The sequence below is a fragment of the Vicia villosa genome, unplaced genomic scaffold, assembly GCF_029867415.1.
Source record: "Vicia villosa cultivar HV-30 ecotype Madison, WI unplaced genomic scaffold, Vvil1.0 ctg.002580F_1_1, whole genome shotgun sequence".
NCBI lineage: Eukaryota > Viridiplantae > Streptophyta > Magnoliopsida > Fabales > Fabaceae > Vicia > Vicia villosa.
In genome coordinates, this window is record NW_026705975.1 from 267,426 (window position 1) to 339,514 (window position 72,089).

At 37.5% G+C, this 72,089-nt stretch overlaps 1 protein-coding gene across 1 annotated transcript; it reads left to right on the forward strand.

Annotated features, from left to right (window-relative positions):
• Nucleotides 1-38,054: 38,054 nt before the first annotated feature.
• On the forward strand, nt 38,055-39,981 carry LOC131639292 (protein MAIN-LIKE 2-like). Its single transcript, XM_058909795.1, has 3 exons — nt 38,055-38,498; nt 38,613-39,106; nt 39,939-39,981. Exons 1-3 carry the CDS (start codon nt 38,055-38,057, stop codon nt 39,979-39,981), a joined length of 981 nt encoding a protein of 326 aa, XP_058765778.1.
• The last annotated feature ends 32,108 nt before the right edge of the window (nt 39,982-72,089 follow it).

The window sequence follows — 72,089 nt, forward strand, 5'->3', positions numbered from 1 at the left end:
TGCTGACATAATCGACGAGTGTGTCAAGGAAATAAAATCCGAACCAAATAAGGAAACCGAGATCCTAAGAATTCCTATGCCGCCAATTCTTGAAGACGACAACTGGCGTGAGGAATATCAAGATAACCACCTGAGTGAATGCTTAGCCTTAACTCCCGATCCTATACCTGGACCTAAGAAACCTGCTATAGAACTGAAGACACTTCCTACCGATCTTAGATACGAATTTCTAGACGAAGAACTAAACCGACCAGTTATAGTGAACGCCAACTTAGGACGAACCGAGACTGAAAAATTACTTAATGTCCTAAGAAAATACCCTACCGCTTTAGGATATAACATATCAGATCTGAAAGGTATAAGCCCTTCTCTGTGTATGCACCGCATTATGCTCGAAGACGATAGTAAAACCTCTAGGGAACATCAAAGGCGAATAAATCCTATTATGAGCGATGTGGTTAAAAAGGAAATCCAAAAACTGCTAGAAGCTGGAATAATATATCCTATATCCGATAGTAAATGGGTTAGCCCTGTTCACGTCGTACCAAAGAAAGGAGGAGTCACTGTAATCACTAATGCAAAAGGAGAATCTGTAGCACAACGTACCCAAACTGGATGGAGAATGTGCATTGACTATAGGAAGCTAAACAAAGCTACCCGAAAAGACCACTTCCCTTTACCTTTCATAGATCAAATGCTCGAACGCTTAGCTAAACACTCGCATTTTTGTTATCTGGATGGATACTCCGGATTTTTCCAAATTCCTATCCACCCTGACGACCAAGAGAAGACCACATTTACCTGTCCTTATGGTACATTCGCTTATAGACGAATGCCTTTTGGACTCTGCAATGCACCTGCGACCTTCCAAAGATGCATGATGGCAATATTTGCCGACTTCCTAGATGGAATAATGGAGGTCTTTATGGACGACTTCTCTGTCTGTGGAGGAAGTTTTGAAACATGTTTAGAAAACCTTGAAATGGTACTTAAACGATGCGTAAGCGTAAACCTAGTCCTTAATTGGGAAAAATGTCATTTCATGGTTCGACAAGGAATTGTACTTGGACACATCGTATCCGATAGAGGAATCGAAGTTGATAAAGCAAAAATCGAAATCATCGAAAACCTTCAACCTCCCAAAACCGTCAGAGAAATAAGAAGTTTTCTAGGACACGCTGGTTTTTACCGACGCTTTATTAAGGATTTCTCTAAAATAACCAAACCCTTAACTGAACTACTTATGAAAGACGCCGAATTTATTTTCACCGATAAATGCACTGAAGCATTTGAAACGCTTAAACGAGCATTAATCTCTGCACCAATTATGCAACCTCCCGACTGGAATGAGCCTTTCGAAATAATGTGTGACGCAAGTGATTATGCTGTAGGAGCCGTTCTAGGACAAAGAAAAGATAAGAAACTACATGTCATATATTATGCGAGTAGAACCCTAGACGAAGCTCAGATGAATTATGCCACGACAGAAAAAGAATTATTAGCTGTCGTATTTGCATTAGACAAATTCCGTTCTTACCTGGTAGGAGCCAAAATAATCATATACACTGACCACGCCGCCATTAGGTACCTCCTAACCAAAAAGGACGCTAAGCCAAGACTTTTGAGATGGATCTTGTTACTACAAGAGTTCGACCTGGAAATTAAAGATAAAAAAGGCACTGAAAATGTGGTAGCAGATCACCTCTCTCGTTTGGAAAATCTGAAACCCGAACAAGTACCAATTGACGATGATTTCCCTTATGAAAGACTCATCGCCCAATTAGAAGCAAATGAATTCGAACAGTACCGTTGATCGGTCACCATTTCTACTTAATTTCGTCATAAATTCGGCATAAGATCGCCATACTTGGTAACACTTTGTGGTTGTTTTTAAGTGTTTTTCTTTGATTCATCTAGTTCTAGTTATTTTGTGTGCATTTTGTTTTTGTGCCATTTATCTTTGTCTATTAGGTGCTTTTGATCTCTCTACTTGGTGGTTGTAGGTTAATTCTGGATCAGATGGAAATTGCACAAGTGTTGGTGTAAAAGAAGCTGAAAATCGTGACATGCGTGTAGTATTTTGATCATAACTGGAGCTTCGTAACTCGGAATGACGCGGTTCCGGTGGCAAAATTTCCCTAACGAAAAGGGCTACAACTTTGATGTTGAAGTCAAAGCCAAAAGAGGCAGAGACGGACACGGTCAGACCGTGTCAAGTGACACGGCCGTGTCAGCCTGTGCGGACAGAATTTCTGAATTTTGATGTTTTTACAATTTTAAAGACCCAGGGGCAATTTTGGTATTCTGGCTGGGATCTGAAAACCTAGAGAAGTTAAAAGTGATCTGAGAGACAAGGAGAAGGACTTTTTGGCCGAGAGAAGAAGCACGATTGAAGATGGGAGAAAACAAGGATTTGGGAGAGAAGAAGGTTTTCATGAACGGAAGCGATTGAAGATCAACTATCATCTCAATTCTTGTAAAGTATCTATTTTATATTTTGTTTTCTTTGAACGATATGAGTAGCTAATCCCCAATGCTAGGGGGTGTCCCTGATTGGATCTTGTAATGACTTTGAATTCTTGATTTCCTCAGTTGCATGTTTTATTATTCAATTTGATTATACAATGTTTTTATGCTTTCTTTGTCGGACAAACAAGGAATGATTTACGGTTAACAATTTGCTGGACCGCGGTTGTTAAGGTTTTTGTACGATTAGACTATAGTAGATATCACCTAGGACTAGGGATACCCTATAGTTACCGGTTAACTCTTGATAAAACAATTGCTTGATTTCATAATAAATCTCTAAGGACTTAGGATTTAGGATGAATGTTCAAAGGTTTTCCCGCTAAGGACTTAGGGGAAAATAATCTAAAGGGCTGGTAATTGAATAGTATGAACTTGTTGAGGAGATCTAAATTCAAGGTTATTATAGAAATAGTCACACACTTTACCCTAGCATAATACTCATATTTGTCAAAAAGCCAAGTTACTTTTCTGCTTATTTAATTATTGTTAGTCACAATTTGCAAACAAAACTCCAAATATAGTTTTTGTTTAATTGAACCACTATTGAAACTCGATATTAACGTGCAGTTCTTGAGATCGACATTCGGGGAATTTCCCTATTATTACTACAGAGGCAAAATAGTACACTTGCTATTTTACCGATCAAGTTTTTGGCGCCGTTGCCGGGGACTGCCAAAAATATAGAGTTTTAATTTTAGTTCAATTAAAATTTTGTTGCTCGTCAACTAAAATTTTGTTTTCAGTTTTTGTTTATTTGAATTTGATTTTATTATAAAAAAAAAGATAAAAAAAATCTGATTATTTTTGCTTCATGAATTCTTCTATACTTTGCTACTAACAAATTGTCTGAGTTTTGTAGCTATGTATTGCTTTGATACATTGCCACCTATATCTCCTGCATGTTGGTCGCCTGATTCGGGAGTCACTTTGGAAGAGGCGACTAAAATTTTTAAAGCATATAAGAAGGAGGTAAGAATCCTTATGAATGAATGTAAGGAAGCTAACTTTTATCCAGATAAGTTTATTTGGAGAAAGTTAGAGTTGGAAGAAGAATATGTTGAACCAAGAGAAAAATGCATAACATCAGATGAAGAGGATGCAGTAAGAATAGAAGAATTTGAGGTAAAAAAGAAATATGGGGAAGAAGAAATAAGGAGACTTGAAGATGATCGAGTTTTGGATAAAACCACAAATTTAACAATTTTTGAAGATGTGGACATCCCACAAGAAAATCTTCAACAAAAGAGTATCCCCAAAAACTATTTTTATAACAAGGCAGATGAAAGACAAGAAATTGACAAAGTATTGGAAGACATTTATGCCTTGTTTAATAAAGTCCAGCTAAAAAGGATTTGGCAGCAACATCATCAGTACTTTAAGTTCATGGGATTGCTACCAAACAAAAGAAAGAAAAAAGATGATGTGTTCTTTGTGTCATATATGCCACCCTAACAAGAGGAATGGACCGTCGAGCCATGCGACGTTAAACGAAGCGCTCCGTGGGAGGCAACCCACGGTTTTAATAATTAATTTCTCTGTTTGTTTGTTTTATTTTCAGGAAATAAAAGAGGGCGTCTCTAGTGAAAGCTCAGAAGTGATCATTGGAGTGCAATACTCTCTGTAAGTAACCTCTCCAAGGCTTGTTCTAAAACATTGAGGCCAATGTTTAGTTCAAGTGTGGGAGGGGTTCTTTTCATTTGCTTATAGTTGTTTTCCATTTTTGTTTTTGTTTGTGTGTTGTGTTGACATTGTGTTATAGATTGAGTGATGGATGCCGAATGAATGATGAATGGTAGTTAGTGGATGAAAGGTGCAACCTAAACTTAATCTCTCGAGGTACTTTGGAAGTGGACATAGCCGAAAGTGTCGGACGCAACTTGAAGAACTGGACTGAGAAGGTAAGTGGTGAAATCGAGCCAGAAAGAAAAGTCACATTACATAAAGGGTGTGTTGAAGCTGCAAACTTAGCCTACATGGTGAGGAATATAAAAAGCCAAACACATGTAAAGATCATCATGAGAGTGAAATCAGGTATGACTTTATCTCTCTAATTTTGCGTTTGTCCTACCGACACAGTACAAATATGAAATCACACACTGAGGCACTTGTTTGTTCTCCCCAGAGCCTTTCCGTCCTTCATTTATTTTTGTTTTATCCCTCGTTAAACCCGTTGAGCCATTCCCCCTTGTTTGTTTAAATCCACACATGTAATCCTTAACCATAATTCTATCATTTTTGTTTGGCACTTGTGTAATTATTGTTTCTTTTGAACTTGTGTGAAATTGTAAGTTTGGGGTGGTGCTTAAGAAAATAAAGGGCAAGTGTGATATGAAAAAAAAAAAGAGATAAGAAAAATGTGTAAAGCACAAGAAAAAAAAAGAAAAAAAATAGTTTGAAACACTTGCCTAAAAAGATTTGAAAGACTCGAACGATGTTGATTACCCGATAATTAGGTAAAAAGGAGAGTCTAAGAAGAAACCCTCTCACACAAAACCAAACACAAAGACAAGAAAAATAACATAAGTGCTAGTTCATAAACCATTTGCATATCAATATCTTGGTTATCCTTCCTTCCACCTCAGCCCCGTTACAACCTAAAAAGTCCTCAAAAGTGTGTGAATTCTTTTTGTGTAGTGAAAGTAGGATGTATGCAAAGTCAAGGGTTGATATTGCATATCGTGATGTTGAGCGAAAAACAATCTAACCCTGAGAGACAATGTGAGAAGTGTGAAAAGTTTGCAGGTGAAATACACTCTGTTGTGAAGTGTGATGGGCAACAAGGTTCGATAAACCCAAAAGCTTAATCAAGAAAGGGAAGTAAGTTGCGAAAGACATCGACTATGTTGTGGAAAAGAAAAGTTTAAGGTGACCTCGGTTTGATCTCTTGCATCACTTGAGGACAAGCAATGAGATAAGTTTGGGGTTGTGATCAGTCACCATTTCTACTTAATTTCGTCATAAATTCGGCATAAGATCGCCATACTTGGTAACACTTTGTGGTTGTTTTTAAGTGTTTTTCTTTGATTCATCTAGTTCTAGTTATTTTGTGTGCATTTTGTTTTTGTGCCATTTATCTTTGTCTATTAGGTGCTTTTGATCTCTCTACTTGGTGGTTGTAGGTTAATTCTGGATCAGATGGAAATTGCACAAGTGTTGGTGTAAAAGAAGTTGAAAATCGTGACATGCGTGTAGTATTTTGATCATAACTGGAGCTTCGTAACTCGGAATGACGCGGTTCCGGTGGCAAAATTTCCCTAACGAAAAGGGATACAACTTTGATGTTGAAGTCAAAGCCAAAAGAGGCAGAGACGGACACGGTTAGACCGTGTCAAGTGACACGGCCGTGTCAGCCTGTACGGACAGAATTTCTGAATTTTGATGTTTTTACAATTTTAAAGACCCAGGGGCAATTTTGGTATTCTGGCTGGGATCTGAAAACCTAGAGAAGTTAAAAGTGATCTGAGAGACAAGGAGAAGGACTTTTTGGCCGAGAGAAGAAGCACGATTGAAGATGGGAGAAAACAAGGATTTGGGAGAGAAGAAGGTTTTCATGAACGGAAGCGATTGAAGATCAACTATCATCTCAATTCTTGTAAAGTATCTATTTTATATTTTGTTTTCTTTGAACGATATGAGTAGCTAATCCCCAATGCTAGGGGGTGTCCCTGATTGGATCTTGTAATGACTTTGAATTCTTGATTTCCTCAGTTGCATGTTTTATTATTCAATTTGATTATACAATGTTTTTATGCTTTCTTTGTCGGACAAACAAGGAATGATTTACGGTTAACAATTTGCTGGACCGCGGTTGTTAAGGTTTTTGTACGATTAGACTATAGTAGATATCACCTAGGACTAGGGATACCCTATAGTTACCGGTTAACTCTTGATAAAACAATTGCTTGATTTCATAATAAATCTCTAAGGACTTAGGATTTAGGATGAATGTTCAAAGGTTTTCCCGCTAAGGACTTAGGGGAAAATAATCTAAAGGGCTGGTAATTGAATAGTATGAACTTGTTGAGGAGATCTAAATTCAAGGTTATTATAGAAATAGTCACACACTTTACCCTAGCATAATACTCATATTTGTCAAAAAGCCAAGTTACTTTTCTGCTTATTTAATTATTGTTAGTCACAATTTGCAAACAAAACTCCAAATATAGTTTTTGTTTAATTGAACCACTATTGAAACTCGATATTAACGTGCAGTTCTTGAGATCGACATTCGGGGAATTTCCCTATTATTACTACAGAGGCAAAATAGTACACTTGCTATTTTACCGATCAACCGTCCAAACTCTGAAACCGACAAATTAGCAGAAATAGCTTTAGCCCGATCTGACGCACCTTGGTATGCAGATTTCGTAAACTACCTAGCTGCTGGTGTGCTTCCTCCTGATCTAAGTTACCAACAGAAGAAGAAATTCTTCCATGACCTAAAACATTACTATTGGGACGACCCACTCTTGTTCAAAAGAGGCCCCGATGGAATCTTTAGACGTTGTGTACCCGAAGAAGAAATAAGAAGCATAATAACACACTGCCATTCTGCACCGTGTGGAGGACACCATAGCACATCTAGAACCTGCGCCAAAATCCTTCAATCTGGACTCTTCTGGCCCAACCTGTGGAAAGACGTTTATTTTGCTGTACTAAGCTGTGATAGATGCCAACGAACTAGAAACATTTCAAGACGCGATGAAATGCCTCAAAAAGGCATTCTTGAAGTAGAAATATTTGACGTCTGGGGAATAGACTTCATGGGACCGTTTCCGTCATCGTTTGGAAATCAATATATACTCGTAGCCGTCGATTACGTTTCAAAATGGATAGAAGCTATAGCTTCTCCTACAAACGATACACGAGTAGTTATCAAACTTTTCAAAAACGTCATCTTTCCTAGGTTCGGTGTGCCAAGAATGGTAATTAGCGATGGTGGTTCCCATTTCATTTCAAGAATACTTGAGAAACTCCTTCGAAAATATGGAGTGAATCATCGAATAGCCACACCATACCATCCACAAACAAGCGGTCAAGTAGAAGTATCTAACCGCGAAATAAAACAAATATTGGAGAAAACTGTCGCTATATCTAGGAAAGATTGGTCAACCAAGCTAAATGAAGCTTTATGGGCTTATAGAACAGCTTTCAAAACTCCAATAGGAACTACCCCATTCAAACTCGTTTATGGAAAATCATGCCACCTACCGGTAGAGTTAGAACATAAAGCCTACTGGGCCATTAAGAACTTAAACCTAAACTACACTGCCGCTGGTGAGAAACGACTTCTGGACATAAACGAATTAGAAGAACTTAGACAAGACGCTTACGAAAACGCCAAAATCTATAAAGAGCGAACGAAAAAATGGCACGACAAGCGTATATCTAGGAAAAATTTTAGCATAGGCGATAAAGTACTTTTATTTAATTCTAGACTAAAATTATTTCCTGGTAAGTTACGATCTAGATGGTCTGGCCCTTTCGAAATAACTAACATATTTCCTAGTGGAGCGATAGAAATCAAAGGAGAAACCGTCAAACCTTTTGTCGTAAATGGGCAACGTCTTAAGTACTACCATCATCTCGAATACGATGAAAACATCGAAGTTTTTAAACTTGACGAACTGCCCGCTCTATCGAAAAAATAGTTTTCTATTTTAAAATCGTCGAGCTTACGACATTAAACAAAGCGCTTGGTGGGAGACAACCCACATTTATTTATTCTTTTGATTTTTATTTTATTTTATTTTTAAAATTTTAACCTTTAATTTTCATTTAATTATTCTATTTTTAATTATTCTAAATTTTAATTTTCTTATTTTTCATACATCTTATAATAATTATTATAATTATAGCTGCTTTCTTAATTCGAGAAAATACTTCCTTTTTATAATTATAATTATTATTATAACTTGTTTTATTTAATTTTATATTTTTTTTAAAAAAAAATGAACACTAGCCTAGTTCTAACTTAATCTTAATATTTTCAACTTCTAGGTTTTTCACTTAACTACTAACTACGATGCAAGAAGTTGATAATATGGAAGTTGTGTTCCGTGGTAGAGGACAAGAAGCAAGATTTAACAAGCTGGCTGGAAGACACATGGATTTGACTTGCTATCCTCACCAACCAACTATGGTGAAACTTGGTATCGAAGAAAGCATCCTACACCTGCTTAACCAAATTGGTTGGACTGGTTCTCACTTGTTCCGCAAGTTTAGCACTTACCGGAAGCTCACTCTGGAATTCTTGAGCTCCCTGACCTATCTTCCAAACTGTGGACAAGGGCTGAGAAAAGGAGTTATTCTCTTTAGACTCTTTGGTATGGAGTTTAATTTCTGCATCCGAGATTTTGCTGAAATGTTAGAACTACCTCATGGACCTGATGCATACGCCCAAGTAGCTGAAGAAAATCTTCCATACTGGGAGTTGGAAAAATACTGGGGCAAGATCACTGGAAATGACAACCCTGAAGAGAATGAATTTCAATCTGAGAACATCCACAATCCTGCTTTCCGCTACTTTCACAAGATCCTTGCTCACTACATTTTTGGTAAACCCGATAATGTCACTGAAGTTACTAGAGAAGAGTTGTTCATCATGTTTTGTACATCTCAGAATCGCCCGGTCAATGCCATCGCATTCATGCTAACAAACTTCGAGCGCATCACGCAAGACGAAGTTTCACCCATTAGGATCGGCGGATTTGTCACTATGATTGCTAATGCCATAGGAATGAGAGTGCCTTTGCTTAGATTGACACCTTATGGTACCCATACCTCTATGGACATCAATTTCTGCTTTAATCGAGGTATCATCGGTAATCTTGGACCTGATCGTTTTGAATTGCTCATTGATAACAAAGTTTGGTATCAGTTCACCTTACCGAATCCTAGGACGAGTGTGCACAACCCTGCCAACTGGCTTTACTATGGTCAGATTCCTGAGAGAGAGCCATCACCTGAAACTCCTCAAGCTTATGAACATTTTGATGAGGAAATGCCTACATCTGAATCTGAACCTGAAACACCTCCTGGTTACTATGAACCTAATCCTAAAGATGAACCCATTCCTGATTACGAACCTCTTCCTATTGATGAACCTATATCTGAGTATGAGCCTGAAACTCGTTCTGAAAATTCCATTGATGATTACACTGTTGATATGACGGATGTCGAGCTCGAGCAACAACAACCCGCTACATCTACCGCATCGGTGAATCAAAGAATGCCTAATCTGAATACGCACGAGCAAGCCATCACTGCGCTACAACAAGATGTACAACATGTGCGCAACGAGCTACACACTTTGCAAATGCAGTTCTTCGATTTTATCGACACCGTAAATGCTCAGTTCGACGAAGTTTTCAAACACATTCAGTCTAATGAGAACAACAATAGACGTGGCTAGATGTTACCGTATTAGACTATTAGATTTTATTTCTAGTTTTAGCAATTTCTATTCCTAGTTAGATTTTCATTTTTTCTGCACTTTTGCTTTCTGCTTCTGTTAACACTCAGTACTGGTTTAATATTAAATGCAAAATTCTTTTGATTACTGCTACTGTGTTATATTACACTGCTATTGACTGCTATATATACTTGCCTAGTTATCATTTTTGCTGTTAATAGTATTAAAATTCGACACTGTTCTGAACTGATGGACAATATTAATGGTATCTGTCAGCACTATCTGGTCACTTGCATGCGTGACCCACTTGCCTGCAACAGGAGACGCCCGTCTCCATCTGTGTGGGGCCAGCTGACAAGAACCAGGGAACAGGAGACGCACGTCTCCATGCTCTGCCCCAGCAGACTGACTGCCTGAGACGCACGTCTCCCAAGGCCAGCAGTCTGCATTTGACCACGCAGACCATTTTTCTTTCCCTCTTGAATTTTGAATTTGAATTTCAAAATTCACTCTTCCTCATTCTTCCCCTATTTATTCCATTTAAACTCCATAAACCTCATTCATCCTCCATCATTCACCTCTTAAACTCCATTCATTTCCCACTTTTCTATTCTATTCAAACTTCAAACACCACCATTAATCCATTTTAATTTTCCATTAACCACACCATTTTCAAACCTCACTATAAAACCACACCACCACCACTCTTCTTCTTCACAACTTTCATACCATTCTCTATTTCTCCTACACTATATTTCTATTTTTCATTTCCATACTCACCATGCCTCCACGTTCATTAATCCGTAGTGAGCGTCCCGAGCGACCACCTCCCGACCTTTCAAACATTATCTTCCGAGATGATGACAATGATGCTCAACGAACAAAATATGTCGCCTTCTACGAACGTTCGGTTGTTCCCACAAAATTTGTGAACACCGAGTGTCTAGAAACTTTGGGTCTCATTGATGGTGTTACCCGTTTGCTCACTAAATCTAGCCTCCACCATCTTTGTACCGAACCCGTACCTACTTATGAGCCGCTCGTCTTAGAATTTTTTAGTTCTTTCAACTACGACACTCCCTCTAATCAACCACTCTCAACCGGTAGCATCCAATTTCGGATGTTCAACCGTGAATATGCTCTAGATCAAGATGTCGTAGCTTCATATTTGCATTTTAATCATGCACCAATTGCTCACCGCTCAATCTTTCAAGAATTCAATGGTCGATCTTGGGAGGAACTCGCTTTTGAATTTTGGTTCCATCTCACTGGAGAAAATCCTACCGGTTGGAGAGCTCTCCATGCTTCTCACATTCAAAACCCCGCCATGATGGCCGATACACTTTGGTAGTCAACAAAGTTCCTATTCCTTATGTCATCCTTCCATGCCCTGAAAGAATCAACATCCGTTATGTTCAACGTTGGAGGCTTATTGAAGACAACCCTCAAGATGACCAACAAGAACATCCTAATGAACCTATGGATGCAAATGAAGAAGAACTCAACCAAGGGCAAGCTGATGTCAACCAACCTCCTCCAAACAACCCTCCGCCTATCACTCTTGAAGCCATGTATGCTGCTATTCAACGACAAGATCAACTCGTTCAAGCTATGCAGACAAACCAAACTGAAACAATTAGGCTCATCCGAGAGATGCAACAGGAGCACCGTGACTATGCTATTAGGAACGAAAGTCAATACGCTGAAATTGCTACATATTTGCATGACCTTGACATTCGTGTGAATGACTCTCCTCCTGATAGACGTCGTCGTGTTCGTACAAGAGGCGCAAGCAGTTCTCGAAACCGCAACAATGAGGAGTAGTTCTTATGCACTGAGGACATTGCATCATCTAAGTCTGGGGGAGTCGTATTATTTCTATTTCCTTTAGTTTTATTTTTCCTTTCAGTTATTTCCCTTCCTTGTAATGTTTTTCTAATTCAATAAAAGAATTTTTATGGAATTTAAGTCTTATATGTATAATTCCGTAGTTATTTCAATTTCTTCCATTTTCTTGAGCCATAACAAAAATTTTGCTCCTAAACGATAAACGCAAACCCCACACGTTCGAGAAATACAAAGCTACTCAAACACTCAACGCATTGAAACTGAATATAGTCAATATCCTTATTGTCCCAACACTCTAAAACCCCCAAGTATGCGTAACCGATTTGAATACCCGTTATACCAAAACCGTCGACTTTAAGTTTTGAAATAACCCTTAGTAGTTTATTCTAGCAGTCGGCACCGTCTTAGATACAAACTACGCAGAGAGTCGATGAATATAAGTGTATGATCCTCATAATAATAATTATGTGCTTAACCATAAGAAGAAATGTGCCTACTAAGTAAGGTGATCCTCACAAGATCATTTAACCTAACGGTCGCAAATCTCAAATACAAAGAATTTAAAAACTCATTGTCGATTGGTTCAGAAGTCGTCTGGTACTGAACTTGGTAGGAAGGACTATTGTCCGATTCCCCACAATCTACAAGTGAGTGCTAAGGAGTATACCACATATTGTGCCAGAACTCCATGAGAAGGATCATAGTCACTAACCGACTACTCTGCTATGTGCGTGTCAAGATAATGGGCTTAATGTGATTGCGCACGAATGAAAAGGGTAAAACATGATGACAAGTCAAAGGTCGAGCTATAATGGCATGATTCGGATTGGTATGCATACTGGGAGTTGTCTAGTGTCGCTACTATAAGTTTATTGCTAGAATCATTATCATTATTTTCAAATAAGAACACTATGTAGCTAAGTATGACCGAACGACGTGGTGGAAGTGTGTTTCATTTATCTTTATCTTATTATTTTGCTTGAGGACAAGCAAAGGTTCAAGTCTGGGGGAATTTGATAACACGATTTTATATCGTATATTTAGCTTAAAATCCATAGATATTTATAGCATTTTCCGTTTATTATGTTAATTTATTATGATATTACGCGTGTATTTGCTTTGTTTCAGGTTTTACACTTCAATTACGACTATTTGCGAAAAGGAAAGAAAATAGAGCTTAAATGACCAACATTTATGCCTAAAAGATGAAAAGGGAGTGCTGAAGTGAAAGAAGGGTGCAATTAAGGACCCAAAGGCCCAAAAGAGACGAACCAGCCCACAAAGGAACAAAATTGCGTAGCCCAAACCATGCAAGCAAGTGGAGACGCACGTCTCCACGTTCTCTTCTGCCACGTCACCAAGAGGAGACGCCCGTCTCCAACTGCCCCTAAATTCTCTCCACTTGAGACGCACGTCTCAAGTCTTCCTGAAGAAACGGAGACGCACGTCTCCACGTCCAAGTCTGCAGAATCTCCTCTTTTCACGCAAAGCAACTGCAAAGCCTCTCCTATAAATAGGACCAGCCACTTCACTTCAATCTGTCCGATTTCCTGCCAACGAAGTGCTGCCGAAATTGTACCGCGAACTGCTTTTCTTTATTCTGCTTTTATTCAACCGTTTATTTTCTCACAACGATTTCTACACTGGAAATTGTTGTGAACTTTTCGTAGATCTAGCCTTACGTTAGATTTATCGTTTTATTTCCTTGTTTTTATTTTCTGCCATTTAAGTTCCGAAGAACGATCCGGCCAACCTGTGGTGGAAGTTCAGTACTTGAAGATCCAGTTACCATTTATTTAATTCAGGTTTTTATTTACCGCCTTATTTATATTTGTTTGCATGATATATTATATGCCATCTAATATGCTTATTATTATGAACCGAACCGATTTATGCATGTTTAATCGTATTAATATGTCTGGCTAAATTACTAAAGGTGTCGGTATGTAGAGTAAGTTAACCGTAGGGATCCGAAATAAATTGGCTTAATTATGTTCTATTAATTATCACTTATTTTTGGTTTATATGTCTAGTTTAATTAGTAAGTCTTAAAACCAATAGAGCGAAAGTTTGAGGGGTTAGGACGGTCAAAGGTTAAAATCAATAGAGCGAAAGTTTGAGATCTTTAACTGGATAGTAGACATAGGACATTAGTTTTAAGGATGGCGAAAGCGTATTAAAACTGATTGGAACTTATTTATTTTCAAAAATTGTTTTTACACTCGAGCGGGATGGCGAAAGCGTACGTTAGGGTTATTAGCTTGCTCCGAGTCAACAGAGCGAAAGTTTGAGATCAGGAGATTTAAATAGATAACAACCTCGTAAAATAGGCATTTTATTAATTACATTGTTTCCAAAAAGCTCTTCTAAAATCTAATGGGATGGCGAAAGCGTACATTAGGATTAGGATAGTAGTCTGAATCAACAGAGCGAAAGTTTGAGACGAGGATTTTTAATCAATGGAATTAGTAAAGATTTTTAATTTAATTATGCAAAAGCCAATGGACCTTCGGATTACCTTTAGTTAAACGAAATACATACTGATACCTGTCTTTTATTATTATTCTTTATTTTCCCACAATCACTTTCCCTTAGGAACAATCAAAACTTTAGTACTCCTAGCTTTACATAGTAACCTTAGATAACGGTAGATCGATTCATAGTCCCTGTGGATTCGATATCTTTTAAAACTACACGACACGACTGTGCACTTGCAGTTATCAGATTTATAGACACGTAAAGTCGCGATCAGTTGGCATAAATAAAGTCCTTGTTGATGGGGGAGCAGCAGTGAACCTAATACCTCAATACATGCTAAAAAGAATTGGTATGTTCGATACGGATATAAGGCCACATAACATGGTTTTATCTAACTACGAAGGCAAAATAGGACAAACACTGGGAGTTGTTCAAGTCAATTTGACAGTAGGCTCAGTTACCAGGCCAACCATGTTCATGGTTATACCAGCAAAGGCAAACTACAATCTTTTGCTTGGTAGGGAATGGATTCATGGGGTAGCAGCTGTGCCCTCAACAATGCATCAGAGGGTGACAATTTGGAGAGAAGATGGTATAGTGGAGAATATCGAAGGTGATCAGAGTTACTACATGGCTGAGGTCAACCAGGTGAACAAAACCAACTTCGACAGGAACCTGGCAAACATAGGCCCTTGTCATGCTGCAGAAGAAATGTATACCCCAAATAAAAATGCATTGTACTATTTAACTTTACACCCAAATGGATTCCAATGGGATAGAGAGATCATGGATGGTCCACCAGATACAACACCATTGGAGAATTATCCGACAGTACGGCCAACAGGCTGGGACGATGACATTAATCATGTCTGAGTCTTCGTTCTTCGAAAAGATTTCGGCCTATGTGGCCGAAAACAAAAGGAAGGCGGCTCTCGAAGCCGAACTATCAGATACAAAGATAGATGCAGTTTTAACCAAAGAAGGAATAACAGAATTGGAGATACGTGCGAGTTTCGAACTCCCTGAACACACGGCTCCAGACGAAGAGATCATAAGAGAAGAACCAAACCAAAGGTTGGATGCAATATACGACGAGGAACCTTTGGGGTTCGAAAAAGATCCAATGGCGCCGAATATAAAGATGTTGGCCCAAGATCCACTTGAAGAAGTAAATCTTGGAGACAATGATCAAAAAAGGATAACATATATCAGCGCGAAACTAGAACCAGAATTGAAAGCAACGGTCATCAAAATGCTGAAAGAAAACAGAGATTGTTTTGCTTGGGACTATGATGAGATGCCTGGTCTAGGAAGGGATTTAGTCGAACTAAAATTACCAATAAAAGAAGGGAAGAAGCCTATAAAGAAAACTCCCAGAAGATTCGCGCCAGAGATTCACTCGAAGATTAAAGCAGAGGTCGAAAGACTCTTACGGTGCAAATTTATCCAAACTACAAGGTATGTTGAGTGGATTGCTAATATAGTACCTGTAATTAAAAAGAATGGCTCATTAAGAGTATGCATAGACTTTCGTGACCTTAATGCAGCTACTCCTAAAGACGAGTATCCCATGCCTATAGCAGAAATGCTAGTAGACTCAGCCGCAGGTTTTGAGTATTTGAGCATGTTGGATGGATATTCGGGGTACAATCAAATTTTTATAGCAGAAGATGATGTATCCAAGACAGCATTTCGTTGCCCAGGGGCAATAGGCACTTACGAATGGGTTGTGATGCCTTTTGGTTTGAAAAACGCTGGGGCAACTTATCAAAGAGCAATGAATTCTATATTTCATGACTTTATAGAAACATTCATGCAAGTGTATATAGATGACATTGTGGTAAAATCTACCTCGGGTATGAGTCATCTCGATCATCTGAGCCAATCATTCGAAAGAATGAGGAAATATGGCTTGAAGATGAACCCCCTTAAATGTGCTTTCTTTGTGCAGGCAGGTGATTTCTTGGGGTTCGTAGTCCACAAAAAAGGCATAGAAATTAACCAGAACAAGACGAAAGCCATTAGGGAAACCAAGTCCCCATCCACGAAGAAAGAACTACAATCATTATTGGGCAAGATAAATTTCTTAAGGAGATTTATCTCTAACTTGAGTGGACGCACGCAAGCTTTCTCACCTCTACTTCGGCTTAAGCAAGGAAAATTCGAATGGCGTGCTGAACATCAAGAAGCTTTCGATCAGATAAAGCAATACTTGATTTGTCCACCAATTCTGTCTCCCCCAAATGGGAAGAAGCACATGCGCCTATACATTTCAGCATCAGATAAAACAATAGGCAGCATGCTTGCCCAGGAGGATGAGAATGGCATCGAGAGAGCCATTTATTACTTAAGTAGAGTACTCAATGATGCAGAGACTAGATATACTGATATAGAAAAACTCTGCCTTTGTTTGTATTTCTCCTGTATCAAACTTAAGTATTATATAAAGCCAGTTGATGTTTACGTTTCATCTCATTGTGATGTTGTTAAACATATGTTATCTAAGCCAATACTACATAGTCGAATTGGCAAATGGGCTTTGGCCCTTACTGAATATTCATTAATATTTCAGCCTCTCAAGGCAATGAAAGGTCAGATTGTGTCAGACTTCATTGTCGACCATGCGGTGGTTGAGAATCATCAGCATTATGTGGACTTAAAACCTTGGAAGTTATACTTCGATGGTTCAACGCATAGAGAGGGTACTGGGGTTGGAATATTGATAATTTCTCCTGATGGAATTCCAACAAAGCTCAAGTTTAAAATCGAAGGTCCATTATGCTCCAATAATGAAGCTGAATACGAAGCATTAATTGCTGGACTTGAGGCTTTGTTAGAATTGGGGGCAACCAGAGTCGAAATTAAAGGAGACTCCGAATTGGTCATCAAACAATTGACAAAGGAGTACAAGTGTATCAAAGAGAGTTTGATCATGTATTTTGTCATCGCAAATAGGCTACTCAAGAAATTCGAATATGTGGAATTAAAACACGTATCAAGGGTGAATAACCAGGAAGCAAACGACTTGGCACAATTAGCTTCAGGATATAAAGTATCAAAAGAAAAGTTGGAGGAATTGATTGAAGTAAGAGGAAGAGCAATGTTTACTAAACTTTCGCCAAGTGATCTAGAGAACTCACAATTGGGTTATGCCAACAAAGAACAATTCGAAGTACTAAATATAGACTCGTTGGCAGACACAGATTGGAGGAGTCCAATTATTAGCTACCTAAAAAACCCTTCGACGGATACAGACAGGAGAATCAAGTATAGAGCATTGTCATATTTTTTGATGGGAAATGAATTATTCAAGAAAACTCCTGAAGGGGTATTGTTGAAATGCTTGGGTGAAGCAGAAGCATATTTGGCTCTGTCGAACGTACATAATGGGGCATGTGGTGCACATCAAGCAGGGCACAAAATGAAATGGCTCTTGTTTCGTTATGGGATGTATTGGCCTTCGATGTTAAAGGATTGCATAGAGTTTGCGAAAGGGTGCCAAGAGTGCCAAGAACATGCAGGTATCCAACATGCTCCAGCAAACGAATTAAGTACGATAGTAAAACCATGGCCTTTCAGGGGATGGGCATTAGATTTGATTGGAGAAATTCACCCTAAATCATCTAAAGGTCAAAGGTACATTTTGGTAGGAATAGACTATTTCACAAAATGGGTCGAAGCAATACCACTGGCAAATGTGGATCAAGAGGCTGTGATTGAGTTTATTCAGAAACACATTATATATAGGTTTGGAATCCCAGAAAGTATAACAACTGATCAGGGATCAGTCTTTACTGGACGAAAAATGCAAGACTTTGCCAGAGAAATAGGTTTCAAGTTATTTACTTCTACACCTTATTACGCCCAAGCAAATGGACAGGTTGAAGCAGCAAACGAAATAATAATTGGCCTTATTAAGAAACATGTGGGAAAGAAACCTAAGAATTGGCATAAGAATTTAGATCAAGCGCTCTGGGCTTGTCGGACATCTCCAAAAGAAGCCACAAATACAACTCCTTTCCAGTTGACGTTTGGACATGATGCAGTACTCCCAACGTATACTGGGAGTTAATGATGAATGAGTTAGTAGATTTGGACGAAGACAGACTTCGGGCACTGGAAATGATAAAAAGGCAAAAGGAAAGAGTGTCCAGAGCATATAATAAAAAGGTGAAAGGTAAAACTTTTGTTAATAATGACTTAGTTTGGAAAGTTATTTTACCTATAGATCGAAAGAATCAGGCACTTGGTAAATGGTCCCCACATTGGGAAGGACCCTTCCGAATCTTGAAAGTATTCTCGAACAATGCTTACGAAATTGAAGAATTAGCAGAAGATCGTAGGATCTTAAGAGTAAACGGGAAATATTTGAAGAGATATAAACCAAGTATGTACGAAGTAAGAATTGCAAAAACGTAGATACTCAGGGTACTACGAAAAGCCAAAATGGTCAGGCATGTGTCAAAACATATACGCTACGTTGATCAAAATGGCTTTGCGATCAGAATAAATTTTAAATGGAAGGAAAAGAGTCTAAGGAGACACCAAAAGTGTTTTTCATTTAAAAGCATGGAAGTACATGCATTACAAGTGATCCAAAGAACAGGATCCAAGATTAAAAAAAAAAAAGAAAAAAAGGGGCATATAAATAAAGAAAAAAACCCTAAGGAAAAAACTAGCTAGTTGATCCTTTGGTCCAAGCCTTCCAAGGACAGCACAAGCGAAGGTTCAGCTTCGAACATATCCCTGGCTCCAGAGCCACGCATCCGCCTCACTATACCTTTCTTCAGGAAAATGTAACTGAGGAGTCTCCCGTAGGGAAGACAAGTCACACTCCCTCGACGGTCAACACCGATAGAGACAGCTTTAACAAGTCCTTTAAAGATCATTAAAGGAATGTTAATTTTCCTCCCTCGAAGACCACAGAGGATGAACTCCAAGTCTTCAACCATGATGTTGTTTTCATCGATCCGCCGAGGTTGGAAGTTCCCCACGAGCATCTGGTGCCAGATCCTGATGACTTTGGCACTGAAGCGATCATTGTCCATAAGAGTTCTCAACATGAGATGAGTAGTCATGCTGAAACTGTTGTCATCAAAAGTTTCACCAGAGTTATTGCATCTTATTAGGTTGGCAATAGTGGTGGGAGTGATGCTGAGACGAGCGTGTCGAATTTCAGAATCAATGGTGGTCCTACCTTCAGGATCTATGCGTAAAGACGCATTCATCCAGAATTCTGCCACCATGTTGGGGTAAATAGCACCCTCCAAGACTTCTTCAAAATAGAAGTCCAGTTCTTGGTTGACAAAGAGGTTTTCGATGTTGATAAAATGACGAACAAGTTCATCCTCAGAGAGTCTGAACTCGCCTCTGATGAGGGCTTTGATGTCGTTAAAGAAGAGAGGTTCAGCCATTGCAAGATAAGAAAGGTGTTCTGAGAGAGAAGTTGTGTGTTTTCTTTTTCTGTGTTTGGTTTGGAGAGAAAGCGCATGAATGAAGAAATGAAGACAATATTTGACCCTTTATATAGACTGGGAATACTGAAGGGTGGTTTTTAATTGTTAATGAGTGATTGGACTGCGGTTGGTTTTCCAAAGAAAGAAGTTATGGCTTCCGCCGTTTCCCGCCCTTGGAAGTTGAGAAGTAATCATGAAACTGATGCACGCACGTCTTAAACCGACGTTTTGGAGAAAGTGACGTCACTGTTTAATAATGATTATGGCTAGAGAAGGGGAAACGTCAAGTCTAGAGGCAAGGATGCTGCGTAAGATGTTCAGGTTCTACACGTTGCATTAAATAAAAAGCACTGTAGAGAATCTAAAGATATATTTTGGCAGAAATGTTTAGATTCGCTAAAAGTAATGCTGGCAAACATTATAGATATAAATGGGAGTCAAGTATACAAATATTATGAGTCTACAGTAGTTTCGATTACAAAACAAAGGTGCAACAAGTAACAGGACTGAAAACATCTAGTTAAAATCCTTAGGGAGATCCGTTTTGATCTTCAAGTATTGAGTCTCCCACGAAGACATGCGAAGCTCAATTAGTGCCCGTTGTTTCTTCAATCTTTCGATTTCTGGCACTAATTTCTGTGCAGTCTCGAAATGTCTAATTCCCGACTGCACCACTTCGAGCAAATCTTGTTGGTTAGATTTTTGTATGGCTGCCTGACAACGTTCAGCTTCTTTTATCTTGTCCTCGAGTGCCTTTATCTCTTGTTTCCAGGAGTTGATGTTCTTCTCATAATCATCAAAGGCCTTCTGATTTTCTGAATGTTTAAGCTTGAGGGCCTCACCTTGTTTTGTTGCGTCCACAACAGAGTTCCATGAAGAGTCATGAGAGGCCATTGTCTCAGATAGCTCTTTTTCGACATTTTGCTTTCGAAGAATGTTGGCCTGGAGTTGCTCGAGTAGAGAGCCTAACAGAACAATTACCTCTGAAACTTCTGTGGAAACTTGAAGCAAATCTACCTTCTTTAGAAGTTGATTTAAGTTATGACTCTTAATAGGTTCCCGGTTGAGGACGTCTACAAGATTGACCCCAAAGAATCTCTCTTTTATTTGTCGGAGGAGGCTAGGAATATCTTCTTTATCACTAGATTCTACAGTTGCAGCTGGAGAGACATTAAGTTCCGAAGGCGAAGAAGTATTCGCATCCATGATGGCCTTTAAGAAACTAAGAGGATCAGTTTGCTTAAGTTGTTCCAGCTCCAAAGGAGTAGGCTTCACGGGGGCAAGCGTCGAAGTTGTCTCAGGAATGGTTTTCGTATCAAGAGTCGAAGTCCCTTGAGGATCTTGTTTTTCTGGTTGAGAAATTTCTTCCATAGCATCTTGCTCCGACGCAGTATCTTCACTGTCATGTGTTTGGGGGTTCACATTGTCGCTGCCTGAGAATGGGTGATCTTCTTCCAAATTTTTGTCTTGATGAGTAGGTGGGGATTCGTCAGTGGAGTGACTTTCTTCGACTGGTTCATTAGGCAATATGGTAGCAATTGGCCTAACGTCTTCAAAGACTGGCGAGAGAACATGAGTTTGATTTTGAGAGGTACCTATGTTAAACAGAGCAAAGTTAGTCATAAAGATAAGCCTTTGAGGGGTTTAGTTGACGAAAGTTAAAGTTTGACAATTACCGTAAAGTTTGTCAACATTAATGGTAAAGCCATGGTCCTTGAAACATGAAGTGGCAGTGCCAGCGTCTTCCTGCAATAACAAGGTAAATGTCAGTTTAATTATTTGGTTTAGATCACAAGATAATATGTGGGGTGGAACCCAAATACCTTGGTTGGGATATTGTCTGGACTTGAATTATGACTTTCCACAACGAAAGCATTACTAGCAGTTTTCAAAGGAGACTCTTCAGAGGACGCCTTATCACCAGGAGAAACAGTTTTAGAGGGGCTTATCCTTTTCCCTTTTCTTGAAGGGGTAACAGCTTTTTGTCTCTTCTTGTGTCCTTGTCTAGTTTGGGGAGGGGATTTATCTTCGCCATCTGAGGCAGCTGTCGAGGAAGCTTTCCGCTTCGAACCTGTTGGGGGTTTCGAGCTCTGGCAAATAGACGATAAGTAAGATGGATACTACTCACAGATTGTACAAAATCAAGAATATGAGATGAGTATGTACCGTGGGCTTCTTGCCAGTAACGATGGAATCACTTTCACTTGGTTTGTTGCTCTTAGATGTCCCAGAATCTTTTTGGGCAGAAGCTTCCTTGATCTTCCTCCTTCGTGCAACAGTTGTAGTTGAAACTGAAATCAGTATATCAGCAAAGAAAAGAAAAGTCAGTCGAAAAGATTGTCTTAATCCAAACCTTCAGGTATTGGGGTCAGGACACGAACATGTTTAAGATCTATATGAAGATGTCCTTTGAAAGTATCCAAGGTATGCTTAGTCGGAACCACTCGTTCAGCGCGTTTTTTGGTACTCTCTCGAAGAATTTTGAGAGCATTCCCACACACGAACCAGTCTGGGAAAGGAGGACTTAGAGCCACACCAAAATCAGCACTTGGTAGTGGAGGGAATTTTGGAGGATTAAGTTTGAAAGCCACTTCATAACGTAGTTCTGGTCGAACATACGAGGGCAACTTCAACTTATCCAGTTTGGCGGAAAAATTTTCGCGCAAAATGACTGCAGCCTCACGAACGGTCCGACTAAGATCATCAGGCCTGTAGATAGTTTCAAAGAATTTTTGAAAAGCTTGGATTTCTTTAATATGAGTTGAAGTACCTTTTTGAAAATTCTCCTGCACATCAGTAAAAGCTGCAGTTAGTTCTTGAGCAAGGCTATCAGCATCAAAGATTTGGGAGCTATAATAATCCGTCCACCATTGATGAAAGTCTGGTGTAGAATAAAAAGCAGGTTCGAAAGAGACAGGAGGAAGATTGGTGGTGCCAACGTATTTGTTGATTTTTGTTTTACATTCTTCTTCAGTCAAGTACAAGGTATGGAAACACATATGGTTTCTTTTCTCATATAAACACTTGGGTTTTATTTGAACCAACCCAAACTGTCTCGAGACCAAATTTGGTTGGTAGCACATGAGAATACATTGACCTTTTGATGGTCGAAGGCGATGGGAAAATAACCTTGGAGTCAGAAAGGCTTCCCAAAGTTCCATAGACTCAGTTTGTTGATCCTGAGATGTTGATGGAAATTTTCGAGTAAACCATTCAGGACCTTTTGTTCTGTGTACAAAGGGGGCCATAGAAGGATCGAACTGGTTACGCCGGGCAAACATCATTGAATACGCCAAGAAGTGTTCACGAAGCTTTCCAATTTCTTCTTTTGGAGTTAGGTAAGCTAACCTGGTCCCTTCTATAGTTCGATTCTTGATTTTGCTATCCTCCTCATTGACGTTTCCTCGAAAGGGAAGATGAGTTTCGAATGTAGCATTAAGCCACAGTTGTAATAGCCAGAAAGGGCCAGCATAAAGTAAACTACCGGATTTGAAATTCTTGGTGAGAGTTGCAGCTTCGCTAAGGTTTTCATAAAGAGACCCTAAAAGCAGTTGGCTGAGGTTGAGCTTTTTTCCAGCATGCAACTGATTAGCCATGCAAAGGTATCTCTTTGCAACTTGAATAGATCTTGAGCAGAAGGCACATCGTGAAAGCCATAGCGCTAGAAAAGCAATGTGTTCTTCATCGGATACTGCCGTTTCGGTGGTAATATGATGCTTCTGGATGAATGCAGTATAAGTGACTTGTGAGTCATTAAAACCAATAGTATCATTATCCATGTCGTTAGGATCGAAGGTTTCGCCAGTTGGTCGAAGTCCTGTAATCGCAGCCACATCAAAAAGAGTAGGGGTAACCATTCCACAGGGGAGATGGAAAGTGTTGTGAGAAGCATCCCAAAAGTGAACCGCTGCTACTAACATGGGTTGGTTGTATTCTAAACCTGTCTTTGACAGTTGAATCAAATCGTATATTCCTAACGATTTCCAGAAGGATTCTTTCTGTTTCTCTACTTTTTCTAACCAGGCATAGTACAAATCAGGATCTTTGGCCAAAGGAATTGACCTAAACACTTTTACAGAGTTGGTCATATAGTTTAACCTAATTTTCGCTAAAGCTAAAGGAGTGACAGTTGGAGTTTCTTCCATGTTAGCGGATTTTCCTGAGGGAGAACAGCCATCTTCATCTATCCTAATTTTGCTAACTAATGGTCTAGTCTTGTAATAAGCAGGGAAGAATTTATTCAGAGATGGGATATTTTCACCTGGTAATGGACCCATAAAAGCGAGAGATTTTCCAGAAAGTTCAAAGGGAATGATTACCTGGGAAGCGTAAATAGCGCGTATTTCTTCGGTGTTAGGGTTTTGAACGTGCTCTTGTTCCCCAGACCGTGTTGTTGATTGGAGCTTCAGAGCAGGTTGAAGAACATTTGAAGATGAAGCCATAGAGAAATTTCTGATTAAGAGAGCGAGATTTTGAAGAGATTGAAGATGTTTGGTTTTTTGAAGAAGATGAAGAAATAGGAATGAAAGGTTGTGTAGAAGTGCAAGACCAAGTATTTAAAGGTTTAACGCAAACCTTTTTTTAAATCTTTTGGGTAAAATCCAAGGAACACGTGGCGGCTGGTGATTTAATCCAACGGCGGTCGAATAAAGTTAGCTTCACTCCTAGTATGTAGGAGTAATGATCAAGAAGTAAGGTTAAAACGTGGGAATGTAAGTTATGAGAAGACATCTTTGAAAATGACAAGACGTTTCGGAAACAGGGTTATCAATGATTATGACGTTAGTCAGCAGTCTTGGAACTCTCAAAGATCAATAAAGAACGAAATCTTATAATGACAAGAAACGCCTATTTCTGTTGACTCTCGAAACAGGCATTTATTGGGGGCAATTTGTTAGCTGAAGATTTCGTTTTGTAGTATTTATCCTTCGAAGAAGTAGAAAATCGAAAGAAAGATGGCTACTGATGGCCATCCCTTAAAAATAAAAGAATGGCTACTGATGGTCATGCTTCGAGAGTAAAGATTTCTAAGTTCGCTATGAAGATAATGAATACTGAAAGCTAGTGAAAAGTATGTGTCTTCGGGGACTTAGACAAATTTATAAATATATTCAAGTATTACTACTTAGCGTGTGTTTTTTTTTGTAGTGTTTGTTTAATACACTGCCACGCGTCGAAAACAGACTCAGGCGGGAAGATTTGAAATTCGAAGACGGTTTCGTAACTGTCCAAGTAACAGATGGCATCGCTAGAAGTTCTTATGAGAAACGTGGCAGCAGATTAGTATAGGACCGTTAAGGTCGAAACTAGTATAAATAAGAGTCTTAATGTTAGGATTCTGTGTGTTCATTTTGTACAAATCACTCACATATTTACTCAAGTATCAAGCGTTAAGAGAAAGAGTTCGCTGAGAAAATGTACGTATGACACCACCATTTTAATACATGTGTATTATCTTTTGTTTTTAAATATCTTCCAGAATTACTGCATTTCGTTTACTTCTTGCCATTTACATTTCTGTATCTTTACTTGAATGTCATTTACTTTCGAATTACTTTCATGTTATTTACTTTCAAAGTCTTTTACATTTCTGCAGTTTAAGATTCTTTACGTTTCAATAGTCCTTTTAATTTTCTATGTTATGTTACTTATCTTTTCGCTGAAGTCACATTTATATATAACAAAGTGATTGTCAAGACTATTTGTTCTTTAATCGAACAACGCTTATTGAAGAAGACAAATAATGAATATGGTTCGAATGAACGTTGATGACAATCTTCTTGACTATGTGTCCTAGGATCAATCTAGTCGATCCTGCGAGTAACCAAATCATATTTATTATAGTTTGGAAGACTAGCGGTTGTTTACCGGAAATCACCGTAAACACCTCCTCTATTCTCCGTTCCGGTGGAGAACTCCACCCTCCATGGAAGGACCACAAGCCCTAAAGGGTAGAGAGAAGCGGGAGGATTAAAAACTAGAGAGAGAATTTTTTTTGTTCTAGTTTGTATTTAAATTCCAGTTTTTGTTAGCGCTTATGTTTTTTTATTTATTTGGTGTAGAGCACATTTTTAATGTGTTCTTGATCTGTATTTTTTATCTATAAAAATGTGAAATTACAAATTTGATAGAAAGAATGATTGTTAATATTTATGTTGTCGATATGAAAAATGCATAAAAGTTTTTATGAAGAGAGAAGATAATTTAAAGTGATTCAATGATGAAATAATTGAGAAATTTAATAAAACAAAATACTTTAATTTAAAGGTTTTCAGTCAACTAAAATAAAAATAATAAAATATTCTTAGCCGGTCATAATCTGCTATTGCAGATAAAAAGGACATCTTCTCCATAGCGGTCAAAAAATTACTTGCCCATGTTAAACCCACCACAAAAACCCGTTTTACTTTTTTAATTTAAAAAAATAATAACAAAATCTCATGATATAAAAGTTAAGTTAGGGATGATCGCGGTGCGGTTTGGGCGGTTTTGACGAAAAAAATCATCCGAACCGCAAGAGAAAAAATCATGCGGTTTGGTTTGGTTCGGTTGGCTTTTAAAAAAAATCCGAACCTAACCAAACCAACCTAATGCGGTTTGGTTCGGTGCGGTTGGTTCGGTTTTTTAGAAATATTTTATTGAACCATTCATATACATATAGATGATAACATAACTTTGTATTTAGACATTCATACACTATTAAATAATAACAAAACCCGTCATATTTTGACAATAACTTTCTATTTAATATGTAAAAATTAAATTAGACAAAAGTGGAATAATAAACATAAAATAATAGTATAAAACAATATAAAAATTATTAGAATGAAACAAAAAAAATAGAAGATACGAGAGATTAGTGAAGGTGAAAAAGAAAAAACAAAAGAGTTGAGAGATTAGAGAAGAAGATGTGCGATAAAAACAAAACTGAAATAGGGAACATTTGACTAAAAATGAGAAGGTGAAAAAGAAAGAATATAAGAGAGTAGAGATTATAGAAAAAGAGGGAAGATGTATGTGGCAAAGAAGACGCGATAATGTTATTAGAGATTTGAGAAGATCGGGACTAAAATCATGAATAAGGATGAGAAAATTGTTCGTAATCATAAGGTTAAGGTATTATAGATTTAATTTTGAGTTGGATGTGAGTTAAGTAAAAGTTAGGTTGTAACATAATGCGGTTTGATTCGGTTTGGTTCGGTTTATAAAATACAAACCGCAAACCAAACCGAACCATGCGGTTTTGTTAAAAGATGACCCAAACTAATCCGAACCAAATGCGGTTTTTTGCGGTTTGGTTTAGTTTGGTTTGCGGTTTTCTATTGGATTGGGTTGGTTTTGATCACCCCTAAGTTAAGTTATATATCCCATGTAAGATGGGCTCATGGAAAATGAATATTATCTTAGATAATAATATGGCTTAACTTCCCTATCATACAAAATCAATGTGTTGCTTCCTGGTACAACAAAAAATAGATGATAAGATATCAATCTCAATACAATTCATATGAATGTGGCTTAATGATATATAGCCCTGATATGCATAAGAGAGAGGGAAATTGATATAAATACTCTAATATCTTCAATACTATTCAATCTATAATTTTGGTATCACTGCTACGATAGTATGACTTGTATTACAATTTTGTTTTTATATTAGAAGTTGTTTTGTCACTTTCATAAGTATTAAAAAATATAGTTATTATTGTATGAAAAAGATAACTGATGATAGATTTTATAAAACTATTCATCATCAATAATATATAATAAAAAAATTAAGAGATTGAAATATATTTAAAATAAAATAAAGAGAATAATATATATATATATATATATATATATATATATATATATATATATATATATATATATATCTATAATTTATAATTTAACATAATTTTTTTCATAATATAACTTATAATAAAAATAAAAAATTATAATTTTTCAATTTTAATTTGAATTTTTATGTCATCCCTTTTATTTGATATTGTTTCCTTTTTATTTAGTTTCGGAGAACAATATATAATATAGTATATTAAAAAATATTTTTTTGATTTTTCTTTTACTTTTGTTTTCAAAGTTAATAACAGGTAAATATAAGTGTGCTGTTTATTAGATCTTTTATTTTTTTTGATAAAATAAAATAAAATTAATAACATATAATTTTTTAAAATAATTATTTTGTCCAAGAATCTTATCAATCTTTTGCTTATATTTTATTTGAGTTCTTAATCATTTATCTTAGGGATGGACAAAATTTTAAGACCCACTCAAAATTCGATTTATCCGAGTTAAATGTGAACTAAATTGTCGGTTTCTAACTGTTGTTCTCAGATGAGTAAATAAAAAATATAGGATTAATATGGATTCATGAGACTATAATTTCTTACCATTACTATTCTACTCTTCTATGTCTTTGATAACTTTAGTACATTTTAAAACTAAATTTAACTGAGAGAAATGATTTAGAGAGATATAGAGAGAAATATATGAAAGTTATAAAAACAAATGGAAGCAGATTGAAGGCCGAATACATTTGGGCAGAAGTGGATGTTAAAAGTTTCTATCTCTCAATTATACCTCCTACTCTATATTTAATTATTTAAAAAATGTCCTTATGTGGAGTAGACAATATTTCTGAACGAAATTTTTAGTAGAGTAGATGAAATTTTCGGAGTGTTTATGAAATTTCTGGTATTTATAAACTATGTAAATTTCCAAAATCTTTTAAAAAAAATCGAATTATCGTAAATTTTTGGTATCTTTTCAAATAAATTGAACTACGGTAAATTTCAAAATTTCCGAGACAAAATTCTCTAAATTTTATCGAAAATTTTGAAATTTACATTACAAAATACTGAAAATTTATGCAAGAAATTTTGTAAAAATAACAAAAATACTTATTATGTAGTGAAATTTCCGGTAGTCACCTTAAAATTGCGATTTAAAACATTCATAATTTCTTATAAATTTTATGAAATAGTAAATTTTCGTATTTGAATATTTTGGTCTTTTCATATATTGAGTTTTTTTATTTGGATAGTTTTGTCTTTTTATATATTTTGATGTGCTAAATAAAAATAGAGTGGGGCCAACCTTAATAATAATTTAAAAAATTATTGTTAACTCTCACAAAACAATATTTTTATATTTTTTTATTATTTTGTTTAATTTTCTTATCAAAAAATTGTTCAAAATATCTCTCTCGAAAATTAGGGTTTTACAACACAAAAATTACGATAGTTACTTGATAACCGTCGTAATTCGTAGAGATAGTTGTTACGACGACTAACACTAACCACCCTTGCTTTTTTAAGAAATTAACAAAAAATTGTGACAGTTATTAATAAACCGTCCTAAATTGATGTCTACAACGGTCAAGTAACCGCCCTAAAACATTTATCACGACAGTTATCAATAAACCGCCTTAAATTGAAGTCTACGACGGTCAAATAACTGCCCTAAAAATATTTATCACGACGGTACATCAACAATCGCCACTCATCATATCCACGATGGTGTGAACCAACCGTCGCATCCTTAAAATCCATTAAAGGTCACGACGATGAACCAACCGTCGCCATATCAAATATAGTTTTCCTTTTTGTTAGACGCTGGCCTTAGGATCTAAAGGGGGAGTGAATAGATCGTTCACAGTTTTATGGAGTTAACCGACTTTTCAGCGGAAGTGATTCTGAATCGACTCGCGTCTATTCCGAACCACTATCGAAACGATTGTATATGTGTTTAACAACCAGTCAAAGACTTGAGGTAAGTGATAAGAGTATTCGTTGCGGAATCAAAGCGTTGCTCTTATTGAAAATCAGATTAACTTCTTGTATGATGGACAATGTTTGCAATGCAGTAAAAGTGATAGAAACAAATATACAAACACTTGGTGATAATGATCAAATTGAAGGTGATTCAATGTGTGGTGGATTGTGATGTTTATGTAAGTTCTTAATTCACAATCTTAACACTCGAATCGTTGATCAATTTGCTATTATAACCAAATATGAACAGAATGTAAATGAAAAAGTAAAAGCGACAAGAACACGATATTTGTTTAGGCAGTTCGTCGATCGTCCTCGCTACGACTACGTCTGCCCCCAATTCCAAACTGAAATTGGGTAATCTTTCATTAATGTTGAAAGTAGTATATACAAAGAAGATAACAAAGCGATAAACGATAAACCAATTATGTCGATCCTTTGAATCTTCTTCCCCCTTAATCTTGAGCAAGATCAAGGTTATCCAAGAGCTTCACTTTGATTCCCTTCTGCAGTGTCTTGATTCCTTGAACTCCCCGTTCCTCAATCGTTACACTCAGCCGAATCCTCAATGAACGCCTCTTGATAAAAACCCCCAAGAACCACCCTTCGTGGAGGACAAAACCCGCAGATTTTATTCACCAACAAACCCCACAAACCTTCACCCACTAGGAATCTTCAATTCCGTTCCATAGACGTTATCGAACTCATCACTAACCCGCAACGCAAGAATGATTATGTGTAATTGTGTTGGAGATGGTGAAGAACGAAGATGAGAAGCGTTTGTGTATCTTTCAGTCGTTGGTGTTCTTTGAATAATGAACCTTGGACAATATATATGATAGCTTAACAGTTGGAGATGAGAGAAACAGAATTTTTGGCATTCTTGATCAGTTAGGTCGACCTCTTGTAGTGCTTAGGTCGACCTAGCAGAGCTTGCAGAATTTTGCTCCCAGTTAGGTCGACCTGTTTAAGGAGTAGGTCGACCAGAATCCTCTTCAAATGCATTCTGGGGACATTTTCTCAGATTAGGTCGACCTAGTTGTTGTGTAGGTCGACCTAGCAGACTGGTATATAAATTTCATCAATTTAGGTCGACCTAGATGATGTGTGAGTCGACCTAGCAGAAGTATATGGATTTTTCTCCATTTTAGGTCGACCTGGGTTGACAGTAGGTCGACCTAACTGCTGGTTTGCATTCTTCTTGATCTGCTTGTGTTGAGTCGACCTATAAGTATAATAGATCAACTTGTACTATCATGAGTGATCAATGCTTGCTTTTCTTTGAGTTTTCTGCTTCCGCCTTGTTGTTTGAATGCTTATTTGAGTTTGCCATAAATCAAAAACATCTTTGAGTGTAATCTTGTATTCACATACTCCCCCTTTTTGATGATGGCAAACCAATAGTCAAAACTTTGGTAGTAAGTGATAAAGACTCAACAAGGCTCCCCCGTACATCCAGCATCTATCTCTCAACCAAGCAATCTCTTCACAAAACTCCCCCGTACACTCAGCATCTATTGCATCTATCTCCCCCTTTGACAACATCAAAAAGAGGAACAAAGAAACAGAATAGGAGAGTAACAAGAGAAATATAAAGAAAATATCGGCATTCATAGTAATAGATAACATGTAGATAGTGAACCAATAATAGCCAAACATGTTTTAAAGAAACACCACAACATACATAGTAGTCCAAGAGATTTATAGAAAACAACACAAAAAGTACTACATCATATAGAATTTTAACATAATGCTTAATGAAATGAAATGCAATGAAATGATGATATGATGAAGAATCCATCCTAACGCCTGCCCCTTCTTCCTCTTCCTCTTTGAAATGTGTGAGGTCGATCTTCTTCAACTTGTTCCAACAGATCCAGCACAGACATGTTAAGAGTGTTGAAGCATTGACTTATGTTTGCATGACGATGCAATGCCGTTTCCTCAAATTGATTCTGTCTTAGAGTAGAGTTGGAGGCAAAAGTCTCAAAATCGCTTTTGTGGTCTTGAACCAAACTATATAGCGATTGATATTGACGTTGTTGTTCATCATACCTATCTTGTTGAAGCTGCTGCATGGTTTGGAACTGAAGCTGCTGTGTTTCAAAGTTCTGCTGTTGTTGAAGTTGCATAGCTTCAAGCATAGATACTATGTTGGATTGATCAGGAGGAGGTGGAGCAGTGTATCCCCAAGGAATTTCTTCCTCTTGAGGAGGTACATATTGCCAATTTGAATCCATGTCATTGGCAGCATCTTCCATGTTGTGATCCTCATCATTGGCAATTTCATGATCATTGCCTTCTTCTTCATTCTCCGGAATATGACCAAATTCCGTAGGATCATCGTAATTGTAGATGACTTTTCCCGATCCTTTTTGAATGAGATAATAGGTTTTCCTAATTGGATCCCAATGATATCCCATGAGGGTTAAGGTTGTTTGAGAGAAATCTTGATTCTGTTTCAAGTGAATGTACGGCAATCCATCAAGATTCATGCCAAAGTGGTTCACAATAGTTTGAATGATCGAACCATAACATAAAGCCGTAGTCTTCTGCTTTACTTCCTCAAACTTAGCAGTTAGAAAGTGTGGCCAATGCACACGAGTTCTGTTTTGAATCAGATACATTAACACCACTTCGTTACGTTCAATCCTTGAAAATCCCCCTGCTCGTGGTCGGATTACCCTTGAGATGATCCAGTTGAGAAGCCTAGGATCTCTTCTTAGATGCCCACCTGTGATTGATTCATTTTGCTTGTCAAGAACAGCAGGATCTTTGAGAATGGATTTCATATAGGCGACATGATCATAATTTGCCGGAATGTCACCGTCTTCAATGCGAACTTCATCTCCCAAAAGTGTAAGGCCGAATATACTTATCCATGCCCGTTTGTCGACAATATGGGATCTTGACCCCATTTTAAATCTGAAATTTCAGCCCTCCTCTCTTGTGAAACCAGCATAGAATGCCCTAATGGTATTCTCACAATACGGTGTAGCACATTCCAAAAGTGTATGAATATTTTGATGTTGAACCAAATCGACCACATTTGGAATATGCATGTGCTTGGCAACATGTTGATTATAGATATATTGTTTGACAACCTTCCTTTTCATTTGCCACTTTTCAAAATTATCTTTGCAATCCGGATGAACAAGAGTTAAAGCACTTACCGGTTGAGAAGATGAACTTGATGCAATTTCCCTTCCCTTTCTTGATTTTGGAGGCATGTTGTTGAAGATTTGAGAGAGAGAGATGATTTTGACACTTATTGAACTTTGAGGAATTAGGGTTAGCCGTACCAAATGTGATGAGAATGAGAGGGATTGAAAAAATGGAATGTTTTGAATGAATGAGAATGGGTCGGGTCGACCTAACAAACCCAAATCTGGAAAAATGACAGCAGTAGGTCGACCTAAAGTGAGGCTGGGTCGACCTAACAGAAGTAACATAAAAAATGACCAATTTAGGTCGACCTAAATTATGAGTAGGTCGACGCAACTGGACCTTTTTAGTTTCTGTAAAGAAAATTCTTCTGTAGGTCGACTCAAATACAGAGTAGGTCGACCTAAGTTCCCTTAAATGATGAAAATGCCTTAGAAATGTTTCTATATGATGTATTTTTGCTTTGTCATTTGCTTGAATGCCCAAACATTGTATGTTATGAATGAAAATGATGAACACATATACATATGTAATTGAGAAGAGTAGATAAGAACACATGAAGTCACTATAAGCATGTTAATTGATAGCATATTATAGCATCAATAAATTTTTTGGAAGTGAACAATAAACATGTTACCACTTTCTCAATATGTAGGTGTTTTGTCATCATTGTGTGGAGTCCTCTTGTTAGTGTGCCATACTCCTAGATTTGATGATGAATTGTTTTGATGGAATGTTTCACAGCTTGTTTTGCTTGATTTTTGCGAAAAACTCATCTAGTATCGATTACTTGATGTTCTCCCGGATGCGGGACATGCTCCCAAACAATATTCTGCTAAGAATAGGTTTAAAATCTCTTTGCAATGCAACTTGCCAATTGCACATCAAGTAATGCGTCCTTTGTGTTTTTCGGGTTAACTGTATTTGTGATGTATCTTATACATTTGTGATGGCCAGGTCACCTACATTTCCTCTGCCAAGTATGGTTCTTCAATCTGTCTTTATAGATGACATACCAAGAGTGGTATGTCTTCCTTTATGTGTCTTGAGCACCAGCTGTCAAGGAACCACCACCTTTCGGTGATGTCAAGACACTTTTCCTGCAAAATTAAATTAGAGTGGAAGGTCCCCAATCTTCATTGGGTCCTGGATGGTGAGTACAGTCATTGTTGCACTTAGGCAACCATTGAAATACTCCTTTAGGAACTAAAATTCTCCTAAATTTGCATTTTTCAATGGTATGTCCCTTTTTGCAACAATAATGACAGTTAATATGATGATAATATGGAGTTTTGCTAGTTGATACTTTTGGTACAAAAGTGTATTTACTATATAGAGGAGTATACGATCTTTTGAACTTATTTGGATCAACCGCAAAAGTCACTTTTGGTTGTAGAGCCTTGTCTAACTTGGCTTTTAGATCTCTTACTTCTTTTTGCCAAATGTGACATGTCTCACAACCAAACCATGATGTAGGATCTATTTCAACTTTATCCTTTTGAATGTCTAGCATAAATTGTTTTAAAGCTTCCATATCCTTTTCGGTTTTCTCAACTTTTGATTCAAGATATGAAAAGATTTTCTTATTTGAGGCCAAAAGTTTGAAAGCTTTAATTGCATCTCTATGTAATTCTTCAAAAGCAAGTTTTAGTTGAGAATGAGATACCTTATCTACGAGTTCAGGTTTAAGATGACTTACACGTTTCTTTTTCTTGTGTTGATGAGCCGTAAGACACAAGTTTGTCAATTCTTCTTCATCGCTTGATGAGTCTTCACTAGATGAATCACTTTCCCATGCTATGTAGGCTCTTCTAGATTTGTTGTGACCTTTGCTTTGGTTCTTCTCTTTCTCCTTCTCAAGGTATGGACAATCCGGTTTGTAGTGACCGACTTTGCCACAATTGAAGCAAGGACCTTTGATTTTTCCTTTGTTATTGTCATCTTGTTTGAACTTGTTTGATTGCTTTCTATAGTTGATCAACCCTTTGTCAGAATGTTTTGCTCCATTTTTCTTTAGGTATTTGTGGTATCTTCGCACAAACAGTTCCATTTCCTCATCATCGGAGTCTTCGTCATCACTTGTATCACTATCCTCTAGCTCTTGTCTTGAGGTCTTGGAGCTTGAAGCTTTTAGAGCTATTGACTTCTTCTCTACCTCTTTCTCCATGTTCTTCTCTTTCTTTGCCCTTTTCTCATGCATGTCAAGGCATTTAAGATGTTGTTCATGTTCTTCTAGTTTACCAAAGAGAGTGGTGATGTCTAAGGTGTTTAGATCATTTGCTTCCTTTATTGCTGTAACCTTGGATTGCCATTCCCTGTTCAAACATCTTAAGATTTTGTTAGTAGCAACTGCATTGGAAACAGGTCTATCAAGAGAATTTAAACGATTTTTCAAGTGAACGAATCTCTTCTGCATGTTTTTGATGGATTCACCATCTTCCATGTGGAAGAGTTCGAATTCTTGAGTTAGCGTATTGATTCTAGCTAGTTTGACATCATCCGTTCCCTCGTGGGCAACTTGCAATGTGTCCCACATAGCTTTAGCTGATCTACAATGGGAAACGCGATAGTATTCATCAACTCCTAGAGCTGAGATTAGAATGTTTCTCGCTTTCCAATCGTATGCATATCTCTTTTCATCTTCAGCATCCCAAGTATTTTCTGGTTTTGGAACAACTGACCAGCTGCATTTGTCATGGTGATCTAAAAGGGACCATTGACAATAGCTGTCCAGATGTTCCGATCAATTGCATTGATGTGGACACACATACAATCCTTCCAATAGCCATAGTTTTCACCGTTGAAAACTGGAGCTCTATTGTGAGCCCCTTAAGGTCCGGAAGCCATCTTTCCAATAAGTGTTTCACGTAGCACGGAATAAACCAGAGCTCTTGATGCCACTTGTTAGACGCTGGCCTTAGGATCTAGAGGGGGGTGAATAGATCGTTCACAGTTTTACGGAGTTAACCGACTTTTCAGCGGAAGTGATTCTGAATCGACCCGCGTCTATTCCGAACCACTATCGAAACGATTGTATATGTGTTTAACAACCAGTCAAAGACTTGAGGTAAGTGATAAGAGTATTCGTTGCAGAATCAAAGCGTTGCTCTTATTGAAAATCAGATTAACTTCTTGTATGATGGACAATGTTTGCATTGCAGTAAGAGTGATAGAAACAAATATACAAACACTTGGTGATAATGATCAAATTGAAGGTGATTAAATGTGTGGTGGATTGTGATGTTTATGTAAGTTCTTAATTCACAATCTTAACACGAATCGTTGATCAATTTGCTATTATAACCAAATATGAACAGAATGTAAATGAAAAAGTAAAAGCGACAAGAACACGATATTTGTTTAGGCAGTTCGTCGATCGTCCTCGCTACGACTACGTCTGCCCCCAATTCCAAACTGAAATTGGGTAATCTTTCATTAATGTTGAAAGTAGTATATACAAAGAAGATAACAAAGCGATAAACGATAAACCAATTATGTCGATCCTTTGAATCTTCTTCCCCCTTAATCTTGAGCAAGATCAAGGTTATCCAAGAGCTTCACTTTGATTCCCTTCTGCAGTGTCTTGATTCCTTGAACTCCCCGTTCCTCAATCGTTACACTCAGCTGAATCCTCAATGAACACCTCTTGATAAAAACCCCCAAGAACCACCCGTCGTGGAGGACAAAACCCGCAGATTTTATTCACCAACAAACCCCACAAACCTTCACCCACTAGGAATCTTCAATTCCGTTCCATGGACGTTATCGAACTCATCACTAACCCGCAACGCAAGAATGATTATGTGTAATTGTGTTGGAGATGATGAAGAACGAAGATGAGAAGCGTTTGTGTATCTTTCAGTCGTTGGTGTTCTTTGAATAATGAACCTTGGACAATATATATGATAGCTTAACAGTTGGAGATGAGAGAAACAGAATTTTTGGCATTCTTGATCAGTTAGGTCGACCTCTTGTAGTGCTTAGGTCGACCTAGCAGAGCTTGCAGAATTTTGCTCCCAGTTAGGTCGACCTGTTTAAGGAGTAGGTCGACCAGAATCCTCTTCAAATGCATTCTGGGGACATTTTCTCAGATTAGGTCGACCTAGTTGTTGTGTAGGTCGACCTAGCAGACTGGTATGTAAATTTCATCAATTTAGGTCGACCTAGATGATGTGTGAGTCGACCTAGCAGAAGTATATGGATTTTTCTCCATTTTAGGTCGACCTGGGTTGACAGTAGGTCGACCTAACTGCTGGTTTTCTGCATTCTTCTTGATCTGCTTGTGTTGAGTCGACCTATAAGTATAATAGATCAACCTGTACTATCATGAGTGATCAATGCTTGCTTTTCTTTGAGTTTTCTGCTTCCGCCTTGTTGTTTGAATGCTTATTTGAGTTTGCCATAAATCAAAAACATCTTTGAGTGTAATCTTGTATTCACACTTTTTTTTAAAAGCTCTCACATTTTTAAGATTTTAATGTAATTTGGTCTTAAAAATTAGAAAATTTAATTTAATTAATCTGAAATTATAATTATTTTATTTAATATAAATTTATCTTATAAATTTTAATAATTTTATTTTAAAAATAAAACCAAAATTTTTAAAATCATCATGTAATTTTTTTTTTGAAAATTACATTTAATATAAATAAAAATTAAATTTGGTTTTAAAATTTAAAAATTAAAACTAAATAAAATAAAATAATTGGGCCAGACCCACAAAAGCAACCGGTTCACACATGAAAGAAAGAAAAGGAGAAACATGACAATTTCTTAATCACCCCTTACCTTCTTAGAAACCACTGCGAAATTCTAAAAATGCCCATTTAATTCGAAAGTGCATCTCTAAAGTTATAAAAAAGGTGGATTTAGGAGATGCATCTCCGAAATCATTTTTTTTTATTTTAAAAAAATGTGTTTTCGGAGATGCATTTTCAAAATCACCCTTTCGAAAATGCGTACCCGAAAACACTTGCGTTTTGCAGTTTAAACAAAACAGACTCCCCCCTTTTTCATTTAACCCTAAAACACAAGATTTTCAAAACTCACACCATTTCTTCCTACTATACTTGCACTTTTGAACTCTAAACTCCCTGTACAACTTTCAAAGGCTCATTCAAAGGAAACATTCAAAGGCTCACTCATTCAAAAGCTTCCTCTACAATTTGTAAGTTTTACAATTTTCAACTCTTGCATTGATAATCACATTAGGGCTGTTACAATTAGCAAAATGTAGTATGTTTAAGTTATTATGAGTCAATAGTAGTGTATAGATGATAAAAATAGGATTTTGAATGGGTTAGAAGAAGAAATGAGTTTTTGAAAAAAACGGAGTTCGCAGGTTTTTTCGGAAGTGCACTTCCGAAAACACCTCCATGACCAGTTTCGGAAATGCACTTCCAAAATGTAGTCGGAATAGTTTTTTTTATTTTCTTAATTGTTTCGCTGTCTTACCGGTTTCAATTTTTTCAAGAAAATTCAGGAAACCAGGCACGACTTAGACAGGGTAGGGAGACTCAGACCGCATCGGCTCGACGCGAGCGAGCGATACAGCTAGCATCGACACGGGGACGGGGTCGAGTACCCGTCCAAACAGATGAGGCGCCTGCAGCTTCCTCATTTGGATCGAGGAGTCTGCTGGCTCGGGCATCTTCCTCTCTTGTGGTGGTATGTGAGGAGGAGGAGGATGTGAGACATGATGAGGAGGAGATACCCGATGTTGACCCTCTGCACGGGGAAAATGATGCGAAGGAGGGCTACCCGGGAGGGCCTATAGACACTACTGTGTTGATTTACTATCATGACCACGTCGCTCGACGTGTTTTGGAGGGAGAAGTAGTTTTTTTAAATACACTTTATAATTTAACCGTTTTTTATTTAGGTTTTTATTCCACTTTCTCTTAACGGTCTAACTAACGATGTTTTTTGTTTTTGTTTTTGTTGTGACAGGAACGACCGACCATAAAATTTGTGAACCATGCGCGGAAAATATTTTCTCTGTTTAAACCACAGGCTCAGTGGTTTAATGATGTTGTAGCTGGGAGCGGGCTTAGCGAGTTATGCATGACCGGATATAGTACCATCAACCACGACATGCAGGGCGCTTTTGTCGAGCGGTGGCACAAGGAGATGTCTTCTTTCCACCTTCCTGTTGGGGAGTTGACGATCACCTTACACGACGTGGCCTGTCTGCTCCACCTGCCGATCAGAGGGAGGTTACTGGACTATTCCCGGATACAGAGGGTTGAGGTGATAGAGTGGATGGTGGATTATCTGGGTATGGACCCAAACATGGCTGATTATGAGTGCAGAGCGACGAGTGGGGCACATATCAGGTTCTCTAGCTTGAAAGAGTTGTATGAGAACCACTTGGTGGCGGCAGCGGAGTCTGAGCAGGAGGGTGATGGGCTTTTTACCGAGTATCACCGTGCTTGCGCTCTGCGGTGCTGGTTCATGTTCTTGGTAGGCACTGCACTCTTTGTGGACAAAAGTGTAACCTACGTCGACATGATATATCTCCGATACTTTATCGATCTGACTACAGTTGAGCAATGGAACTGGGGGGCTGTCATTCTGGTATGCCTATACCAGAAGCTGAATGAAGCCTCCAACTGGAGCACCAGACAGTTGACTGGATCTTGCACACTCCTAATGGTACGTTTCTTTTTAATTATTTCACATTTAATTATGGTTAATATTTTTTTCAACATATTATCGTATCGTATTTGTGTTTCAGGGCTGGATCATCTCATACTTCCACCGCATCCACGGCTTCGCCATTGATCCTGTGTACGATGACGCCATGCCCAGGGCCGCACGACACGTCCTCTAAAGGAGGAATAACGTAGTGGACCCATATTGCGTGTACCTCGACCGCACTGTGCACGATGACATCTGTTGGACGCCCTTCATTGATTACCGTGATGTTGTCCCATTCGACCGCATCGCATTATACTCTGGATGATTGGCATGTGGGACCAACACCATGGTCAGGTATCTGCCGGAGCGGTGCATGAGGCAGTTTGGACGTGTGCAGATGATACCGAAGTCTTCGCTTAAGGCTGCTTCCGACACCGTTACCTGAGTGGACCTCACTGCTGTATATGTGAGTGTGTCAGTTGTGTTTTTGTGACCTCCGTTACTTCTTTTCCAATAAGTGCTAATGAAAGCTCAACAAAATCGTGATTTTCCGTGTTGAGTTATAGATAACAGAGTTAATTTAGATTTGGTGAATTGTTTCATTAGCTTGAAAGTCATGTTTTTTTGCTATTGCAGGGCACATCGCATTTTGAGAAGCACAGTTGCTACTGCATGTTAAGCCATTATGTGCATCTCAGAAGACATAGCCCAAAATCTCATGTGCTATGAATATGTCTGCACATCAATCAGAAGACGATAGAAACTGAAATTTGATTAATTAATGGACAAAGAACATAACTTTTGGGACAATTATTCTTAGCCCGTGAAGAAATTCCCATGGAACATAGCACTGGAAAACTTCATTTAATTTGCTCTCAATCTTACTTTTTTTTGTTGTCAAATACCTATCTGTAACTATATTTGCATAGGAGAGACTTCGAGGTATGACTGCTAACTTCTAGTTCTCATTTTGAAGTCTCTTTTTAGCTATAGCATAAATAGTGAAACTCAATCAATCATTAGTTGGTCCAGTGGTGATTGGCGCTGGACTTGGTAGGGAGAACCACGGTTCGATCCCCCGCAACTGCGATCGGGAGGGGGATAGAACCACTTGATGCCAGAACTCACTCTCGAACCGGACTAAACCGATGGTATAAAGCCAAAAAAAAAAAAAAAATAGTGAAACTCAGAATACGAGTTAATAATTAGTTTTTAGCTATAAAATGCTTATACATGTCTTCTAATTGCAAGGACTTGATTAGTACTTTGTTAACCACTATTAATATGTCCAACTCATCTCTTTAATTGCAAGCACTTAAATTCTCAAATATTGTGGTATTGAACCTCTTCTAATCAATGTGATACTGGGAGGTATTAAACCTCTCCTAATCAATGTGATATTGGAAGGTATTGCACGTCTTTTTTCCAACTGACGTATTAGAAAATTATTTGGATTTCCTTTTGTAAAAGTAGCACTTGGAATGTGGAATTGACAGAAGCACAATTCTTTGATTTTATTTTTCATAGTGATAACTTAAGCTATGTTTGTTAGTTTAGTATGCACCCTCTATTCTAGAGTAGTATGATCTTAGAAGGGAAACACCCTTCCAGAATTGATTGTTGATAGCATTTTACTGACAGAGTGTGCATCATCTTTTCATAAGTATTTCAATTTTTTTCTTTAAATTATGTGTTTGTGTGATACACGTTTATATATATATATATATATATATATATATATATATATATATATATATATATATATATATATATATATATATATATATATATATATATATATATATATATGTTGGTGCACAAGTATTAAAGATGATACCAAAGAGAATAAACAAAAGGAATAACAGCGCAAAACAATGAGAGAATAATTGTTGTGTTCTCTATTAGTGTTGTTAATAAATGATAGCTACTACAAGGCTATTTATATAAAAGAAAATTTGCCACATAAGCCCTAATAAACTAAACTTAGTGAACAAGTTTAAGGTACAAACAATACAATACTACAAAATACTAAAGTACCCTTACTAACTAAACAGCTACGCTATCTGGACCCAGAAGGTAGAACTTCTGGTCAACACTATCTTCTGAGTAACCATCAGAAGATCAGCCCACATCAGAACTTCTGATGCTAATCTTCTGAATATGAATTACTCTTCAATACCATCCCTTAATTCATATTCTTCAATCAAAACTGACAACGCCAATTCCATTCCTTAAGAGCAGAAATTGATCCATCTTGATCGCCTTCGTGAGAACATCTGCCAGGTGCTTCTGGGTGCTACAATGCACAACCTCTAATGTTCCATTCTGGACTTGGCTTCTCAAGAAATGATACTTAGTCTCAATATGCTTGCTTCTTCCGTGTAACACATGATTTTTAGCAAGATTGATTGCAGACTTGTTATCAATCATCAGCTTCAGAGGCTTCTTCACTTTAATCTTCAGATCTTCTAATAAGTTCAGAAGCCACACAGCTTGACATGCAGCTACAACGCCTGCAATGTACTCAGCTTCACAGGTTGATAGAGCAACAACAGCTTGCTTCTTGGAACTCCAAGAAATAGGACCTCCCAGAAACATAAATAAATATCCAGAAGTACTCCTTCTATCAACTCTGTCTCCACACCAATCAGAGTCAGAGTAACTCAATAACTCTGATTCTTCCTTTCTCCCAGAAGAAAACAATATGCCAAACTTCAGAGTTCTCTTGATATATCTCAAGATTTTGACAGCAGCTTGATAATAGGACCACTTAGGTTTACCCATGAACCTACTAACCAATCCAACTGCATAGCATATATCAGGCCTGGTATTACACAAATACCTCAAAGAACCCACTAGCTGTTTGAAGATTGTAGCATCAACATCTCCACCTTCAGAGTTAGAGTCCAATTTCTGATTCGTTTTTGACGGTGTAACAGCAGCTTTGCAATTCTCCAGCTTGAACTTCTTCAGAAATTCTAACTCATACTTCAGTTGATGTAGAATGATACCATCTTCTGAGTACAGAATCTCCATCCCTAGAAAATATGACATTTTTCCAAGGTCTGTAATCTCAAACTCATCCATCAACACCTTCTTGAACTTCATCAGACCTTCTGGACAACTTCCTGTAAGCAATATGTCATCAACATAAAGACATAACAAAATCATATTGCTTCCAGAATGTTGCACATAAACTCCATATTCCATCTCACACTTCTGAAACCCTTGCTTCTTGAAAAATGAATCAATTTTCAAATTCCAAGCTCTGGGTGCTTGCTTCAATCCATACAGAGCTTTGTGTAATTTGTACACCATCCCTTCCTGATTATTTTTCACAAAGCCAGGGGGTTGTGACACGTATACCTCCTCTTGTAATGGACCGTTCAGAAATGCAGACTTTACATCCAGATGCATCAAGGACCAACCTCTGTTTGCTGCTAATGCAATCACCAGTCTGATTGTTTCATGTCTAGCTACAGGAGCAAACACCTCAAAGTAATCTAGCCCAGGTTTCTGAAGAAAACCTCTTGCCACTAGCCTCGCTTTGTGTTTACCAACTGATCCATCTGCCTTCAGCTTTACCTTGAAAACCCATCTGACGCTGATGGCTTTCTTCTTCTTTGGAAGTTCTGTCAGCTTCCAAGTCTTGTTTCTTTCTATAGCCTCAAGTTCTTCTTTCATGGCATTCAGCCAGACTTTCTTCTTGAGCGCTTCTTCAATACCCACTGGTTCAAAATCTACTAACATGGCACACTGAATGACATCTCCTTCTGAGTCAACTTCTGTGTCTTGCAACATGTCATAATCTGCAAACCTTCTAGGTATAGTTCTGACTCTTTGTGGCCTTTGAGCTATTTCAGAGTCAGCTACTCCAGAGTCACCACATCCAGAGTTACCACCTTCATGATCATCTCCAAAAGTTTGTCCTCCAGACTCTACATCTTCAGAGTTTTCCCTTTCAGAATCATGACTATCACCAGACTCTGGATCATTATCAGAATCTGGATTAGAATCAGATTCACCATCTGACTCATCTTCAGAAGATTCTTCATCTTCTGATTCTAACTCTTCTTCAAAAGTTATCTCTATATCAGAAGTTGGTTGAGACTCTCTCCAATCTCAAACTTCTGATTCTTTCACAATGACGTCTCTGCTGACTTCAACTTTGTTAGTCTCTGGACAATAGAGCTTGTATGCACCCGTACTGTGGTACCCCACCAATAACATCACTCTGCTCCTATCATCCAGCTTCTTTCTTCTAGCTTCTGGAACGTGTTTATAACACAGAGAACCAAAAACCTTCAGATGACTAACACTCTGCTTCTCTTTAGTCCACTTCTCTAAAGGAACAATTTCCTTCAGCCTCTTTGTTGGACACCTGTTGAGCACATATGTTGCAGTAGCAATAGCTTCTCCCCAGAGATTGCGAGGAAGCTTCTTCTCTTTTAGCATACTTCTCGTCATATCAAGCAAAGTACGGTTTCTACGTTCAGCCAGACCATTGTGTTGAGGAGTATAAGGAGCAGTAACCTCATGCTCAATTCCATTATCATCAGAGAACTTCTGGAACTCTGTAGAGTTATACTCACCCCCACCATCCGTTCTGAGAATCTTTATCTTCTGACCACTCTGCTTCTCAGCCTTCACCTTGAACTTCTGGAATTCTGTGAACACCTCAGTCTTAAACTTGATAAGTGTTACCCACGTCATTCTTGTGAACTCATCCACAAAAGACACAAAATACCTATTTCCTCCAAGTGAAGGTTCTGGAAATGGTCCACACAATCGGAGTGCACTACTCCCAGAGCATGCTTTGCTCTTGGAGAAACTTCTGATACAAATGGCAATCTGGGTTGTTTGCCCTTCATGCATACCTCACATGACTTCTCAGGCTTCACAATCTTAGGAATGCCATGTACAAGCTTCTTAGAACTTAGATGCCCGAGACTTCTATAATTTAGATGCCCCAACCTCTTATGCCACAGCTGACTATCACCTTCTGAGCCTTCTGCACTCAGACACTCTGTTTCAGCTGTTTCTACATTCACCTTGAATGTTCTGTTGTTTCCCTGTTCAGATTGCATAATCAACTTCTGATTGGAATCATACAACTTCAAGAGGTTGTTCTTCATAACAACTGAGAAACCTTTTTCAATGAGCTGACCCACACTCATCAGATTGCTTCTGATTCTAGGAACATACCAAACATCTTTGATCAGAACATTCTTCCCATTCTTCGCTCTGACTTTGACATTTCCCATTCCTTCTGCATAAAGGTACTTATCATCAGCACATCTGATCTTTGTCCTCCTTTCAGAGTCGAAATCTATCAGCCATTGTTTGTTCCCAGTCAAGTGATTTGAACACCCAGTGTCCATATACCACCACTCTGACAAACATCTTCCGTCAGATTCTGAAGCCATCAATAGCACATGTTCATCATCTGAATCTCCTCTGGCTATATTTGCTTCTTCTGATTTCCTTCCTTTGTTTGCCAAACAGTCTCTAGCAAAATGGCCAAACTGTTTGCAACAGTAACATTGAACTTTCTTCTTCTCCTTTCCCTTCTGATATTTCTTCTCATCAGAAGTTAAGGCTTCCTTCTGGAATCTATCACCACGTCTATTCTTGGACTCTGACCAAGAATGCTTCTGGTCCTTCTTGACAAAAGAAGCTTTCAGATCTTGCTCAATTTCCCTTTCACAAGTTCTTTCAGTCAGACGCAACTCTTGTGCTTCTAGACTGCTTTGCAACTCTTCTATTCTCATTGTTTCTAGAACTTTAGAATGTTCAATAGATACAACAATATAATCAAATTGAGGAGTAATTGACCTCAATACCTTCTCTATGATTACTTGTTCAGAAAGGGTTTCTCCACAAGCCTTCATCTCATTAGTGATCAAAATCACTCTATAGATATACTCATAAACTTTCTCATTGTTCTTCATGTTGAGATTCTCATATTGCTTTCTTAGGGATTGAAGCTTCACCTTCTTCACTGATGCGTCACCACCGTAACACCTGACTAGTATATCCCATGCCTCCTTTGACGTCATAGAATCATCAATCTTCTCAAACACATTCACATTCACACACTGATGGATGAAGAACAACGCCTTCTGATCTCTCTTCCTCGTTTCTCTCCGCGCATCTCTTTGTTCTACCGTTGCATCCGCTGCAACCAGAACATATCCTTCAGTGACAAGATCTAGAACATCTTGAGCACCAAATAATACACGCATTTGAATCATCCATCTATTCCAGTTTTTACCATCAAGAACTGGAAGTTTGGTATTCAAATTGCTTCCACTCATCTTTAAACTTGTGCAGAAAAACAGGTTTCACTCACTCACACAGTGTTTCCCAACCCACAAACAACCAAGAAAAATGTGATTCAACACAACTTTTTTTCCCGGAAACAAAATCAATCACACAGTCACACAAACTCATGTTCACTCGTGTTTCCCTGTGTTTGGAACCGGAGCTCTAGATACCAATTGTTGGTGCACAAGTATTAAAGATGATAACAAAGAGAATAAACAAAAAGAATAACAGCGCAAAAGAATGAGAGAATAATTGTTGTATTCTCTATTACTGTTGTTAATAAATGATAGCTACTACAAGGCTATTTATACAAAAGAAAATTTGCCACATAAGCCCTAATAAACTAAACTTAGTGAACAAGTTTAAGGTACAAACAGTACAATACTACAAAATACTAAAGTACGCTTACTAACTAAACAGCTACGCTATCTGGACCCAGAAGGTAGAACTTCTGGCCAACACTATCTTCTGAGTAACCATCAGAAGACCAGTCCACATCAGAACTTCTGATGCTCACCTTCTGAATATGAATTACTCTTCAATAATATAAGCTTAATCCTTATTATTGATCATAAATATTTTTTATAATGAAATGATATTTTCTATTGTTGTGGTAGTCAATGTCTAATTGGTTTTTATTTCATCTCAGAGCACTAAACTAGATATCGATGATTAATAACATTATCAATTTCTACATATTTGTATCTCTTATTAACTATTATGTCATGTTAAAAAAACTTATGTAGTACATTTGTATGGTTATGCCATAGAAGAAACAGTGTGGACGTAGAAAATGAGCAATCAAATTGAAGGAATTGGAAACAAGATCATGAGCAGCAACCTGAAGCTGAATAATCACAGTTTCTAAAATTTTGTAGATTTATAATATAGCTTAGAGAATTTTAGTTCTATGCCATAGTTTTTTTTATTATAACTATCTCTTGGTTATTTATGCCATGGTTATTTTAGACTATTATGGAAAGGGGTGTTGAAAGAGGATATTAATGTATTTCATAGATGAATTTTCATTCATGTTCAACCCAATAATTTGGTTAAACCGCGTGTATCAACCCAAAAATATTTTAGTAGAAAAAAATTTAAATAAAAAAGGCTTAAATGCACTTTTGGTCCTTGTAAATTAGCGAGCTTTTTGATTTTTGTTCTTGTAAGTTTTTTTTATCTGACTCCCTTCACTTTTGCGTTCGTTTTTTTAGTACCTAAAATCAATATCCGCAGAAAATCTGCAGATTTTCCTGCGAATTTTGGCTCTAGGGACTCGCTAACTTACAGGGACCAAAAGTGCATTTAAGCCTAGAAAAATTTTAAAAAATATAACACAATAGATATAATTGATAATGGTTTAAATTGTTGTTAAATTTAAAAATTAAATAATTAGTAGCGCTTTAAACTGTTACAAAATAAACTATATCTAAAATTTATAAATCAAATTACGACGGCTTCAACCGTCGCAAAAAATGAAAAAAATCAAAGTCATATTTACGACAGTTCCAACTGTCAGGATATCATAGTCACGACAGTTTTGAACCATTGTGAATAACAACGAAAACAAAAATTAAAGGCATATTCACGACGATTTTTAACCGTCGCCATTTCTAGTTTAAGTCAGTTCCAACCCGTCGTGAACTAGCGCGACGGTTGGTGTGATAGTTTTGGCAACTGTTGAAAGTATTTGTGGGTAAATATTTTCGGTATATATCGTATTCACAGAGATTGGTTTAATATTACTGTCGTTCTATAGTTGTTTATTTTGAGTGAGAAAAATAGTTGAGTTTGTTTGTTTATTCTCAAATTGCATCTAACAGAATAATAAGTGACTGATAAAAAGCTTAAAGATGGTTAACACAGGTAAACGAATATGTTGAGCTCTAGGGTTCATCAACCTATTCCTATACAATTTATTAATTAATCCTTATTCGAACAATCATTTGAAATTTTATCTTCACTTATCCTCAAATATGATTCCATGTCTGCAAATCAAATTAGATAAACTTTTACCGGTATGAGATTCAATCTCTCCAAATATCAATATCGATAATAGTAATTAAGAACGATAATTATGAAAACCCAATCACAATTCCATCTCTGCAAATTGGGATTGAATCAATATAGTAACCTAGGGCAAAAGTTAGAATCCTTTCTTTCGATCAAAGACTCCACAATGATTTAAGATAAAAACAAGGTTTCTTATTGATAATAAATTCAAACAATTGTTCATAAGAATCAATCAACGGTATTGTATATTCATAAGTTAACTACTACCTTAAACTTAACAAGAATGATTTAGCTCTCCATAGACATGAAGAACAAACAAGGATTCATGGATAGATTCATCTTCATCGAGGGAATGTCTTCAATTGATGTTGAATTCTCCGTCGGATGTTGTTTGCTGTTCTGGATTAGGATTGCTCTCTTAATTTCGTTCACCAAGGATTCCTTCTTATGAGGCCTAGGGCTTCTATTTATAATAATTTAACTTTGTAACGCTGCCACCGCGCCTCGGCACGCAATGGCGCGGCGCGAACCCAAGGCAGAGAGTTTGACGCGTCTCGCCCATTATTGGCGCGCCTCTCCCTTTAACTCTTCTTTCTTCTCTGTGACTCTTCCTCTCTAGAGCTCCACGCCTGCGTGTTTCTTCGTCTTTGCCTCTTAGCTTCAATATCTGCACAAATAACACCCAAAGTGATGCATGTTGTTCTAAGATTAGCATCGAACCTCGAAAGTTCAATTCTAACTATAAAACCCTTAAAAATCATAAGATCTATTCACTTTTAGCTCAAAAGGTAGTTAATGTAACACATGAAAATACCATTAATTCACTCCTAACAAACTCTCCCCAACTTAGAGTTTTGTTTGTCCCTAAACAAAATTACTTACCTCAACCAAACATACCAACAATCATGCACAAGTTTTTCAAAAAGGTTTTTCAAGTGGCTTAATTCAGCAACCAAATCGGATACTCCTTATCTTCTTGCAAACTTATAACATATACATGAAACAGATTTTGAAAGAAAATTACCTCCAGAAGTTCAAAACACTACACAATTGCAATTGAATCAGCACTAATCACTCTCATCAAAAAGTATGATGAATAATAGAGGGGTTAAACACTCATCCAAACAATTAAATCAACAAAAATCCATATCATACGTTCACCATATTGTTAGCATCAAATCATGTGGAATCTGAGAATCAGAAGGTCTTTCCAGGGTTGTAGTGTGGTTTAAGATTCAAAGAAAAGAAGACAAACGAGGGTTGTTCCTATTCTAGGGAAGCATCCGAATCATAACTCCTTTCCTTTTCCTTTATACCTTTGACTTTTTCACCACTTCTTCTTTTTCATTCGTAGCTTGATGTTTCTCTTTTTTTTTCAACAATTGTTTTCTTTCAAACATTGTTTTTCTTTTGTTTCTTTTTTTTTCAAGCTACGAATTTCTTTCGTTCTTTGTAAATCACCACTTACATACTTACTCTTCTTTTGATTATGATTCTCCCCAACTTGGAGATAAACCTGTATTTGGATTATATGAATGCTCCCCTACTTTCTATGAAGGTCAAAGAGAAAACACATCACCAAATTTTTGTGGTTGATGGTCCACAACAAAACTTTTATTGAGATAAAAAATCACCAGGTTTTTCCTTGGTGTATATGATGAAATTTACCTTGACCTCAGGCTCAAAGAATGGTTAGCAAAGGATCACACTCTCACAGAAGAAAATAAGTTTTAAGATGGAGTCGGCTCAAAGAAACTCTCAGATTCAAACAAATGCCTAAATCACTTCCACAGATTTCCACAAACGATGCGACAGATGGTTTAGCATGATACAAACAAGTTGAAATAATTGATGGTCTCCTGCATATAGTAAACAATGGAAAGCTTTCCTCACAATGGTTAAGGCTAAGCCGATCCAACAGAAATAGTGTACCATAAAGAACTTCTGCAACGTATTTACTAACAACCTACGTTTCATGCACACAGTAGAAGTTTGAGTTTGAAAATTCATACCTGACTTGTTACTTATTGAAAAAGAAAGTGAAAACTGAATTTTTTTTTGAACATTCACTCGCTACCACTTTCATACATGTTGCTCCATTGTTGGTACTTTGCTTGAGATTTTCTTTTCGTTGTCAGGCATACTCACTCTAAATTGGGAACAACATAAATAAAATAAAATAATTTGCAAAAACAAGATCAACAATAAGCAAACAATATCATCATATCCGTTAGCAAACATAGAATCAATCCCTTCCGCTTTCTCTTGTGCTGGGTTATTGGTTTCAACACCTGCACCCCCCCTTACTAGACAAGGGTTGGATTCCAGCCAACCATAATATGTGCCTTAGCTTTCCTGGGACGGGAGACTTCTCCCCTAAGGTGCAGCAGATTCTTTCGGCTGAATTCAAACGCCCGCGCCTCGCCTAGTTACACCCGAGGCGCGCCAAACTCTCTGTTTGGCTTCGCGGCGCGCATCTTTGCCCACGCGGCGCGCCTATTGACTCATAGAGCGGTTTTGCGAATCAAAACTTATTTGCGAAGATAGGATGATACATCAAAATAATAGAGGAAAAACAAAAGAACTTACTCCGTTGGGTTGCCTCCCAACAAGCGCTTCGTTTAACGTCGCATGGCTTGACGGTTGAGATCTTTCTCTTATGTGCTCAAAAGTGAGATTGTGCACACTTCTCTATCAAATACTCCCCCAAGGTAGTTCTTTAACCGTTCTCCATTAACGGTCCAGCTTTCTTTAGTCTTACTATCTTCAATCGTAATAGCACCATATGATTTGACTTCCTTGATTAAGAACGGTCCTGACCATTTAGACTTTAGTTTCCCTGGGAAAAGCTTGAGTCTCGAGTTGAATAGTAGAACAAGGTCTCCCACTTTAAACTCTTTCTTCTTGATTCTCTTGTCGTGATACCTTTTCATATTTTCTTTGTACATCTTATTAGATTCATATGCTAGGTACCTGAATTCCTCAAGCTCATGGATTTGATTCTTCCTTTTCTTATAAGCCAAGCTATCATCTCTATTGAAGAATCGTAAGGCCCATAATGCTTTGTGTTCCACCTCAACCGGGAGGTGGCAGGCTTTACCATAAACCATTTGAAATGGAGATGCACCAGTCGGTGCTTTGTATGCTGTCCTATAGGCCCACAAGGCATCATCAATTCTTACCGACCAGTCTTTTCGGGATTCTGATACAGTCTTCTCTAAAATATTCTTGATTGCCCTCTTGGAGATCTCTGCTTGCCCGTTGGTTTGGGGGTGATATGGTGATGCTATCTTATGGTTGATATGATACTTGTCCAGCACTTTAGCTACCTGCTCATTAACAAAGTGAGATCCACCATCGCTTATAATCACTCTAGGCATCCCAAAACGTGTGAATATGTTTCGATTTAAAAATTTTAGCACCGTTTTGGCATCCGCGTTTGGTGTAGCGATGGCTTCTACCCACTTGGCAACATAATCCACTGCAACTAGAATATATTCATTAGCAAAAGATGGAAGAAAAGGCCCCATGAAATCTATGCCCCAACAATCAAAAGCTTCTACTTCAATATTGGTTTGAAGCCGCATCTCATCACGTTTACTTATCCCTCCAACTCTTTGACATTTGTCACAATTCTTTGCATGATGGTGGGCGTCTTTGAAAATAGTAGGCCAGAAAAATCCGGATTGGAGAACTTTTGTTGCCATCCTCCATCCGTTGAAATGCCCACCACTAGGTGCATTATGACAGTGCCACAAAATTTGTTGTGCTTCTTCTTCAGTAACACATCTTCTTAAAATGCCATCCTTACCTATCTTGAACAAATATGGGTCATCCCATACATAGTATTTTGCATCGGCTACCAACTTTTTCTTCTTGTTCCAATCAAAGTTTTCTGGTATGATACCGGTTGCTTTATAATTAGCAAGATCGGCGAGCCAAGGTCTTATTTGGAGTTGAAAAAGTTGCTCATCCGGAAACTCATCATTTATTTCATCTTCTTGGTTGGTGACGTTTACATTGACCAAACGGGATAAATGATCTGCTACCACATTTTCTGTACCTTTTTTATCCCGGATTTCTATGTCGAATTCTTGCAAAAGAAGAACCCAACGAATGAGCCTTTGCTTCGAATCCGGTTTAGTAAGCAGATATTTAATGGCCGCATGGTCTGTGTGGATTACCACTTTTGACCCAATGAGATAGGATCTAAACTTTTCAAGGGCATACACTATGGCTAACAATTCTTTTTCTGTGGTAGCATAGTTGACTTGAGCATCATTTAGCACCTTACTTGCATAGTGTATAACATGAAATATCTTTCCTTTTCGTTGGCCTAATACTGCCCCGATGGCATAATCGCTAGCATCACACATTAGTTCAAAGGGGTTTGTCCAATCGGGCACTACGATCACAGGTGCCGTGGCCAGCCGGTCTTTTAAGTCATTGAAAGCTTGAACACAAGATTCATCAAAATTAAAACAGGTACCTTGGTTGAGTAAATTACTCAACAGCTTGGCAATCTTTGAAAAATATTTCACAAATCTTCTATAGAATCCAGCGTGACCTAAAAAACTTCTTACTCCTTTGACATTTATTGGAGGTGGGAGTTTTGAGATTACCTCCACCTTGGCCGGGTCCACTTCAAGTCCTCTGGAAGATACTTTGTGTCCGAGTACAATTCCTTCAGTCACCATGAAATGGCATTTCTCCCAATTTAATATCAGATTGGTTTCAATACATCTTCCAAGTGCCACATCCAAATTATTCAAGCACATATCAAAAGTTTTTCCAAATACGGAGAAGTCATCCATGAATACTTCAATACTTTTTTCAATGAGGTCTGAGAATATGGCTTGCATACACCGTTGGAAAGTAGCTGGAGCATTACATAATCCAAATGGCATCCGTCTATACGCGAAAATTCCAAATGGACATGTAAAAGCTGTCTTCTCATGATCTTCTGGGTTCACCACAATCTGATTGTACCCGGAATACCCATCTAAAAAGCAATAGTAATTCTGCCCCGATAACCTCTCAAGCATTTGATCCATGAACGGTAGGGGAAAATGATCTTTCCTCGTAGCTTTCTTGAGTCTACGATAATCGATGCACATTCTCCACCCGGTTACTGTTCTTGTTGGTATGAGCTCATTCTTGTCATTACGGATTACCGTCATGCCTCCCTTCTTTGGTACAACATGTACTGGACTCACCCATGCACTATCAGAAATTGGGTAAATCATACCTGCTTCTAGAAGTTTGATTACCTCTTTCCTTACTACCTCTTTCATTGTTGAATTTAGTCTTCTTTGCGGTTGAGCTACCGGTTTAAATTCTTCTTCTAACATAATCTTGTGCATGCAATAGGCAGGACATATTCCTTTCAGATCCGCCAATACCCATCCAATTGCAACTTTGTTCTTTTGGAGAATTTGAATGAGTCGTGCCTCTTCGTTTGGAGTCAACTTAGAACTGATAACGACAGGTTTATTTCCCTCTTCATCTAGAAAGACATACTTCAAATGAGATGGGAGTAGCTTTAATTCTATCTTTGACTCTTTAACTCCCTTTTTTAACTCCAAATCTTCTATCTTTTCCTCCTTTGTGACCGTGTCGCCACCTTTCTCTAATTCCTTTAAAAATAACTCAATTTATTTTTCTTCTTCTTGAGTAAGTACATTGAAAGATTCAACAAGAGATCTCTCTAAAGGGCTAGATAGATGAATTTGGTTTGCCACTTCCACTACACTCTCTTCAGTAACGTCCATGCGAAAACAGTCATTCTTGTCTTTTGGTTGCTTCATGGCATCGAAGAGATTAAAGCATACCTCTTCATCTTGAACTCTTAGCTTCATTATACCATCATCAATATCAATCATCATTCGGGCTGTTTTCATGAATGGTCTTCCAAGGATGATAAATGACTCCCTATCTTCTTCCATGTCAATCACCACGAAATCTACCGGAAACAAAAATTTGTCTACTTTTACTAACATGTCTTGTGCAACTCCATACGGAAGAGTGGTTGACTTATCTGCTAATTGTAAAGTCATTCTTGTTGACTTCATCTCAATATTTCCCAACCACTTCACTATTGACAGAGGAATTAAATTGATGCTTGATCCTAAATCAATCAATCAATCCATTCCCAATATTTTGATTGCCAATTGTAACCGGCAATGTGACTCTTCCAGGATCTCTTGCCTTTTGAGGAAGGCGTGATATAATAGCACTACATTGTGCATCAAGTATGACAACTTCTTCTTCTTCCGGTCTTTTCTTCTTTGTCAAAATATCTTTCATGAATTTCGCATATTTTGGCATTTGAGCCATTGCTTCGGAGAATGGAATATTAATTTGTAGTTGTTTAAAAATCTCCATAAACCTTGCATATTGCCTGGCGTGGTCCTTCTTTGATGGAGCATGAGGATATGGCAAATGTTGACTTGGTATCACGTTGCTTGCCATCTTCTCTCTACTGCTTTTTCTTTTCAGCTTTTCTTTCTTTTTAACTTCTTTATTCACATTCTCTTCTTCAGCATTATTATTAATAATTTCATATTCTTCATCTTCTCCATCATGTTTTTCAGCTTCCTCTTCCGTATTATCTTCAACTACATTCCTTTCAACTTCATTATTGCTTCCTTTTTGCCCAGTCCTTGTCACCACCGCTTTGCAATGCTCTTTTGGATTATCTTGCGTGCTGGCTGAGAATGTTGCATTTGATTGATTAGCTGCAAGTTGTTTAGCCAGTTGGCCCACTTGAGTTTCTAAACTTTTTATAGTTGCCTCTTGATTCTTGTTATTTGTCATTGACATTTGTATGAACTGATTCATGGTCTCTTCCAACTTAGATTGTCCTCCTTGTTGTTGTGGCGACGGTTGAGTGTAAGGTTGAAAGGCTTGTTGTTGATATCCTTGATTCTGTGGCCTTTGTTGATACCCTTGTTTGTTATTCCTTGGCGGATATCCTTGTTGATAAGGAGGATTCTGATATTGATTCTGCCTTTGTCCTTGATTGTTGTTCATGTAATTTACTTCTTCTTCCAATACTGGCGGGCAAAATCCTGTCTGATGCTCTCCTTTGCATAATTCACACTTCGCTACTTGATAAGAATTAGAGACTCCATTCAGCTCCTTGAGTTGTTGTGGTAATTTAGACATTTGTTGTGTCAAAAGTTCCACTTGTGATGTTAGTAACTTATTTTGGGCCAGCAGAGCATCACTGTTATTCAATTCCAGAATTCCGGCTTTCTTCTCTCTGACAGTGCGATCATGATTCCCCTGACGATCATTCAGAGCCATTCGCTCTATTATCTGAGTAGCTTCAGCAGGTGTCTTGGACATAAGTGAACCACCAGCTGTGGCATCCAAGAGTGTCTTGTTTGTAGCTGTGAGACCGTTACAGAACATGTGGATTTGATCAACTTCCGCAAAACCGTGTCCTTTGCACTTTCTCAACATAGCTTTATACCTTTCCCATGCTTCATTCAATGATTCATTACTGCCTTGAGAGAATACTGCTATCGCTGTTTTTGCTTCAAAGAATCGGTTTTGAGAGTAAAACCTTTCCAGAAATTTTTCTTCTAAGGTATTCCAATCAGTCATCACTGTTTCGGGTTGATCTAGATACCAATCTTTTGCCTTAGATAACAAAGAGTGTGGGAACAACCTCTTGAACAGTGCTTCTTCATCAGCTTGAGCTACACCAGTTGTACCTGCTAACTCACAGAATCTAGTAAGATGTGTATACGGATCTTCGTGATCCAATCCGGCGAAAGGGCTTGCACAAACCAACTGTATGATACCGGTCTTCAATTCTGAAGTCCGCCCGTTGGCGGCAGTTCTAACGAACTGTGGGTTGAGTCTTGGGCTATTAGCACATGGACCAGTAGCAGCCATGTTGACAATAGTAGGTTGTATAATAACTTCTGGTTCTTCTTCCGTGAATAGTTCGTGAAAGAAGAGTCCTTCTTGCGTCTCGTCAATGGTTTCAAGTTGTTGTGACGATGTCGCGGTTGCGTTGTCTCTTGCTCTTGCTATGTTTGCTCTTCTTCGTGTTTTGCTGTTTAACCTCCTAGCGGTCCTTTCGATCTCGGGATCAAAAAGAAGTTGATCACTGGTGACTTTACTGCGCATACACGAATTTCTGCACAAACTAACAAACGAGTAAAACAACCAAATCAATAAAATAGTAACAAAAACTCAAAATAAAAAACTATTGCAGTGCGTGCAATATTGACACCAATCCCCGACAACGGCGCCAATTTGTTGAAAGTATTTGTGGGTAAATATTTTCGGTATATATCGTATCCACAGAGATTGGTTTAATATTACTGCCGTTCTATAGTTGTTTATTTTGAGTGAGAAAAATAGTTGAGTTTGTTTGTTTATTCTCAAATTGCATCTAACAGAATAATAAGTGACTGATAAAAAGCTTAAAGATGGTTAACACAGGTAAACGAATATGTTGAGTTCTAGGGTTCATCAACCTATTCCTATACAATTTATTAATTAATCCTTATTCGAACAATCATTTGAAATATTATCTTCACTTATCCTCAATATGATTCCATGTCTGCAAATCAAATTAGATAAAATTTTACCGGTATGAGATTCGATCTCTCCAAATATCAATATCGATAATAGTAATTAAGAACGATAATTATGAAAACCCAATCACAATTCCATCTCTGCAAATTGGGATTGAATCAATATAGTAACCTAGGGCAAAAGTTAGAATCCTTTCTTTCGATCAAAGACTCCACAATGATTTAAGATAAAAACAAGGTTTCTTATTAATAATAAATTCAAACAATTGTTCATAAGAATCAATCAACGGTATTGTATATTCATAAGTTAACTACTACCTTAAACTCAACAAGAATGATTTAGCTCTCCATAGACATGAAGAACAAACAAGGATTCATGGATAGATTCATCTTCATCGAGGGAATGTCTTCAATGAAGGATAGAAAAACACTTAGAAAGGGGAGGTTTGAATAAGTGTAGTCTAAAAACTTGAACGATAAAAATAATATGCACACTTATTTTTATCCTGGTTCGTTGTTAACTAAACTACTCCAGTCCACCCCCACGGAGTGATTTACCTCACCTGAGGATTTAATCCACTAATCGCAACAGATTACAATGGTTTTCCACTTAGTCCGCGACTAAGTCTTCTAGAGTATCCTGATCACAACCTGATCACTCTAGGAACAAATGCTTAGACACAAGCTAAGACTTTCTTAGAGTATCCTGACCACCACGTGATCACTCTAATTACAACTGCTTAGACACAAGCTAAGACTTCCTAGAGTATCCTGATCAACACTTGATCACTCTAGTTACTTACAAATTAATGTAATCAAATAAGATTTTTACAATGCTTCTGAAAAGCTATAATCACAACAGTGATATTTCTCTTAACGTTTAAGCTTAATCTCACTAATATATTACAACAGCAATGTAGTGAGCTTTGATGAAGATGAAGTTTCTGAGCTTTGAATTTGAACAGCGTTTCAGCAAGTTAATATTCACAGAATTTGGTTCAGAGTTGTTAACCTTGCTTCTTATCAGAACTTCATATTTATAGGCATTTGAGAAGATGACCGTTGGGCGCATTTAATGCTTTGCGTATTCCGTACAGCATTGCATTTAATGTTTCACGCTTTTGTCAACTACCTTGAGCCTTGTTCACGCTGTGTCTACTGACGTTGCCTTTAATAGCTTCCAACGTTCCTTTTGTCAGTCAGCGTAGCCTGCCACCTGTACTTTCTTCTGATCTGATGTTTGTGAATAAAATATTTGAATATCATCAGAGTCAAACAGCTTGGTGCATAGCATCTTCTTGTCTTCTGACCTTGAAGTGCTTCTGAGCGTGATACCGTGAGAACTTCAGTGCTTCTGCTTCTGACCTCAAGTTCTTCTGATGCTTCCATAGACCCATGTTCTGATAGAGAGTAGACAAAACATCTCCCCAATTTGCCCTTTGATCAATTTCAAAAGCCCCTTCAGGGTTTTTCAGATCAAACATCACTCTTAAGATGTTTTCAGTTACAACCACAAACTTTCCATGGACGAAGGATAATATTGATTTTGGAGCAACCACTGCATGTATCCAGAATTCCTTGACAAGATCTGGGTAGACAGGACCACAAAACTCAGCAAACAACGAAGTCCATCCTTGAAAAATGATATCTTCTTTGAGGTGAAATTCATGTTCTTCAAGATTATCAAAATCAACCATAAGTTCACATAGAACTTCTAATTTATCCTTAGGAATGGAGCACGCAACAACTGGAGTGAGTTCCTGATTAACTTCATCTTGAATATGGAGAAGAGTAGATGAACCAACATTTTGAGATGAAGAAGCAGCCATTGAAACAGAATGAACAGCTAGGAAGAACAAAATTCTGGGTTTTCGGTTAGGGTTTTAGAAACGACTAAGAAGATTTCAAAAGAAAGTATGCAAGAAGAAAGAGAGACTCGGAGCGAAAAAGATATATGAGATGATTTGAAAAGAATATATAGAGACGGATTTTAAAAAAAAATGCAATAAGATTAGAAAATGAGCAGTTACAGAATCAAGAGAAATCAATTTTCATTTATTGATAAGTGACGTTAGGTGAGAGAACGTGGTAATTGAAATGATTTAACACAGTTACCTAGGTCGGCATCTTTTCAACTGCACGCTTTGTACTAACCGTACATACACGTGTTCACCATCAGATAATAGATGACAGCTGTAAAGTTTTCAATAGACTTTACGCCTTCTGATTCTGATCACTGCTTCTGATTGTCATTCTTAAGAAATGATCTGGTTCTGATAGGATCATCTTTCTTTCCAAGAATCACATCTTCTGAATGAGCTGAGGCAAGTCTAGATGATCTTCTGATAGTTGGTTCTTCAGAAATCCTAAGATTCTCTAAAGATGCAGCAACTTGATCTTCTGATCCATTGCTTCTAAGACTGCCAGCTTCTGCAGCTTTGCTTCTTGATTCTTCAACTTCTGATATATCAATATCAAAATCTGCAAAATTCTCAAACTGCTTTGGTTTTTCAAGACCAAGCTTATCATCAAACCTGATATTGATTGATTCTTCTACAATCAATGTTTCAGTATTGTATACTCTGTAGCCTTTAGAGCGTTCAGAATATCCAAGAAGGAAACATTTTTGTGCTTTGGAATCAAACTTACCAAGATGATCTTTAGTATTCAGAATAAAACATACACATCCAAAAGGATGGAAATATGAAATGTTGGGCTTTCTGTTCTTCCACAATTCATAAGGAGTCTTATTTAGAATAGGTCTGATAGAGATTCTATTCTGAATATAGCATGCAGTGTTAATTGCTTCTGCCCAGAAATGCTTAGCCATATTGGTTTCATTGATCATGGTTCTGGCCATTTCTTGTAGAGTCCTATTCTTTCGCTCTACAACTCCATTTTGCTGTGGAGTTCTGGGGCAAGAGAAATCATGGGCAATACCATTTTCTTTGAAGAACTCCTCAAAGAATCTGTTCTCAAATTCGCCACCATGATCACTTCTGACCTTTATGATTTTACACTCTTTCTCAGATTGGATCTGAGTGCAGAATTCAAAGAACACTGAATGAGACTCATCCTTGTGTTTCAAGAACTTTACCCACGTCCAGCGGCTATAATCATCAACGATGACTAATCCATATTTCTTCCCTCTGACAGATGCTGTTTTGACTGGGCCAAACAGATCAATGTGCAAGAGTTCTAATGGCCTTGAGGTAGAAACAACATTCTTAGACTTGAATGCAGGTCTGGAGAACTTGCCCTTCTGACATGCTTCACAAAGAGCATCTGATTTGAATTTCAGATTTGGGAGACCTCTGACCAGATTTAGTTTGTTAATCTGAGAAATCTTTCTCAAACTAGCATGACCTAATCTTCTGTGCCAGACCCATTGCTCTTCAGAAACAGACATAAGACAAGTCACCTTCTGATTCTTAAGATCAGAAAGATCAATCTTATAAATGTTGTTCTTTCTCTTGCCTGTAAATAGGATTGAGCCATCCTTCTGACTTACAGCCTTGCAAGACTTTTGATTAAAGATTATATCATAACCATTGTCACTTAATTGACTTATGGACAATAAGTTATGCGTTAATCCTTCTATAAGAAGTACATTAGTTATGGAAGGAGACTTACCAAGACTTATGGTTCCAGAGCCAATGATTTTGCCCTTCTGATCTCCTCCAAACTTGACTTCTCCACCTGGTTTAAGCACCAGGTCTTGGAATGTAGACCTTCTTCCCGTCATGTGTCGCGAGCACCCAGAGTCCAGGTACCATGACATTTTGCTTTCTGTCCTCTTTGCCGCCAAGGATATCTGCAACAGAAATTATCTTCTCCTTAGGTACCCACAATTTCTTGGGTCCTTTCTTGTTAGTTCTCCTCAAGTTCTGATTGAACTTGGGTTTAGCAGAATATTTAACAGGAGGAACAGCATGATATTCTTTAGGTTTGTCAGCATAATATTTCTTAGGATGTGTCACATGCTTCTTGGTGTGAACAGTGTTAAACTTCTGTGCATGTGAAGTGAGCCTAATATCATGGGAGTGGCCAAATTTAAATTGGTTATACAGAGGCTTGTATGATATTTTCATATCATCCACAAATTCAAGCTTGTATGGGATTTCACCCTCATAACCAATGCCAACTCTCTTGTTCCCAGACACAGCATATATCATTGAAGCTAGCTGACTTCTGCCAATACTTCTAGATAAGAACTTCCTGAAACTTAAATCATATTCTTTCAGAATATGATTCAGACTGGGAGTGGATTTTTCTGAATCAGAAGGAGATCCAACATTATTGGATAATTTTAAAACTTTTTCTTTTAATTCAGAATTTTCCAACTCAAGCTTCTTAGTTTCAAATTCAAATTGCTTTTTCAGCTTTTTGTATTTGATACTAAGATGAGCTTTTAATTCAAGAAGCTCTGTTAGACTGGAAACTAACTCTTCTCTAGATAGTTCAGAAAATACCTCTTCAGAATCTGATTCTGATGTAGATTCTGATCCATCATCTTCTGTCGCCATCAGCGTAAAGTTTGCCTGCTCTCCTTCAGAGTCTGATTCTGATTCTGATTCAGAATCATCCCATGTTGCCATAAGACCTTTCTTCTTATGAAACTTCTTCTTGGGATTCTCCTTCTGAAGTTTCGGACACTCATTCTTGTAATGTCCAGGCTCATTGCACTCATTACAGACAACCTTCTTCTTGTCAGATCTTCTGTCACCAGAAGATTCTCCACGTTCAAATCTCTTTGAACTTCTGAAGCCTCTGAACTTCCTTTGCTTGCTCTTCCAGAGTTGGTTCACCCTTCTGGAGATCATGGACAGTTCATCTTCTTCTTCAGATTCTGATTCTTCAGGATCTTCTTCTCTAGCCTGAAAAGCGTTAGTGCATTTTTTAACATTAGATTTTAATGCAATAGACTTACCTTTCTTCTGAGGCTCGTTTGCTTCCAGCTCTATTTCATGGCTTCTCAGGGCACTGATCAGCTCTTCCAAAGAAACTTCATTCAGATTCTTCGCAATCTTGAATGCAGTCACCATTGGGCCCCATCTTCTGGGCAAACTTCTGATGATCTTCTTTACATGATCAGCCTTGGTGTAGCCTTTGTCGAGAACTCTCAATCCAGCAGTCAGAGTTTGAAATCTTGAAAACATCTTTTCAATGTCTTCATCATCCTCCATCTTGAAGGCTTCATACTTCTGGATTAGTGCAAGAGCTTTGGTCTCCTTGACTTGAGCATTTCCTTCATGAGTCATCTTCAAGGACTCATATATGTCATGGGCCGTTTCCCTGTTAGATATCTTCTCATACTCAGCATGAGAGATAGCATTCAGCAAAACAGTCCTGCATTTGTGATGATTCTTGAAATCTTTCTTTTGATCATCATTCATTTCGCTTCTCGTGAGCCTTACACCAGTAGCTTTAACAGGATGTTTGTAACCATCCAACAGAAGATCCCATAGATCAGCATCCAGACCAAGAAAGTAACTTTCTAATTTATCTTTCCAATACTCAAAGTTTTCACCATCGAATATTGGTGGTCTGGTGTAACCATTGTTACCATTACCATTGTAGTATTGCTCAGCTGAGCCAGATGTAGATGCAACTGGATTTGTTGGAACTTCACCAGCCATCTTTTACTGAAGCGTTTTTCTCTTCCTGAATCTTTTCTAAACACGGTTAAGTGCTTGCACCTTAGAACCGGCGCTCTGATGCCAATTGAAGGATAGAAAAACACTTAGAAAGGGGGGAGGGGGTTTGAATAAATGTAGTCTAAAAACTTGAACGATAAAAATAATATGCACATTTATTTTTATCCTGGTTCGTTGTTAACTAAACTACTCCAGTCCACCCCCACGGAGTGATTTACCTCACCTGAGGATTTAATCCACTAATCGCAACAGATTACAATGGTTTTCCACTTAGTCCGCGACTAAGTCTTCTAGAGTATCCTGATCACAACCTGATCACTCTAGGAACAAATGCTTAGACACAAGCTAAGACTTTCTTAGAGTATCCTGACCACCACGTGATCACTCTAATTACAACTGCTTAGACACAAGCTAAGACTTCCTAGAGTATCCTGATCAACACTTGATCACTCTAGTTACTTACAAATTAATGTAATCAAATAAGATTTTTACAATGCTTCTGAAAAGCTATAATCACAACAGTGATAGTTCTCTTAATGTTTAAGCTTAATCTCACTAATATATTACAACAGCAATGTAGTGAGCTTTGATGAAGATGAAGTTTCTGAGCTTTGAATTTGAACAGCGTTTCAGCAAGTTAATATTCACAGAATTTGGTTCAGAGTTGTTAACCTTGCTTCTCATCAGAACTTCATATTTATAGGCGTTTGAGAAGATGACCGTTGGGCGCATTTAATGCTTTGCGTATTCCGTACAGCATTGCATTTAATGTTTCACGCTTTTGTCAACTACCTCGAGCCTTGTTCACGCTGTGTCTACTGACGTTGCCTTTAATAGCTTCCAACGTTCCTTTTGTCAGTCAGCGTAGCCTGCCACCTGTACTTTCTTCTGATCTGATGTTTGTGAATAAAATATTTGAATATCATCAGAGTCAAACAGCTTGGTGCATAGCATCTTCTTGTCTTCTGACCTTGAAGTGCTTCTGAGCGTGATACCGTGAGAACTTCAGTGCTTCTGCTTCTGACCTCAAGTTCTTCTGATGCTTCCATAGACCCATGTTCTGATTCTGCCTTGACCATCTTCTGATGTCTTGCCAGACCATGTTCTGATGTTGCATGCTGAACTTTCTGAGACAAAGCTTCTGAGCGCTGATTTGTGCATACTCTTTATATATTTCCTGAAAGGGAAATTGCAATGTATTAGAGTACCACATTATCTCACACAAAATTCATATCCTTGTTATCATCAAAACTAAGAATATAGATCAGAACAAATCTTGTTCTAACATTCAATTGATGTTGAATTCTCCGTCGGATGCTGTTTGCTGTTCTGGATTAGGATTGCTCTCTTAATTTCGTTCACCAAGGATTCCTTCTTATGAGGCCTAGGGCTTCTATTTACAATAATTTAACTTTGTAACGCAGCCATCGCGCTTCGGCACGCAATGGCGCGGCACGAACCCAAGGCAGAGAGTTTGACGCGTCTCGCCCATTATTGGCGCGACTCGCCCTTTCACTCTTCTTTCTTCTTTGTGACTCTTCCTCTCTAGAGCTCCACGCCTGCGTGTTTCTTCGTCTTTGCCTCTTAGCTTCAATATCTGCACAAATAACACCCAAAGTGATGCAAGTTGTTCTAAGATTAGCATCGAACCTCGAAAGTTCAATTCTAACTATAAAACCCTTAAAAATCATAAGATCTATTCACTTTTAGCTCAAAAGGTAGTTAATGTAACACATGAAAATACCATTAATTCACTCCTAACAGCAACCGTCGCAAAAAAGGTTGGGGACACACGATTCTTTCTTTTAGTATCTCATCTTCTAGATATGCTTTAATGTTGCGGAAGCATGCTTGGAATGGAGTTGCATAACCAATGAGATATTCATTTTAACTTCTTTATATCATAAGAACTTCTGACTTGTCTCAGTACGGTTCTGAAGACATTCTGTGTGAATGTTCTGGGTTAAATGAATTATACAGAAAGTAAAAGACACATTCATTTTTCATCCTGGTTCACCTTCTGAATAAGGCTACCTCCATTCCACCCTCCTCAGGTGATTTGCCTCTCAACAGAGGACTTAATCCACTATAACCAAACTTGATTACACCTGCACAATCATCCGTCGTGACTAACAACCTGCACAGCCAACTGATGCGAGTAACCCTGCACAAGCTACCCGCGAGTGACTAACCCCTAAATGACTGAACCGTTCAGTGATCTCAGCGAGATATAACGTTCATCGATCTAGTAACCTTGCACAAGCTAACTGCTCGTGACTAACTACAATGGAATGTTCAGTGATCTGATCCACAGATATAACATCCATTGACTCCTGCACAACCAACTATTGTGAGTAACCCTTGCACAACCAACCTGTTATGACTAACCCTGCACAAGCCAACTGCTCGTGACTAACCATAGATGATGAACCGTTCAGTGATCCCATCAGGATATAACGTTCATCAATCTTCTGGAGATTACAAGTGTGATTCTTAGTTAAGCAGATTTTCTCCTATTTAGTTAAGCAGATTTTCTCCTATTCTTAAGTACATATGCTTACGACACACTGACAAGAAGTCAATTCTGGTGCCTAAACATTCTATCAGAAGTTTCCTAAGATATAACACACTACGAGCAACAACTCTATGTGTTTTACATTTAATTACAAGACTTCAAACATTTTGTATTCTTCTTGGATTTGTCTTCTGGATGAGATCTTCTTCTTCATCTAAAAGCAGATTAAGAGAAGCAACCCTTGTATTGATTGCTTCTTTCAATTTTGGTCCTTTCTTGTCTGATTAAGGAGAAGAGAGCTTCAGCTCTTTGAAAGTAATTCCTTCCTGCAATATCTCTCATGTTGATTTATCCTTGTGCGTAGATCTTCATCTTCATTTCTTCTTCAAGAATATTTAGAGCAACAGTTCTGTTTTGAGTTGCTTCTTGATTGATCCTCATCTTCAAATCTTCTTAAGCTGATTAAGAGCAACAACTCTTATTGTAAATTGCTTCTTGTGGACCTCCGATTTTTTTTTAATACCGGGCCATACCTCTGATCTGTAGAGATACGTGAACTGACTCTTTTTTGTCGCTTAATGCTTTCGCATTTTTTGAAAATTCACAGAGTCGCCACCGACCTTTTATTTTATCCAATTAAGGAAAGGTTTATAAAAGAAACAGAAAAAAGACCTTTAAGAAATTCTGGGTAAGGGGGTAGGTTATACAAAGGGAAGGTGTTAGCACCCTTTGTATCCATGGTTATCCATGGGCTCTTAAGTTTGCTTAGCTCACTTGTCTTTCGATCACTTTTCAATTGCTCTGAAATTGCTCATATGTGGTTTCAAATACCTTTGTAATTTGAATTTTGTAATGATCCGTGTGTGGATGTATACAAAATGCTTGTTTATCTTTCGAAAGATGTTTTGAAAAGAACGTTAACTTTGTAATAACCCGTGTTTGGATGTATACAAAGTATTGTCTTTTTTTGAAAGTTTTGAAAAATCAACAGTGTATGAGAATTTTGTTTGTTTTGATTTGAGCAAGCAAACTAGGAGGTCTACCCTGAGTTGTAAGGTCTTTATCCTATTTCCTTTAAAAATCTATCCTTTCACCGGATATAAAAGCAAGGTTCGATTTTGTACTCAAAACAGTGGAATTTTGACTTTGATTTTGAAAGGAATGAGAAGGGATTACCTTAAGAGGTGCAAGTGTGATTGTGATTGGATTCAGATATTTTATCTTTGAAGTTAGTGATCTAACGGTTCAATTTTATCTTTGACATACACGCAGTTTATATTTGCTGGAAATTAAAATGCGGAAATGTAAAGTGCGGAAAGTAAATCTACGCTATTACATCGATTGTGCAGGAAACGTAAACTAGCCTATTTACATGATTTTGACATCCTATACATTTATCTAGGAATTTTAAATTGCAAGAAAAATAAAAGGCATGTTTTTGGAATTTTTATGATTGGTTTTAATTATAATTAATGAATGATTAATTAAATTAAAATGAAGAAAAAAGATGAAAATAGATTTAAACCTAGAAATTAAGTTTAAAATATGTACAAAATATTTGTTAATTAATTTTAAAACAAAACTAATTTTTTTGGAATTTTTGAAATTGATTGGAAATTGATTAAGCTAATTAATACATAATTATACAAATAATTATACAAATAATTAAAACTTAAAAAGAAAATTATTCAAAATATGTACAAAATTAGTTTATAATATATAAACAATATTTAACACAAAGAACAATTTTTTTTATGATTTTTTGATTGGTTAGAATAATTAAAAAGCCAATATATAAATATATACTAATTAATTATGTAAAATATTGAAATTTTGAAGAAAAATAAAATATTTTTATTTCAGAAAATAATATATTATTTTAGAAGTATAAAAATATTTTTTGTGTATTTTTTGGATTTTTAAAACTATTTTTAATTAATTTAACAAAGAAATTAAAACAAAATAGAAAATAAAATAGAAAATAAAAGGATACTGATCCTGTATGGAAATTAAATGAGGGAGTATGATATGCGTGCGTGTTCTGAGGCGTTGGATGAGTTGATGGATGGATCAGAAGGCCCAGATGGTGAGGGACCATAGCACGTGGAACACCTGCAAAACACTGAATTCCAAGTCAGTTTAAAAAACACGCGCGCGCCTCCCAGCGAATCAGAGGGCGCCACGCATCATCTTCAACCTTCAGATGGGTTTTTACACCGTTCATTTGCAGGTGGTGTAAAAAACCCAATCTTTTACACCTGGTAATAATAGCGAATACAAGCAAACGTGAGTATAAATTTGGCGCGATGGTATGGTTGAGTTCGTATTGTTCATGCGAACTCAATGGTACTATTCAGAACCTGTAATTTTGCCTAATTTAAAAAACCCTAATTTTGGGATGAAGAACCCTAAAATGGTGGTTTCGTGTATACGCATCTAAAACTTAATTAAACCTCCAGAAATGATCTACACCTCAAACCAAACTCAATAGTATGTCTACATCTTGTTAAACATGTGTGAATAGCCAGATACGAATTGATTTTAGTTTGAACAATTTTTGACCTGTGTAGCTCGATTCAGTGAGCTTCAAGGCTTGTAATTGATTGAGATAGTTTCAGTGATGTTCAAGGAAGGTGTATGAATGCTTAGTTTGTATTGAAATGAGCAGAAATTACAAATTCGAATTTGAGTTTTCTTTGAATTTTTTCAAGTGATTACAAAGGTGTTATGCTTAGCTTTGCTTCTGAACTTGTCTCTCTCTTGTTGCTGAACTAAGATAGCTTATTTATAAGCCATGTGTGCTTAGAATTGAAGCTAATATGTAGCTAGTTGCCTTTGTTGAAATCTTGCATTCTTTAATATTAAAAAGCTTGAATTCTTGACCAAGTCACCTTGCCTTCAATGCACCTGCCTTGCCCTTTACTTCTCTGCAGAAAGATGAAGATTCTTTGGGGTGAGTCATGCTTGATTTGTAAGCTACCATTTATCCATGCATTTTCCTTTTAATTTTAATCTTAAAGTAAGATAAAATCATGCAAAAATGGATAAAAAAAGGTATGGGCTTAGTCTTGGTCGTGGGAGGCCCATAGTAACATGGAAATGATGTTTGAATGCTGAAAACTTGGCCCCATTTGGAAAAAATGCCATTTTGAACAATGTTGATTTCATGTATTTTCCCAAAATTTAGCCAACTTCAACAAGGTGTAAATCCTTCAATTTTTGTCATATGAAGGAGATCTTGCACTTTTTGGAAACCTCAAAGAGTCCTCTAACCAATGCCTTTGGTCTCATGTCAAAATGATTTTTGAAGCTCCTTGTGTGTCCTTTTGAAAAAAGTGTCTTTTTGTTGACTTTGAAAATGACCTGTAATGTCTTTGATCATATTTTTCAAATGGTGAATCCAATGACCATGGGATCAATGGCATTTGAAAGATAATTGAATTTCCTTCAAAACAAGCTTTGGTTTGAATTTTTTGGATGAAGGATGAGAGAGTTATGATCAGTCAAAGTTGAGTTGACTTTTCAGGCAAAAACCCTAATTTTGAATCTTAGGGTTTTGTTGATTTTTGATCTTTCCTTGATGAATTATGATCATCCAATGATCAAATGATGAATCCTTTGACAAAATATGGACTTTGACAAAAAATTTCATTTTTGACTGTCTGTTGACTTTTTTGGTCAAACGGGTCGTTTGTTGACTGTTTGATCTGCTGACGGTGCGTCTGAGTGAATTGAAGTTTGAAAATTTGTATGATGGTACTTTGAGATATATGGATGTGTATGAAATCCATTTGAGCTCTCAAAAACTTGTTGCTCCTGTAAAAACAAGAAAAACCCTGATTAGGGACTGTTTGTGTAGGAGACAGTTAAGCGTACCTGATTTTTGCGCAGTGTTGAGTCTCTGCTAATCGCGTGATATTCAGAAGACTTCTAGAACAAAAATCTTGGAATTTTGAATTGTGAAAGATTGATTTGATTGATGGTACAAAACACTGAGAATTGTACTGCCAGCAGTTTGGCTGTCAACTGACTGTTCAGGTATTGATGTAGCAGTTAGAGTGAAAAATCAACATTCAAAGTTAATTTTCTTTTTTGTTGTTTTTTTTGTTTTTGTTTTATGTAAAAAATGAAAGTTTATTTACTTGACTTGTTAGAAAAACACAGACATAATAAATAACTAATATTTACGGTATGCGGGCAAAATTACCGATAATAACCCTGAAAATCATTTAATGCACAGAAATAGGAATATTTGACTGGCAGAAAACACACAAAATATTATCTTAGTAATTAAGCAATATTATGACAAATAGTACAACATTTAATACTGACAGTACAAATATTACATACTATATTGAACAGTACGACGAATAAACGATACATTTAAGAAATAAGAAATACGGCAAATTTTAAGAATGACGATTAATGACCCATGCTATGAACAATAACATGTAGATGATTGGGAGTGCAACCATTGCAGGTCCACACTCTTCAGGACTATGCAGGCAGAAGAAAGTCATAATCACCGTAGCAATGGTGATGACTGTAAGAAACAGTGTCTCTATCCACTTTGCCATTCTTGTCAGGGAAGAAGAGAAAATAGATATGAGATAGGAATTTGAAAGATGAGTTGGAATTTGATGTGAGATTTTATGGAAGAAAATGAGAGGTATTTATAGAATGGAAAGAAGGAAAGAGACGTTGGGGAATGATGTGATTCCGTACAAAAGGAAAATTTGAGTGGAAGTAAGATTTGAAAGAAAGTGTATGATAGTGTTGGAAAAAGGAGAGATTTGATTTTTAAAAAAGAGATTTGAAAATATTTTTGCAAATAATGGAATATAGTACAAAAATTAGTGGGAAACAAAAGATAATAATAATCTACTTGTTACCAGTACAGTCTGAGTTTCCTGATTCTGCGCCTGCAAAAAGATTTAACTCTGTACCAATTGTGTCAGTACCATTTATCTGTAAATAAATAAATATCATGTGTGAAGTAATAAACAGTATTTGGTGTTTGCGTAAGAATAAATTCAACTGCAAGCCAAATTACTGTATAAGAAAAATTCTAAAAACTAAGTATTTCATATGTCAGGATATTTGTTGAAATAAAAATCCATGATTATATGAGACGCTTAATTTTCAGATTGGAGTTTTCTTGAAAAATATGTGGGCAAATTTTGGGGTATAACAGTTGCCCCTATTCAATCTTCTTAAACCTGAAGAGATTGTCTGAAATCTGAAGGTAGAAGATGATTGAATATTTAGATGCCCTGAAAATTTGCACTTACCTTGATCAGAAGAGATGTTGGAAGTTGCATTTGAATGTCGTCTGCGAAATGTTGTTGGCAGATTGAAACATTACCTGAGATGGGCTTTCAGATGCCACCTGGTAAATGGGTTGAGGGTTTGTTCATCAGAATGAGTCCATTGATTATATCTTGATGAAGGATTTGAAAGTCTTTGTGTTGACTGTTTCGGAACCGTCCAAGGTTACCGCTTTAAGTCTTGGAGGATGATTGCTACGGAACTTGTCCAAAGTTTTTTCTGCTTTAGATTTTGAAAGTTGATCAGTGTGGAACCGTCTGAGGTATCAGCTTTAGATCTTTGATGTTAGATCATTCTTGAACCGTCTGAGGTATCGCTTTAGATCTGCAACGTTAGATCGTTCTGGAACCGTCTGAGGTATCGCTTTAGATCTGCAACGTTAGATCGTTCTGGAACCGTCTGAGGTATCGCTTTAGATCTGCAATGTTAGATCGTTCTGGAACCGTCTGAGGTATCGCTTTAGATCTGCAACGTTAGATCGTTCTGGAACCATCTGAGGTATCGACTTTGATCTGTGATGCTTGTTTTTGAGTTGGTAAGTGATCAGAATGAATCTTCGGCTTGATTATATCTGAGAGAACCGTTCATGGAATTCAGGTGAACACGGCATGTGATTGAGAACATCTTTGTTGAAGATATCTGCCTTCCTGAAAAATCAAGTTAGTGATATGCAATGTTTATGATGCATGTAAATGTGAGATATTCCCGGAGAAATATGCATGTTATGTTGTGCATGATGTATGATGTATGATGTATGATGTATGAATATGTGAATGTATGAATGTATGAATGTGATGTCAAGCTTCTAATTGGAAAAATAAATTCCCACTAGTCAGCTGGACATGAATGTATTGTGATCGTTGATGATCTTTTGTCTTGCTTGAGTACCCTCGTCTGGGGAAATTTTTTGAGAACCCGGGTATCCCGTTGAAGGATCTTTGACTACTGCTTGGGGAACCAAAGGTAACTGGAAGTTCTGATGCCCTTTCAAATGGGAATGAGGAAGATGCATAATCCTCCGATGCACTATCTGACCAAGTCCGGGTACGGGGATCACACCTTCTGAAGATAGTAATCTGGAACAAACCTGCTGGGGAATAAGACTTCTTTTGAAGAGAAAATCTTTTTGAGGAATTTGCTGAGAAATGCGTTTCTCTTGGTGATTTCCTTCTGATGGAATGATGTCCAGATGATCGGGACATTTCCTGAATGCCATTCCTGTTTTTCCTGGTAAACATCAATCATATTCAAATGCACATGTTCATTCAAAATTATCATTGGGATGCTTACGTATTTAAACAGAAGAAATGAAAATAGTGATTTTTGAAAGAGCTGCATTGAAAAGAGCCATGATAGGCGGGTTAGCACAGGGAGACAACAATCCTAGAAGTAGGAAACTGTCAGAAAGTTTTGAAAAATATTTATGAAGATAAATAGCTATGTGAAAATGATCCAGTCAAGTTTCAACTCTGCTATTGCCAATCTGTCTTCGAGCATCTCATCCCTCACTTGTTGGAAGAAAGTGATTAGACTGATCGGTGTCTTTGAGGTGTTGAATCTTGATGGTGAGTAGGCAGCTGAACGGAACACAGTTGTATGCTTCATTCCCTAACTTTTGCCTAGGCCGCCCTTTCAGGTTTTCAGCCTACCGGGATAGTATTTGTTTAGTCTCTAATTTTTGCCTGGACCGCCCTTTCGGGTTTTCAATCCACCGAGACGCTCATTTTTGCCTAAGTTTCCCTTTCAGGTTTTCAACTTAGCGAGCTGTTTTTTTTTTTATTTTTTTAAGAGAAGTATTTTTTGACTATGTCAGCATTCACAGGGTGTGGGAAATCCTCGCCATCCATGGTGGTAAGCAACATGGCGCCGCCGGAGAATATTTTCTTGATTATGAATGGTCCCTCGTAGGTGGGAGTCCATTTGCCTCTGGGATCACCTTGTGGTAAGATGATGCGTTTGACAACCAAGCCACCAGTTTGGTATGCTTGACTTTTGACTTTTTTGTTGAAGGCTTTGATCATACGCTTTTGGTATAACTGACCATGACAAATAGCTGCGAGCCTTTTCTCATCAATCAAGTTTATCTGGTCCAACCGTGTTTGAATCCAATCGTCTTCGTCTAGATTGGCTTCTTTCATAATCCTTAGGGAAGGAATCTGAATTTCAATTGGAAGAACTGCCTCCATACCATAGACTAAGGAAAATGGAGTTGCCCCTGTTGAAGTACGCGCAGATGTGCGATAACCATGAAGAGCAAAAGGCAACATCTCATGCCAGTCTTTGTAGGTTACTGTCATTTTTTGTATGATTTTCTTGATGTTCTTGTTGGCAGCTTCCACCGCGCCGTTCATCTTTGGTCGATATGGAGAAGAATTATGATGTTTGATCTTGA

Excerpts from the sequence above, each read along its gene's own strand:
- LOC131639292 (XM_058909795.1), top strand. The coding sequence starts at position 38,055 with ATGCACTTCCAAAATGTAGTCGGAATAGTTTTTTTTATTTTCTTAATT. Across the intron at positions 38,499-38,612 it reads GACGTGTTTTGGAGGGAGAA|GAACGACCGACCATAAAATT; the intron begins GTAGTTTTTTTA and ends TTGTTGTGACAG. Across the intron at positions 39,107-39,938 it reads CACCGTGCTTGCGCTCTGCG|GGCACATCGCATTTTGAGAA; the intron begins GTGCTGGTTCAT and ends TTGCTATTGCAG.